This window comes from Anomaloglossus baeobatrachus, chromosome 11 (genome assembly GCF_048569485.1).
Source record: "Anomaloglossus baeobatrachus isolate aAnoBae1 chromosome 11, aAnoBae1.hap1, whole genome shotgun sequence".
Classification (NCBI taxonomy): Eukaryota; Metazoa; Chordata; class Amphibia; order Anura; family Aromobatidae; genus Anomaloglossus; species Anomaloglossus baeobatrachus.
Window position 1 is genome coordinate 174447121 of NC_134363.1, and position 72089 is coordinate 174519209.

Here is a 72089-nt window from a genome sequence, read left to right on the forward strand (position 1 = left end):
TACAAGTCTCTTCTGTTTTCCATATCAAACTCATGGGGTGTGGGAAAAAAGATGGATGCCTAAAGGACATCTTCAATATGACATCCATAATTAAGATATTTATTCCAATGATTATATAAACAACTATATTTTTTAATTATCAGTGTATATTTTTTAATTGTTGACGTAAAAGGCCCCCTTCACACATCAGTAAAAACACACACGTTTTTCACGGACGTATAAAAGGTGCGCATGTCCCTCCGTGTGCCGTGATTTGTCACACGAGTGCTCTCCATGTGCTATCCGTGATAATATATGGAGATCAGGCACTTATACTCACCTGTCCATCCTTCTGCTGTGAAGTCTTCCGCGATGCTGTGTCCGGCCGCCGCTGTCTCCCCTTTGCAGCTACTTTCCGGGTAGGTGGTGCAGTGAATATGTATGCTGATAATTAGCTGGCCTGGAAGCAGGAGACAGCAGCGGACGGAGACAGCATCGCTGGAGACGGGTGAGTTAAAAAAGCTTTTTATTTTAAATGTATGTGTTACACGGATCACCCCATAGTGGGACATCAGTGATCACAGAGAAAAATGGACTTGTCTCCGTGCGGAACCCACGGACACACGTGTACGCCGCAGGGAAACACATCAGTGAGAAATCACTGATGTGTGCGCAGACCCATTGATTATAGTGGATCTCCGTATGTCCGTGAATCTGCTATGTATAAAAACTTCAACATACATACCAGAATGACTGACATGTGAAGGAAGCCTTGAATGGAGTCTTGTGAAAGAGGTGAAAAAGAGTGCCATATGGATGAAAATCTGTAGGTTTTTTCTTAATGAAAAATGGATCATTTTCCATTTTTCCATCTGAACCGAGCCACGGCCATGTTTCCACGTAAGGTAATGCCACTTCTTTTCCACTGCATTTTTTCTACACCAAAATATGCAAGAGCACTCTGCTCTGATTATTGAGTTTTTGAGATTTTTTTTTATGGATTCTACACTTAGGCTATGTGCGCACGCTGCACTTATGTTTCTTCAGCGAAAAATGCACAAAAAAACACAATTGTTTTTGCTGTGTTTTGGTGCGTTTTTGGTGTGTTTTGGCCCCTGCCACTGACTTTCGGGTTCTCAACATGCTGCACAGGCCTCTTGGGAGCTCTGCTAGGGCGCTCATGTGCGCACCTTTTCTTAAAGAGTTGGTACTCCCAAACCCAGAAGTGCCTCTCAGCCTGTGGCTGAGCAAGGCACTAGGTATTAAGGCACCCTCCCCTTAAGGGAGGTGCCTGGGCAATGTAGTCTTTATGTTGCTAGTTGTCAGGTCCCTTTTCTGCCAATGCTGCTGTATTGCTGTGTGCCGCATTACTAATATCCGCTTGTGTTTCAGTACCTGAAATCTCTGACGCAACTTCCGTACCAGCTATATCTGCTGAACCCTGCTGCTTTATTCCTCCGTACTGGTCAAGCCTGCCGAAACAGCCATCCGAGCTGCATCTGCCATTACAGAGACTGTCAGCATCTCTACCTATGGCGCCAGCTGACAAGCTATCGTGATCCTCTGGTACTGCCCCTGACAGCTACCTACGAGCACAAGACTATCCCCACCTCCTGTGGTTAGTGAAATCCCAGTATCTGTTCAGGCATGCTTCCCCAGGTCAGAGATCAGTGCCTTGGTGCAGTGGGTCTACTTTCCTCTTGCACCCATGAGTGGTACACGCACAGCATGTGATCAAGAGAAATCAACAAGCATCCAAGCAGAGATTAACTCTTGCTAGCCTGCCTATGAATTACAGGTCTGTTTGTCGACGCCTGAGTTTCCCTGCGCTGATCACAGATATCAGAGAAGTTAGCAGGCAGAGGGCAGGAATCTGAAGTTTCCCCAGATCCTGACCCCACCATGACAGTTGGCGATGCCTGCAAAAACACTCTCGTGACACCTCTTCGACTCTTACATCATCTTCTCATTAATTAAGCCTGTTCATGTCACTATGTGCATAATGATGTCATGATTTGTACAGCCCAAGTTTGAGTCAACACCAAAGGCAATGTATTAGTGCCAAAATTTGCACTGGAATCCCTGGCACTGAGCAAAAAAGATTTTGGATGAGCCAAAGAGGACGTCACCAGGGGCGTAACGATAGAAGTCGCAGAGATCGCGACTCTGAACGGGCCTGGCAGGGTTAGGGGCCCGGTGCCCACCTGCAGAAAAGCAGCCGGCTCCTCTCTGTGAGAGAGGAGCTGCGCTGTTCAGTGGCAGACCACGCGGCCACTATGGGGTCCATGAGTCAGGAGGGAAATCGCCTGTCATTGCACAAAGTAATGATGAAGGCTTGAGCGGAGCTCTCTGCTCCACCCTTCATTATTTTCCCCCTGTGCCTGCGCGTGACATCTCAGTTCAGCGGAGCAAAGTGATGTCACTCCTGCGCACTTGCTGTGCTGAGACTGCAGAGCGTGGGACACTGACAGCGGGGGAACGAGGAGAGGTGAGGACTTGTTTATTTTTTTTAATCAGTGGCCAGTGGCCAGAGGCCTATGGGGGTGAATTAAATGTTATGCGTGCTGCATAATACAATATGAAAAATAATGGGGCTGCATTATAAACATGGAGGATTATGGGGCTGCATTATAATATATTGAAGCCTTTGGGTGTGCATTAAACAGTATGTGGGCTGCATAATACAATATGAAGGTCTATGAGGCTGCATTATACTATATGAAGGGTTATGTGGGAGCCATTATACTATACGGAAGGCTATGTGAGGGCCTGTATAGTATTTGGAGAGCTATATATGAGGTGGACAAAGATAAAAGCATGTGATGGGAAAGTTTAGTGCTGAGGGACAGAGGCTCTTTCCCTCAGTGCCCAGCTTTCCCATGCTATGCTATACATCTTTCCCTCAGCACCCAGCTTTCCCATGCTCTGATATCATGGGAAAGTTGGGTGCTGATGGAAAGATGTATATCAGAGCATGGGAAAGATGGGTGCTGAGGGAAAGATGTATATCAGAGCATGGGAAAGTTGCATGCTGAGGGAAAGATGTATATCAGAGCATGGGAAAGCTGGGTGCTGAGGGAAAGATGTTTATGAGATCATGGAAAAGTTGCATGCTGAGGGAAAGATGTATAGCAGAGCATGGGAAAGCTGAGTGCTGAGGGAAAGATGTATAGCAGAGCAAGGGAAAGCTGAGTGCTGAGAGAAAGATGTATATCAGAGCATGGGAAAGCTGGGTGCTGAGGGAAAGATGTTTATGAGATCATGGGAAAGTTGCATGTTGAGGGAAAGATGTATAGCAGAGCATGGGAAAGCTGAGCGCTGAGGGAAAGATGTATAGCAGAGTATGGGAAAGCTGTGTGCTGAAGGAAAGATGTATAGCAGAGCATGGGAAAGTTGCATGTTGAGGGAAAGATGTATAGCAGAGCTTGGGAAAGCTGAGTGCTGAGGGAAAGATGTATAGCATAGTATGGGAAAGCTGTGTGCTGAAGGAAAGATGTATAGCAGAGCATGGGAAAGTTGCATGTTGAGGGAAAGATGTATAGCAGAGCATGGGAAAGCTGTGTGCTGAAGGAAAGATGTATAGCAGAGCATGGGAAAGTTGAGTGCTGAGAGAAAAATGTATAGCAGAGCATGGGAAAGTTGAGTGCTGAGAGAAAGATGTATATCAGAACATGGAAAAGCTGTGTGCTGAGGGAAAGATGTATAGCAGAGCATGGGAAAGCTGGGTGCTGAGGGAAAGATGTATAGCAGAGCATGGGAAAGCTGAGTGCTGAGGGAAAGATGTATAGCAGAGCATGGGAAAGCTGTGTGCTGAGGGAAAGATGTATAGCAGAGCATGGGAAAGCTGAGCGCTGAGGGAATGATGTATAGCAGAGTATGGGAAAGCTGGGTGCTGAGGGAAAGATGTATAGCAGAGCATGGGAAAGTTGCATGTTGAGGGAAAGATGTATAGCAGAGCATGGGAAAGCTGAGTGCTGAGAGAAAGATGTATAGCAGAGCATGGGAAAGCTGAGCGGTGAGGGAAAGATGTATAGCAGAGTATGGGAAAGCTGGGTGCTAAGGGAAAGATGTATAGCAGAGCATGGGAAAGTTGCATGTTGAGGGAAAGATGTATAGCAGAGGATGGGAAAGCTGAGTGCTGAGGGAAAGATGTATAGCAAAGCATGGGAAAGCTGAGTGCTGAGGGAAAGATGTATAGCAAAGCATGGGAAAGCTGAGTGCTGAGGGAAAGATGTATAGCAGAGCATGGGAAAGCTGAGTGCTGAGGGAAAGATGTATAGCAGAGCATGGGAAAGCTGAGTGCTGAGGGAAAGATGTATAGCAGAGCATGGGAAAGCTGAGTGCTGAGGGAAAGATGTATAGCAGATCATGGGAAAGCTAAGCGCTGAGGGAAAGATGTATAGCAGAGTATGGGAAATCTGGGTGCTGAGGGAAAGATGTATAGCAGAGCATGGCAAAGTTGCATGTTGAGGGAAAGATGTATAGCAAAGCATGGGAAAGCTGAGTGCTGAGAGAAAGATGTATAGCAGAGCATGGGAAAGCTGAGCGCTGAGGGAAAGATGTATAGCAGAGCATGGGAAAGCTGAGTGCTGAGGGAAAGATGTATAGCAGAGCATGGGCAAGTTGAGCGCTGAGAGAAAGATGTATAGCAAAGCATGGGAAAGTTGAGTGCTGAGGGACAGATGTATATCAGAGCATGGGAAAAGTTGAGTGCTGAGGGAAAGATGTATAGCAGAGCATGGGAAAGTTGCATGTTGAGGGAAAGATGTATAGCAGAGCATGGGAAAGCTGAGTGCTGAGGGAAAGATGTATAGCAAAGCATGGGGAAGGTGCGTGCTGAAGGCAAGATGGATATCAGAACATAGAAAACCTGGGTGCTCATAGAAAGAGGGATTTGAGATCATGGGAAACATGGGTGCTGACACTGCTGAGGGAAAGAGTCAAGTGTCACAACACTATCCTGTACCCTAAGTGTTATTGTCATTTTCCCGTACCCTGAGTGTCGGTGTATGGTTGGGCGGGCTAGGTCCAAACTTTGCACCGGGGCCCATCAAACTCTAGTTACGCCACTGGATGTCACAAAGATTGGACGAGGGCTGTAGTGGCTGGATAGTTGAGATTTTTTTAAATCTCTTTTTCAGACTCTTACAAATTAGTAAAATGGCGGCCGGACTATCATGATCCAATCACAAAAAAACCTGAAATCAGGAAAATCCAAACTTTGTATAAGACTCAATGCAAACTGACCGGCTCATCTGTGGTAAGGAGCATTATATAAGGAGGAAACAGATATTCACAGATACAAGTCACTTCTAAATCTGATGTCTTTGGTCCTTAAAAACATGTCCAAGGCTTGTGTCAAGACTCAAGAACAGAAACAAAATGTTCTGAGATCGGTTTTGTTTGCAGCCGTCATGAAAGTCGCTTCTTAGAATACAATGCCCGGCCTCGAATCATCAGAAGAAGAAAGGTGAGTCTCTGTTTTGTAAGGAAGAAATGGTCAAAAAAGCCAGAACAATTTGTTTTGCTTTCTGCTATTCGTTAAGACGCGGCGGTGAGACTTTTTGACTCGAGGTTATGTTAAAATACCAAATTATTCTTTTCGGGAAATTTTTCTCATCTTGTCCTCTTATCTTTGTTCTGCACTCTTATTTGTAGTAATGGGAAACCGTAACAATGTTTACTAAGTCTGTTTGTGAATCCGGCTAACGGCTGGTCAATTCATCCGGCGCTTTGTATGTCATCATACGGCACACATCCTTTGTACAGATGTAACAATTGGAAATTGTAAAGAGTTAACTTAGCAATCCAACTCCCGCGAATGGGCTATGCATTATGTTTTTGTTGAATTCAGACTGTTCCTTGCTGTCCCTTATTATTTCGTCCCCCTCTCTTATTATTTCGTCCCCCTCCTTTTCTCGTCCTTTAGTTTGTTGCCGACTGTGAATTCAAAAGAATCACTCATTTTAATGTCTCCCGACTTTGGAATCTTTGAAACGTTTTCCGCCATGTTGCTACTTACCCAGTTTACAGATGATAGAACTTCACAATTCCGGAGAAACCCGCGGTTTTCTTGATATTATCCTTGGAAAAAAAAAAAAAAGAGTTTCTGAAACTCATCCTAAATATAGACTTTCATTCCTTGCTTCGCTACATTTCGCCTTTATTTTAGAGGAGCGGTATATCACACCGACGGAATCTATTAATCCAAGTCACTTTCTGAAATAACGGTCGTGCTTTTACCCTTATAATACAGGTTTGTCAATTTACAAAAGTTAATTAATAAACACATTTTACAAATTACAAATGGGCCATTTGTTTACCTCTTACAACCTCAATTAAGAGCAAAATGCCAGAAAAAAGCAACTTTTACTCTTCAACCTAATTTTTTTTTAATTAACAAGTGTAGATTTAGTAAAACTATAGCTAAAAAACATACTTTTTGATTTAACGCTTATCTGGTCAGGAGCTGAGCCGGGAATGGGACGCAGGCATCTCCACCATTAGGAGTATCACTGAGATTAGGAATAGCATAGGGCCCCCTAGCATCAGGTACAGCATGAGGGCCCCTATCCATCATTAGCCATGTGTTAAATCAAAAAGTATGCTTTTTTAGCTATAGTTAAACCCTGGGGGAGGGTGGAAATCAGACTAGGTCTGGTCAGCAGAGCCAGGAACGAGACTCAGGCGTCTCCACCATTTGGAGTATCCTTGAGATTAGGAATAGCATAGGGCCCCCTAGCGTCAGGTACAGCATGGGAGCCCCTATTCGTCATTATCCAACAACTTACATGGTGACAGGTAAGTGTTAAATCAAAAAGTAAGTTTTTAGCTATAGTTATACCCTGGGGGAGGGTGGAAATCAGACTAGGTCTGGTCAGGAGCAGAGCCAAGAACGGGACTCAGGCATCTCCACCATTAGGAGTATCCCTGAGATTAGGAATAGCATAGGGCCCCCTAGCATCAGGTACAGCATGAGGGCCCCTATCCATCATTAGCCATGTGTTAAATCAAAAAGTATGCTTTTTTAGCTATAGTTAAACCCTGGGGGAGGGTGGAAATCAGACTAGGTCTGGTCAGCAGAGCCAGGAACGAGACTCAGGCGTCTCCACCATTAGGAGTATCCCTGAGAATAGGAATAGCATACGGCCCCCTAGCGTCAGGTACAGCATGGGAGCCCCTATTTGTCATTATCCAACAACTTACATGGTGACAGGTAAGTGTTAAATCAAAAAGTATGTTTTTTACCTATAGTTATACCCTGGGGGGAGGGTGGAAATCAGACTAGGTCTGGTCAGGAGCAGAGTCAAGAATGGGACTCAGACGTCTCCACCATTAGGAGTATCCCTGAGATTAGGAATAGCATAGGGCTCCCTAGCATCAGGAACCGCATAAGGACTCCTATCCGTTATTATGCAACAAGTCACATGGGGACAGGTAAGCGTTAAAGCAAAAAGTATGTTTTAGCTATAGTTATACCCTAGGGGAGGATGTAAATCAGACTAGATCTGATCAGGAGCGGAGCCAAGAACAGGACTCAGGCATCTCCACCATTAGGAGTATCCCTGAAATTAGGAATAGCATAGGACCCCCTAGCATGAGGGACAGCATGGGAGCCCCTATCCGTCATTAGCCAGCAACTCACATGGGGACAGGCAAGCGCTAAATCAAAAGATATGTTTTTTAGCTATAGTTATACCCAAGGGGAGGGTGGAAATCAGACCAGGTCTGGTCAGGAGCAGAGCAGGAACACCATTAGGAGTATCCCTGAGATTAGGAATAGCATAGGACCCCCTCCCTCATGGTAGAGGGCCCTATGCTATTCCTAATCTGAGAGATACTCCTAATGGAGGAGGTGCCTGAGTCCCGTTTCTGACACTGCTCCTGACCAGACCTAGTCTGATTTCCACCCTCCCCCAGGGTATAACTATAGCTAAAACACACTTTTTGCTTTCAAGCATACCTGTCACCATGTGACTTGTTGGATAATGATGGATAGGGGCTCCCATGCTGTCCCTCATGCTAGGGGGCTCTATGGTATTCCTAATCTCAAGGATACTCCTAATGGTGGAGATGCCAGACTTCCATTCCTGGCTCAGCTCCTGACCAGACCTAGTCTGATTTCCACCCTCCCCCCAGGGTATAACTATAGCTTAACATACTTTTTGCTTTAACGCTTACCTGTCGCCATGTGACTTGATGGATAGGAGCCTTTATGCTCTACCACACTCTAGGGGGTCCTATACTATTCCTGATCTCAGGGATACTACTAATGGTGGAGACACCTGAGTCCTTGCTCTGCTCCTGAAGAGACCTAGTCTGATTTCCACCCTCCCCCAGGGTATAACTATAGCTAAAAAACATACTTTTTGATTTAACGCTTACCTGTCACCATGTGAGTTGTTGGATAATGACTGATACGAGTCACCATGTTGTACCTGATGCTAGGAGGCTCTATGTTATCTCTAATCTCAGGGATACTCCTAATGGTGGAGACACCTGAGTCCATTCCTGGCTCTGTTGACCAGACCTAGTCTGATTTCCACCCTCCCTCCAGAGAAGGATGGGGCAGGAATGTGATGTTAAACACAGATTGACACAGACAATGGAAAACCAAACTCTGACATTCTGCACACACACACACACACACACACACACACACACACACACACGATAGGACAATAAGAGATTCAGGAGGAAAACAAGAACAGGAAGGAAACTACAAAATAAAATTAGTGTAAACTTTAAAATCGCACAAAGCAACAAGAATTTAAAGCACCAGAAAGCCTGAGACACCACACCAGACCAACTAAGACAAGCTATAGTTGGCATAGGAGGACGAACCCAGCCAGTATATATATATGTAGGGGGTCACAATAGGGGGCCAAACAAGCAGACTAGCAGAGATTTTTTCTTGCTAGCCTGCTTATGAATTAGCACATAGCAGGCCGATGCCTGAGTCTGCCTGCATTGCTTCCAGTCACCAGAGAATCTCTCAGGCATAGTGTCAGAATCGGCAATGTGAACAGGACCTGACGCCACCAGAACAGTCAGCGAAATTAGAGAAAATCTCCATGTGACGTTCGTGTCTATTCAGGTGACAAATCAGAAAAAGATGTGTGCACATAAGGAAAAACGCTATTTCTGGCCACTATATAATTTGTATAATGCATTTTTCTCCAGTTTTAGCTTCTTCTTCTCTGTTATTCACTTTTCTCTGAGCTAGTGGGTGGAGACCAGTAATTATGAAGTCTCCCATACACAGCACACACAGACATGAGGGATTCCTGCTCTCCTGTCTGTATGTGCCACAAATTAGCCACTCACCGTGTCATAAGGATGCTGTGAGTGACAGCTCAGCTGCCCTGTAGATGGCAGGGGTGTATTGAGCTGTCAAGACTCAGAATGACAGCAAAGCCACCCATTTAGGAGTAGAGCTGGCTGGACCATTCCCCTGCAAATTAAGGATTTCTTTGCAGCCTTATCACTGGCTGGCTCTGCTGGGTATCCTATAGGTATTATTTATGGTGATTACCTGGCTATTTAGCTGGCTGACAAAGGTGAGATCGGCATGCCTTAGCTCAGTGGTGTCGGCATGCCTTAGCTCGGTGGTGTCGGCATGCCTTCTTCCTTAGACTCTGATCCGTTGTTGCCCAACCTCTAGCCTTGCTTCTGACTACCTGTTTGCCTAGCCCCTTTCTTTCGATCCACTACCTTCTTGTAATTTCGACCTTGGACTGTGACTTTTATTGCCTTTGTCTTACCTTCCTGGTATTGATCGCCAGACCTCTTGACTACCCAGCCTCATGGCTAGCACGTGAGTAGTGACTAGCGCCACACACATGCTCAGAAGCAGCAGCATAGAGGACATTCTACAGCTATACTGAGTAGTGAGCATGTAGCTGTGAATCCTGCACTCAGGTGAGAAAGAACACTTACTAGAAATCAGCAACATGGGGTCTGAGTGCCTCTTTCTCATTGTATTGCTTCCTAAGTAGTAATAAGCAGTGTAGTCACTGAAGTGAGATAAAACACTTACTATAAAGCTTCAGCACTGTCTAAGTTTGTTTCTGCCTTTTTTCACTCTGCTTCTCACGTCTTTCCTATCAATATGCATCAGTACCCCCTTAGATTAAACTCTTCGTGATTCCAGCAAGCCCTGGTTAAAAAGCAGGAAGGGAGTTATCTCTAATTCTGACCACTAGAGTAGGAGTTCATCTGTTTTTTTACAGCCAGAGATAGCACTCACACAATTAAAGCAGACCGGTCAATTGCAGTTCTTGTCACTTTTTTCCTTAAAGGGGTTGTTTGGTCTTGTGTTAAAAGTCTTCAGTAACTCTATCTGACTTTAGACTTCTGGATTTATACAGCGTGCACAATGCACAATGTCAGGATTCAACAATACCGCTGCTGAGGCTGAGCGATCACATGACCGTGAAATATACTTCCAGCCACATTCTGACTAGATGTATTTGGCCTTGCTCAATTCACTTGTATTTGCGAATCACATACTTGCGGTCATGTGACTGCCCAGTCTCTGCAGTAGTACCGCACAATCTTGACAGTGTGTGGTGTGCGCTCTGTAAGGATTGCTAGGTCTGCAGTCACATATATTACAAATTTATTTTTTCCTACATTTTTTGTTTTTTTATACACTGTTTTCTTTCTATAGTACCGAGTTGGATGCTGAATGTCTTGATGCTTGCTCTTCTGTGTCATTATATTGAGATTCCAAATTATTAGTGGTTTATAAAAATCAAATTAATAAAAAATTATATAAAAGATGCAGTTTTTGCAAAAAAAAAAAAAAAAACCAACACTGAAAACAAATTATGCTTCACGTACATCCATAGATACGGAACACTTTACAGAAAGAAAGAGCCTTGACATCCTCAGAGTGTCACCGAGCTGGAAATCCTTTGTTTTATCTCTTTCTGTGGAAAATCCTAACTCTGTAAAATCATTTCTATAATCCGCATTGTCATTACAGCTTTTTATCTTAGCACAATAATTGGCCTTACTGTACCACATTGTTTTATCAATTAAAGCCTCCAAATAGGAGAATGAAAGAACTTTATACCGGCCTGTGAATATCCTTTAAAGAGAACCTGCCATCAGGATTATGCATGTCAAAGTAAAGGTATGGCCATATTGGCGCTGTTACACTGATTTTATACATTTCTTCAGTGAAGAAATCCGCAGCCTGGTCGTTGTTTAATCAGCATTTGAAGTTTGGGAGTAATAAGCTCTTGGTGCATTGGGGCGGGACTGTGGGATCCTGTCCCGGCCCCTCTTCCTGCCTCTGTTGTCTGTATCTGACTTCTGATTTAAAGTTTGCACCGGCATCATCCTCACCGTAGGTTGATTTCTGTGAAGGGATGTCCCAGGAACACAGGGTAACCTACAATGGCCCTAAGGCTGGGGCCCCTACACTCACCCTCACACCCGGAGGTACCTTTGAAGGTAGGGAGGTCCGAGCCCCTGACCTGGCCATGACTCCTGTCCTAGCCCTGATGGTAATGTCTAGGAATGATCGAATATCACAAATATTCGACTTCGCGAATATTCGACGAATAGGTCGCCACTATTCCGAATATTCGATGCGCAATGTAAGTCTATGGGAAGACTGAATAATTGCTATTCAGCAACTATTTGGGTTTCCCATAGACTTACATCGCGCATCGAATATTGGCAAATAGTCGAATAGCAGTGACCTATTCGTCGTATATGGGCGTAGCCGAATATTTGAGGTATCTGATCATCCCTAGTAATGTCCCCTCCTCACCCACTATCCAAAGGGACAGACCAGAACAGGAGAACCCCAAAAACCCACCTAACAATTCACATACCAGAGGGAAAACACACGGGGATGTACAGGTACTGGGAAGGGAAAAGTGAAAGTACTAACACCAGGGTAACACTTCCATACAACAAAGCAAAGACCACAGCAACAGCAAGAAACACGTCCGTCCACCTCCGAGCCCAGCTCCAGAATGATTCTGAATAACCGGCACCCCCTGCTGGAAGCAGGGGGGATTTATCCAGGCCAGAAGTGGACATCAGCAGGAACAGCTGAGTAGCTCAGCAGAGTCTGCTGTTGCAACAAAAACTGAAAGTAACCCCTTGTGTGGCAAAAGAAATGAAGCCGGTTTAAGGTGTATGACCTGAGCCTGTCAAAACTCTCAGGCAGAGAAGACATAACAATGTCCCAGTGGCCTTCAGTAAAATGGCGATCTGGATCATCTTTGACCAGAGGTCTCAATCTGCGCATGCACCACCAACGAGAACATTATACTGAAGACCATCGACAGATTAATCTGCACATCCACCGCCACTGGTTCCATTATGCAAAAAAAACACTAGGAGATCAATCTGAGAAAGGGCCACCAGCGGCAAGGATGGCACCAGCACAAATTTTATAACAGGAGGCAGATATAGACACCAGAGGCAGCGGAGGTGAAGACTTACCCACAGTCCGACCTCAAAGCACCGAAAATGTATTACACCTAAACTTCAAATGCTGATTAAACAACAATCAGGATGAGGATTTCTTCACTGAAGGTATCTACTGAATCTGTATTACAGCACATGTGAAGCCCCACAGGTGTAGTGTCGGTGCATTACCTTCAGGGACTCCACTCAGCTGGATCTGGTCACAGGTAGGAGATCTTCTTCTTGTCGTGACGCCACTCTCAGTATTGCGGTCAGTGGGGACCGCCACTGCAGGTTGAGGGACGCCTGGGGCTGATGGTGAGTGCAGTTAGTTGGAATAGCCTCCTGAGAGTGAGGCAAGCCCCAGGGCCCTGTGTAGGTGCGTAGTACCACAAGGCGCAGAATAACTCCACACAGGCAGAATGTCTTTCAGGGTTTTTACTCACTTCAGGTGGCAGGGTGAGTAACCCGGGCGTAGCTGGGATGAACCAGGCGGGAACCAGGTGTCCTTCAGGCTGACTTGTGAGGGTGACTACTAACTCGCCTTCCTTAGCCCTTGGTGGTTTGGGGTGACCCCGACTTTGAGTCCCTATGGGGGTCACCCAGGGAAGATGCTGCAGCCTCTCTCCCCTTCGTTCGCCGTGTGCTTGTCGCCTGGGCCAGATCACTCCAGCTTCTTGCCTCCTGTGAGCTATGGGCCCTAACTGTGGCTACGTGGCTGCGGCTTTTTGTGGTGTTGTGGCGTGGGCTTTGAGAGCCCCACACCGGCAGGTTTAGCAAAAGAAAGCTGGATCTATCTCCGCTTCGGGATCTGCCGCCCGTTTGGGCCTGGTTCTCCCTAGCAGTCTCCTTACTTCCCACTCCGTGCTCTTCTCTCTAGCTGAGATGGGTTTCGGGTAGCACTCCTAGTTGACCGTTCTCCCCCGTCAGTAGCCACTGCGCGGGCGCTGTTAGACAGCAACAGCCCCACAGGTCTGCTCCTCACTGAGCCCTATGGAGTTCTGCTCTAACTGACTCACTGCCCCTCCTCTCCTGTTCTTGCCTACGCCTCCTAGCAACCAAACTCTCTTACCACACCCCTTGAGAGGAGATGGAGGCTTTTGGCCCCCTCCACTATTCCAGTGAAGGTCAAGGCTTTTCCCCCTCCTGGGATCCCCAGGGGTCCTCTCATGGGTACATGTGTGAGAGCTGATTACTATGCGCCTGTGTACCACACCCCTGTCAGCCTTCTGGATTACCTGTATTGTACTGTCCCCAGCATGGGTGCAGTACTCAGTGGTGCCTGACCAGGTCAGGGGCGCCACATTCCCCCTTAGTTATCACCAGCACGTCCTCGGGCTGCAAGACAACATTTTAAAATGCATAAAACATTAAAACATGTAAAACATTTTTAAAAGCACCAGGTACCATACATCACCACCCTCCACCCACAAGTCCGTTAACCCACCCAAAACCCTTTCACGTTGGCCGCGACTTCAGCCACTTCTGGCAGGATGTAGAGGCGGCTTACATGGGCTGGTGGTTTCAGGGTATACCTGGCCTGGTGGATCCGCGCCTTCAGCCTCTTCTGGCAGGATGCAGAGGCGGCCTCCACAGTTGGTGCTGACCAGGTACCCTCTTTGTGGTGGAGAGCCAGGCCCCATAAACAGGCATGCTCTCTGGTCGCAGGTGAGCCAAGGCCCTATATACGGACGGGCTCCTCCTGGTTGCAGACGAGCCAAGCCCCTAAACAGGCTGACTCTGGTGGTGGTGGTGCCCTTTTGGTGTAACTATTTACACTGCGAGAGTTTGTGGCTATAGCCAGTTCATAGCCTTAAGGTTTATGGTTTTCTCACAATAGTTTTTGTGGGCACATTCTTAAACGTAAACGTTGCAAAACAAACTTTTTCAAAACTTTAACTGGTAACTTCTTTCTTTACTTTACTCCTCCATACCAGGGCTTTGGCCTGTTGGGCTGCGGCACCTGCTGCTTTCTTGCTCTTTGTCGTCGTCTGAGGTAGTTTCATCTGTAGGTTCCTTGTCTTTTCTTTCTTGATCTTCATCTGTGTCTTTATCTCTGTCTTTTCTCTCTTGTAGCATGGGGTGGCTGTAAGGTTTGCTGGTGCATAGTGCTACGTCAAGCGCGTACAGTCCTCTTTCGCCTTCATGCATAGTGAATTGTACTGAATCCCCCATCTTTAGGTTTCTGCCAGGGTGTCCTCTAGGCAGATGAGCGCTCACATCTCTTCTGTTGACAAATATCCCTTCTTTGATACCAGGGGCTACAATAAAGCCATATCCGCTTTTCAAGTTAAAGTCCTCTACTACTCCTCTGCAAAGGGGTCCTCTGACCTGGGCTTTGGACCTTCTCAGTAACCTTTTCTCCTGTAGGTCTCTGGCTGTGACTTCTCTCTGCTCCGGAGACTGTGGTGCAGGGGACAGCGTTGTTCTATTGCGACGCCTTGTCTTGCGGGCTGGGTTTTGCCGGGCTGGTACCTCAATGCCTGCAGGGCCCCAAGTGAGGTTTCTGGGCTGATCTTCGTCAGCAGACGGTGTCAGGTCTTCTTCATCCCAGCGGGAATAGGGTAACATCTCCGGCTCTGAGTATTGCTCCACTGCCGGTGGCTCCGGAGTCAGCTCCTCAGCTTCCTGGCCTCCTCTCCCCCTTAGTTCTTCTTGGCACTCCTTTGGTGGCAGTGCTGGGGATGGGCTTTCTTCAGCAGGCCCAGGCGGGGGACTCTTTGGCGTGGTTGCTGCAGGGGTTGCCGGAATCCTCTTGGGGGTGTGCGGAGGGAGCAGATACCGATCCACCATCTCTTGTGGGAACTGGGCCTCTAGGTCAGCCTTCATCTTCCAGTATTCGGGGTCCTCTCCTATCAGGGACTTCCTAGCAGGGACCTCTTTGGACTGGGGAGCGGTGTCTGCTCTGGCCTTGCAGGCCGGGGTAAATGATGAGGTAATCTCTTCTTGGCGGGCCGCGCCTGGCATGGCGGCGGCCTGGTCTTGGCGGGCCGCGCCCTGGATGGCGGCGGCCTGGTCTTGGCGGGCCGCGCCCTGGATGGCGGCGGCCTGGTCTTGGCGGGCCGCGCCCTGGATGGCGGCGGCCTGGTCTTGGCGGGCCGCGCCCTGGATGGCGGCGGCCTGGTCTTGGCGGGCCGGGCCTGGCATGGCGGCGGCCTGGATCTGTGTCGCTGTTGCAGGGGGCTCTGTGCAGGCTGGGCTGGACGTCGCTGCAGCAGTCTGGGCTTGGCGGGCCGCGCCTGGCGTGGCTGCGGCCTGGTTCAGCACCTCACTTGCGGCGCGGACGAGCGTTGCTGCGGCGGTGGGGTCTCGGCGGGCCGGGCCTAGCAGGGCGGCGGCCTGGGTCAGCGTTACGCCTGCGACGCGGATGAGGGTCGCGGTGGCAGCCGGTTCTTTGCGGGCCGGACTGGGCGTTGCTGCAGGGACCGGGTCTTGGTGGGCCGAGCAGGGCATCGCTGCGGCCGCTGGGGCTTGGAAGGCCGCACCTGGCGTGGCTGCGGCCTGCTTCAGCGTCGCCGCACCGGACGCCTCTTCGGGGACCGCGGGCGTGGCAGCAGGGGTCGGGGCACTGGCGCTGGCCGGGGCATCACTCGACTCACCCACCGGTGGCAGCATCGGAGTCTGCGTCATCGCCGTCCTGTCTGGCACTCGGCGCGCGGCTCTCCTTTCATAGGCCCGAACCGCCGCGGTCATCTCCAGCATTTCCATTCGTTCTTCCCGGATCTGCTCCACAACCCGGGTCTCCAGTCGGTCGCAGAACTGGGCCAGCTCCCGATACCACCAGGCAGCGGAGCCCGGTTCTGGATTTCTGCGGTCAGACGCCATTTCTTCTGCGCCCTCTTCTGCACGACTCTCCAGCTGTGGACTCGCCGTTGCCTCTGATAGCAAGCTGTTCAGTTTCTGCTCTGCCTCTTTCAGCAGCTCCTCTCCCAGCAGCAGGCTTCTGGCTCCCTTTCTGTCCCGACGTCTCTGGACGCTTCCACTCTCATAGCTGGCAAGGTCAGAACTCTGCAGGGGATCTCTGGCTAGCCACACCTCTTCGTGGGCGGTAACTTCTTCCAGCGCGGGCTGCTGTTGTTTTTCAGCGCGCTTTTCATGGTGGCAATATGGCGGCGCTTCCAATTTTTCAAGCGGACCGCCCAGGCACATGGTCACCTGTCTGAACAGGTCTAGTCCTTATCCTGTTCGTGACGCCAGATGTGAAGCCCCACAGGTGTTGTGTCGGTGCATTACCTTCAGGGACTCCACGTAGCTGGATCTGGTCACAGGTAGGAGATCTTCATCCTGTTCGTGACGCCAGATGTGAAGCCCCACAGGTGTAGTGTCGGTGCATTACCTTCAGGGACTCCACTCAGCTGGATCTGGTCACAGGTAGGAGATCTTCTTCTTGTCGTGACGCCACTCTCAGTATTGCGGTCAGTGGGGACCGCCACTGCAGGTTGAGGGACGCCTGGGGCTGATGGTGAGTGCAGTTAGTTGGAATAGCCTCCTGAGAGTGAGGCAAGCCCCAGGGCCCTGTGTAGGTGCGTAGTACCACAAGGCGCAGAATAACTCCACACAGGCAGAATGTCTTTCAGGGTTTTTACTCACTTCAGGTGGCAGGGTGAGTAACCCGGGCGTAGCTGGGATGAACCAGGCGGGAACCAGGTGTCCTTCAGGCTGACTTGTGAGGGTGACTACTAACTCGCCTTCCTTAGCCCTTGGTGGTTTGGGGTGACCCCGACTTTGAGTCCCTATGGGGGTCACCCAGGGAAGATGCTGCAGCCTCTCTCCCCTTCGTTCGCCGTGTGCTTGTCGCCTGGGCCAGATCACTCCAGCTTCTTGCCTCCTGTGAGCTATGGGCCCTAACTGTGGCTACGTGGCTGCGGCTTTTTGTGGTGTTGTGGCGTGGGCTTTGAGAGCCCCACACCGGCAGGTTTAGCAAAAGAAAGCTGGATCTATCTCCGCTTCGGGATCTGCCGCCCGTTTGGGCCTGGTTCTCCCTAGCAGTCTCCTTACTTCCCACTCCGTGCTCTTCTCTCTAGCTGAGATGGGTTTCGGGTAGCACTCCTAGTTGACCGTTCTCCCCCGTCAGTAGCCACTGCGCGGGCGCTGTTAGACAGCAACAGCCCCACAGGTCTGCTCCTCACCGAGCCCTATGGAGTTCTGCTCTAACTGACTCACTGCCCCTCCTCTCCTGTTCTTGCCTACGCCTCCTAGCAACCAAACTCTCTTACCACACCCCTTGAGAGGAGATGGAGGCTTTTGGCCCCCTCCACTATTCCAGTGAAGGTCAAGGCTTTTCCCCCTCCTGGGATCCCCAGGGGTCCTCTCATGGGTACATGTGTGAGAGCTGATTACTATGCGCCTGTGTACCACACCCCTGTCAGCCTTCTGGATTACCTGTATTGTACTGTCCCCAGCATGGGTGCAGTACTCAGTGGTGCCTGACCAGGTCAGGGGCGCCACACACAATTGTGGCCGCATTTTTAGTTTAAGATTCAAAAACCTGGTGACAGGTTCTCTTTAAAGGGTTTATGTCCCGTTAAATCATCACATATCAACTAGAGAAGTGATTGACTGGTACTCCCACCAATTCTAAGACTAGGGCTCTGGAACCTGCTCAGTGATGATAGCCACCAGTACCATAGACAACGGATCATACCGGGCACTAATGAACCCTACTCTTGAGATTGGCGGGTGTCCCAGATACTTGATAACTTTCCAACAAGGTCCAAACCCATTACAGTAGGTCAGCAGAGTCTTTCACGTCTCAGTATTTCCGGAACTGCTCATCCTGGTTTTAAATATATCTGCATGGTTCTAATATAGTCTTCTGTGTTCCATGGAGTGGTGCAGAAGATCCATGGTTCATTTTCTGGATTCTGAACTCTCATGCTCTTCTGGTTTTGTGGAGAGCTTGTTAGCCTACCGATAGATATTTGTCAGACCCTTCTCTTCTAACCAGTTCTTGGCTATATTTTTTGCTATTTTACGTGTTCTTTACTTCTATTTTTATGCCTACTTTGCTTATATTGATGGTCTATCCTTACGATTGGTCATCAATATCTGACTGGTGGAAGTGGGATGCCTAGCACCCCCTGCCGATCAGCTGCTCCTGGTGCAAATCTGTGGTTGTCACTCCAAGATTCATCTCCAACAAGCACTGTTGGATGACTATTTGAGAGGCATCTGAAATTGGGGACATAAAAAATTGCCACTTATAAAGTAAACTTTGACCATGTCGCTTGAGAACATATCTGCAGCATGCAACCTGGAGGCAGGCCCTGTGGAGAGCATCAGACTAAGGTGTTGTATAGAAGCAACTCAGACACCAATGAGGCCACTTATGAAACATCGATCTCTTGAGTAAAGTTGATAGTGATGAGGAAATAAAGGATGGTCTTGTATTTAGTTGTAATTGTCCCCAACAAAGTGATAAATGCCCCCAATCTCCACCTTAGAGAAGGTAAGGTGCCCCCAATGTCACGCACTGAATAGGAGATGTCCATATGTAACATGATCAGACCAACGGGCGTCTGACGCACTACAAAAACAGCACAAAAAGAGGGGAACACCGGGTTCACCATACAATGGAGGTCCCTGCCGCTAAGGAGCGAGGGGAGGGAGCACCTCCAGAACTCACCTCAAGCTGACACCTGACCTTCCTAGCATCCCTCTACAGGTTCTTTCAACCTGTCAGAAAGCAGGATACCTTGGACCCTCAACTGGCCCTAAACTCCCCCTGCCTAGTGAGTAGGCTGACGAGTATACTAGACTCACCACACTACACTAATAAACACAAAGGGAAAGGAAAGACAGATGGAGGAGAATAAACAGAAAGATACAAAACACCAAATGTCACCATAGCAGACAAACTCTAAAGTAGGAGATGGATGAGCACATGACAATTCCTCAGCAGCTCCTTCCACCAGGCTGGCCAGAGTAGAGTGAATTCTAACAGCAGCAAGTACTGCTCGGAAAGCTCCAGTATTTAAACCTAAATGGGCTTGGGCCCAAAGCAGCTACAGCTGACCGGCACTGCTATGAGCTGCTGGCATCAAAACCTGAAATTAACTCATAAGACGCCAAAGGAATGGAAACTTCATTTCAATGAGGGTTCAAGATGTAGATGGGGGGCTCCAGTCCTAAGGCTGTTACTAGTCTCAAAAGAGCAGGGAGACGACCGTAACATCCATGACTAGAATGCACAGCGTCGCAGCCTACCATCGTCTTACTATACGCTATTCACCTGGCTTCCATAGAGTATGAGCGCGTGTCCATCCCTGGGTGATTGATATTAATATGAATTGGCCTCCAGACAGGTGTCACACGCACTGAGTTTTCAGAAGATTTCTGGTGGTTTTCCAACATTTTATCCAGACCATTAAAGTCATATTTATTTAGCCAAGAGGCACAGAGGGAATAACATTTTTGGATGGCCCCAAGCAGCGTCACTTAAGTTCCAGCTCTACAGGTGGAAGACATTAGCCAAAAAGGAAAATCATTTAAGAGCAATACAAATACACTCGTTATCTCACAAGCTTAATGGCCTTATTTTCTCACTCTGCTGTATAATGACAGCTCTCGGTGCTGGCGCAAGCTGCCGCTCCCAGAGCCTAATTGTTTTTAAATGTTAATAGAAACAGATCACACGGTGCCCATCAATCTGCTCGCAGGTAAGTGAGACACAGCCGCCCGGACTCCCCTCGCTCTACCAGTAATTCCCGGCTTCTTGGCAGGGGTCCTGCAGCAGGTACTGAAGCTGTACTCATTAGAGTCTGAGTACTACTCATCATAAGGAAAGCCACTTATTACATTATCACATAAAGGGGCACCCCACCGAAACTCCAATTAGAAACCATTCAGCACCTAATAGATGGATACTATTAAACCATTTTATTTGTATCTTAGAGGGTCTGATGTTTCAGCCTGGATCTTGGGTATGTGGCATAAGCTTGTCTTCGCTTTTTTGCAATGTTAGGTTACTATTATTTACATTATTTGGTTGTTTTTTTTGGGGTTAAATTAGAAACTAAAATTATTATATCATCTATATGGTATCTAGGCTCCTGAATGTACCCTTAATTATGGCCTAAAGAGGTTGTCCTTCACTTACCTGCTGCCGTACCCTGCACTCCTAGCCAGTGTCTGTATAGCTTTCTCACCTGTTGCCAAGCAGGAACCTGAAACCCTGAGTGACCCTACAATTGTCTTGGCTAGGGAGTGAGTAGGTAAGGGTCACTAGTCCCACCGCTACACTGAAACCACACACCAGGGAAGGATGACAGACATCTATATGGTATGTAGGCTCCTGACAGTGAAATGGTGATGAATGTACCCTTAGTTATGTCCTAAAGAGGTTGTCCTTCACTTAGTTGCCGATGGTTCACTCCTTCACTTACCTGCCGCTGTACCCTGCACTCCTAGCCAGTCCCTATATAGCTTTCTCACCTGTTGGCAAGCAGGAACACGAAGCCCTGAGTGACCCTACAATTGTCTTGGCTAAGAAGTGGGTAGGTAAGGATCACTAGTCCCACCGCTACACTGAAACCACACACCAGGGAAGGATGACAGACATCTATATGGTATCTAGACTCCTGACAATGAAATGGTGAATGTACCCTTAGTTATGTCCTAAAGAAGTTGTCCTTCACTTATCTGCCGCTGGCTCACTCCTTCACTTACCTGCCACTGTATCCTTCACTCCTAACCAGGTAGCTTCCTCACCTGTCATCAAGCAGGAACCTGAAGCCCCGAGTGACCCTACAATTGTCTTGGCTAGGGAGTGAGTAGGTAAGGATCACTAGTCCAACTGCTGCACTGAAACCACACACCAGGGAGGGAAGGCAGACATCTATATGGTTTCTAGGCTCCTGACAATGAAATGATGCATGTACCCATAGTTATGTCCTAAAGAGGTTGTCCACTACTTTTACATTGATGGCTTATCTGCCATGATGCAGATTAGGGGAAGGTCTGGCGTGAGGCGAAACACACAGCTTAACAGAGGTAACACCATGACAAACAAGGAGTACGCCAGGGACACTTTAACAATGGTGAGCCCTAGCGCTAGTGATAGGAAAGATGGACACCTTCTTCACTTACCTGCTTCTGTACCCTGCACTTCTAGCGAGTCCCTGTATAGCTTCCTCACCTGTCGCCGAGCAGGAACCTGAAGCCCTGAGTGACCCTACAATTGTCCTGGCTAGAGAGTGGGTAGGCAAAGAACACTAGTCCCACCACTGCACTGAAACCACACACCAGGGAAGGAAGACAGACATCTATATGTTATCTAGACTCCTGACAGTGAAATGGTGAATGTACCCTTAGATATGTCCTAAATAAGTTGTCCTTCACTTATCTGCCTCTGGTTCACTCCTTCACTTACCTGCCGCTGTACCCTGCACTCCTAGCCAGTCCCTATATAGCTTCCTCACCTGTCGCCAAGCAGGAACCTGAAGCCCTGAGTGGCTCTACAATTGTCTTGGTTAGGGAGTGGGTAGGTAAGGATCACTAGTCCTACCGCTGCACTGAAACCACACACCAGGGAGGGAAGACAGACATCTATATGGTTTCTAGGCTCCTGACAGTGAAATAATGAATGTACCCTTACTTATGTCCTAAAGAGGTTGTCCACTACTTTTACATTGATGGCTTATCTGCCATGATGGAGACAAGGGGAAGGTCTCGTGTGAGGCCAAACACACAACTTAACAGAGGTAACACCATGACAAACAAGGAGTACATCGGGGACACTTTAACAATGGTGAGCCCTAGCACTAGTGAGAAGGGAAGATGGACACCTCCTTCACTTACCTGCTGCTGTACACTGCACTCCTAGCCGGTCCCTATACAGATTCCTCAGCTGTCACCGAGCAGGAACCTGAAGCCCTGAGTGACCCCACAATAGTCCTGGCTAGGGAGTGGACAGGCAAGGATCACTAGTCCTACCGCTGCACTGAATCTACCCATGAGGGAAGGAAGATGGACAGAGGGAAAACAAAAACAAACTGCTGCAGTCAGCACAATGACTGTAGCCACCACAGCAACTTCAAGAGAGGGCTCCACCAGCTCCTATCACCTCCAGGCCAAGCATCCAAATGTATGAGAATAATCAACACCTACTGCTGGTAGGGGCTCTGAGTGGTCCAAACCGAAAAACACGTGAGATCGTACTGAGACTGCTTGCTGGCAAGGAATACTGACATTTACCTTCTCTTCCCCACAGAGAAGAGTCAAGGTAAAGTGATACTCAGACCCAAAACTTGTCTCTAATCTTTTATAGCAGAGAGACGACCGTGACACTATCCCTAGGATAGGCCATCAGTGTCTGATCGGCCGGGACCAGCACCCCCGCAGATCATCTGTTGCCGGTGCCGTCGGTGGCAGCAGGCACCCAGAAATGCTCAGCTCCTGAGTGGTAGTATTACTTAAACAATAGAATTGGTCAGTAGCTAGTGAACATGCAGTATGAATTTTATATTTTTCTTTTCCGATAGGTATGTGTTGGTCTATTCTGTTATTTTTTTTCCTGAGGTTTCAGATGGCTTTTTTTAAGAATAATTTGTGGAATAACACTATTTATGGCCATTAGAACACTTACATCTTCCGGTTTTAACCAGATTTCCCCTTTGCAGGGTCTTTCTCTAATTTTCAGTTGTCTCTGAGCTGCTGGGTGGTGACTATCTGTTATGATATCTCCCATACACAGCACACATAGATAGGGAACCTTCTCTCCTGTCTCTATCTAGTAAATGTTCAGAAGCAGCACTGGCATGAATGCCATTATACAGTAGTACTGAGCAGTGTTGCTGTGAATCCTGCCCACCAGGGGTATTAAAAAAACTTGCTAGAAAACAGCAGCGTATCCCTGCCCCTCCCGCCTTTAAAGACTTCAATAATCAGCTATAATCTGATACTTCAATGTACTGACAGTAGTATGGTATACTAGCTGTCTTTCAGAGTAAATTTAGGAGGAAGGGAGAAGAGACGTGGCTCATAAGTGGAGGAAGAAGCAGATCTCTCTGGTAAGATACATTACAAAGTTCTTTATATTTGTTTATACTATTTATCTATATAAAGTTTGCGTGACGAACTACCACTAGGTGTCACCAGAAGCAACTAGTGACAGGGAAGTCAAAAAAACTGGAGGTCAGGAGCCAGGAGGTCACGTATGGAACACAGGGATGAAGCAATGCCGAGGTGAGAAGCCAGTAAGTCATGTAACGTACACTGGGGGGAAGTGGAGCCGAGGTCAGGGTACAAGCCGGAGGTCAGAAGCCAGGAAGTTACTTAAGGTAAACTGGGGAAAAGCAGAGTCGGGTCAAGGTAAAAGCCAGAGGTCAGAAGCCAGGAAGTTACATAAGATAAACTGGGGAAAAGCGGAGTCGAGGTCAAGGTAAAAGCCGGAGGTCAGAAGCCAGGAAGTCACGTAAGGTAACCTGGGGAAAAGTGAAGCCAATGTCAGGGTACAAGCCGGAGTTCAGGAGCCGGGGAACATCAGAGTCAGGGACACGGGAGGAGAGGGATAACAACAGGGCCGCAGTAGGAGGATAAGCTCAAAGCAAAAAGGGGAGTCAGAGCACTTACTGCAGGCAGGAACTACGACTGGCAGTATTCCAGGTAAGGTTGCTTCCTAATGAAGTAGAGCAATCACGAGGCGCCTGGAGAGAGGCCCTTCCCAACATCAGTGTAGGAACCGAGGACGGGAAACCAGCCGTCCAACGGCGCAAAATACAAGACAGAACACCGGCTCTGCTGGAGAGAAGCACACCACGGATGAGAACCATGACAGTTTTTTTAAAACAACAGTGACCAAATTATTGAGATTCCCACATATAACCGGACGGTTTGTGTACCTGCCGATATTTAATCTCATTCGAGAGAGAAATTGCATGGTAAAGTAATTTATTATTATTTTTATTATTTTTCTATTCCAAATCCGACCGCATTCATCATATTTACAGGACGCTATCTACATCATGATCATAAGTTGCAGCCATCTTAGCTTGACGGCTGCTTGTTACCTGTCATATCCTTATGTTACCTCTGCAGGTTTCAGCTTTCAGTTTGAGCAGTGGAGCAAACCTAATGGCACCATTTAGATACGATTTGAAGATGCCGAGGACGTAGGTTTCAAAAGATAGACAAGATCAGTGATTGCTCTTTCCTAACTTTATCTATCAGAAGAGACAGATATCAAGATCAGTCAGTGCCGGGAAGATGCTCAGATACAGTCAAACAGAAATATCACAACCAGAGGAAATGATTCGCGGAGCTTTATACGGCACAAGACGTTCCCATCGCTCTGTCAGAGGTACCAGATTTAATGAAAAGTTCTACTTTTTATCAGTAATATCCAACTCCAACTATCTGCTCTGTTCTTCCCATCAATGAGAGTTAAAGGGGCTCCCAACTTTATCTTTTTTTCCAGATGTGTTGGGGACATGATCTTGCGAAAGTTACGAATTATATTAATTCAGAACACCCAGTATTATAGAGAGACTTCTTTTCTTAGCCTTAGTCTCCCAGTCACCCTGAGAAATATAACTACCTGTAAGTAAAAATACATTTCAAAAGGTCAATGCAGTATTAAACCTCCATAGATACAGTGAAGGAAATAAGTATTTGATCCCTTGCTGATTTTGTAAGTTTGAACACTGACAAAGACATGAACAGTCTGTAATTTTAAGGGTCGGTTAATTTTAACAGAAAGAGATAGAATATCTAAAATAAAATCCAGAAAATCACATTGTATAAATTATAAAAATGTATTTGCATTTTGCAGAGAGAAATAAGTATTCGATCCCCTACCAACCATTAAGATTCCTGGCTGCTACAGACACTTGAACGCTCCTAATTAACTTGTTTCCTGCATTATAGATGTCAAGGGAGAAATTTGGGTAAGACTGCTAATGGAGTCTTTGTTCAGGGCACCAGATGCACGGGGCCAAATTAGGTATCTGCGCAGTTATATTAAGAGACTCAATAATCAATGAACACAGGACATGTTCTCTGATTGAGCTCAGGCTTGCGTCTGGCTCGTATATTCTATAGCTCAGATTTTAGTATTACATTTCAACCTTCAGACATGTACAAAAGTATCAATTTGTCTTTTCTCACACATCAAAACAGTACAGGGAGGTGCGTAGAGACATAGAAACCCACATTTCATCCCACGGATAATACATTCTTTCTTTATGTGAAACCACTGATAAGCATGAATACCTTCTCTGTTCATTGTTTGTACATTTGCTCTTGGTTAACTCTTTCTTGACCATACAGCTTAGAATCATATAATGGCGTCTGTGCAATTGTCATATAGACACACAGATAATTATGCAATGACATCTATATTTTGATTATTGACATACACAGATAATCTTATTACGTTTGAACAAACAACCTATAGACCAGGCTACCTTCACATAGACACCTGTCTTACATTGTCATCTGTATAAAGACTCCTGTCCACAGACTCCATTAATCAGTCAGACTCTAACCTCTACAACATGGGCGACCAAAAAGCTTTCTAAGGATGTCAGGGACAAGACCATAGACCTGCACAAGGCTGGAATAGGCTACAAAACAATAAGGAAGACGCTGGGTGAGAAGGAGACAAGTGTTGGTGCAATAGTAAGAAAATTGAAGAAATACAAAATGAGTGTCAATCGACATTGATTTGGGGCTCTATACAAAATCTCACCTCGTGGGGTCTCCACGATCATGAGGAAAGTGAGAGATCAGCCTAAAACTACACGGGGGAACTTGTTAATAATCTCAAGGTAGCTGGGACCACTGTCACCAAGAAAACAATTGATAACACATTACGCCATAATGGCTTAAAATCCTGCATTGCCTGCGAAGTCCCACTGCTCAAGAAGGCACATGTGCAGCCGGCCCGACTGAATAAGGCCCATGTGCATCCGGCCTGTCTGAAGAAGGCTCATGTGCAGCCGGCCCATCTAAAGAAGACTCATGTGCAGCCGGCTCGACTGAATAAAGCCCATGTGCATCCGGCCTGTCTGAAGAAGGCCCATGTGCAGCCGGCCCATTTGAAGAAGGCACATGTGCAGCCGGCCCATCTGAAGGCCCATGTGCAGCCGGCGCATCTGAAGAAGGCTCATGTGCAGCCGGCCCGTCTGAAGAAGGCCCATGTGCAGTCAACCTGCCTGGAGAAGGTCCATGTGCAGCCGGCCCGTCTGAAGTTTATACTGAGTTACAACCTCCTTCCCTCTGCCAGGACATTAAAAATGGATCGTGGCTGGGTCTTCCAGCATGACAATTACCCAAAATATACAGCCAAGGTAACAAAAGAGTGGCTCAAAAAGAAGCACATTACGGTCATGGCGTGGCCTAACCAGTCTCCAGACCTTAATCCCATAGAAAACTTATGGAGGGAGCTAAATTTCTGAGTTGTTAAGCGACAGCCTCAAAATCTTATTGTTTTAGAGATGATTTGCAAAGAGGAGTGGAGCAAAATTCCTCCTGACGTGCGCAAACCTCATCATATTTTGGCAATTCACAGCTGTCATTATCCACTTATATTTCCCTAATTGTACTGAACCAGAGCAATCAGGATGAGCCAGGTTAAGCGCCAGAATAGGGAAACATCTAATGGATGAGAAAATTCTGGGGCGGCTGCGGGCTGCTCTTTTTAGGTTAGGGAGGGCCCAATAGCAATGTCCCCTCCCCATCACCCAGTTGTCTGCTTTATCTTAGCTAGGAATCAAAATTGGGAGGGACCTCACTATGTTTTTTTAAATAATTTATTTAGATAATAATAATAAAAAAAAACACATGGGGTCCCTTGCATTTTGATACAAAGCCGAGATAACGCACACAGCCTGTAGCTGTATGCTTTATCTGCACTGGGTATCAAAATATGGGGGACCCTATGCCATTTTTTCCATTTATTTATTTATTTTTACACTCTACTCCAAGGACCCAGACAGCTACTGCAAGGGCAACTAATCACAGACGCCAGCACAGAGGGTGAGCGAGGGAAGAACAACTGCAACCATTCACAGACGATGGCACAGAGAGTGAGCGGGGGAAGCACAACTGAAACCAATAACGGACTTTGGCACAGAAGGTGAGCGGGGAAGCATGACTGCAACCAATCACAGATGCTGGCACAGAGGGTGAGCGGGGAAAGCATGACTGCAACCAATCACAGATGCTGTCATAGAGCATGAGCAGGGGAAGCACGACTGCAACCAAGCACAGATGCTGTCACAGAGAGTGAGTGGGGGAGCACAACTGCAACCAATCACAGATGCTGTCACAGAGGGTGAGTGGAGGAAGAACGACGGCAACCAATCACAGATACTGTCACAGAAAGTGATTGGGGATGCACAACTGCAACCAATCACAGATGCTGTCACAGAGAGTGAGTGGGGGAAGCATGACTGCAACCAATCACAGATGCTGTCACAGAGAATGAGTGGGGGAAGTATGACTGCAACCAAGCACAGATGCTGTCACAGAGAATGAGTGGGGGAAGTATGACTGCAACCAAGCACAGATGCTGTCACAGAGGGTGAGCGGGAGAAGCACAACTGCAACCAATCACAGAGGCTGTCCTGGAGAGGGAGTGGGGGAAGCATAACTACAACCAATCACAGATGCTGTCACAGAGAGTGAGTGGGGGAAGCATGACTGCAACCAATCACAGATGCTGTCACAGAGAATGAGTGGGGGAAGTATGACTGCAACCAAGCACAGATGCTGTCACAGAGGGTGAGCGGGAGAAGCACGACTGCAACCAATCACAGAGGCTGTCCTGGAGAGGGAGTGGGGGAAGCATAACTACAACCAATCACAGATGCTGTCACTGAGAGTGAGTTGGGGAAGTACGACTGCAACCAAGCACTGATGCTGTCACAGAGGGTGAGTGGAGGAAGAACGACGGCAACCAATCACAGATACTGTCACAGAAAGTGATTGGGGATGCACGACTGCAACCAATCACAGATGCTGTCACAGAGAGTGAGTGGGGGAAGCATGACTGCAACCAGTCACAGATGCTGTCACAGAGAATGAGTGGGGGAAGTATGACTGCAACCAAGCACAGATGCTGTCACAGAGGGTGAGCGGGAGAAGCACGACTGCAACCAATCACAGAGGCTGTCCTGGAGAGGGAGTGGGGGAAGCATAACTACAACCAAGCACAGATGCTGGCACAGAGGGTGAGCGGGGAAAGCATGACTGCAACCAATCGCAGATGCTGTCATAGAGCATCAGCAGGGGAAGCACGACTGCAACCAAGCACAGATGCTGTCAAAGAGAGTGAGTGGGGGAGCACAACTGCAACCAATCGCAGATGCTGTCACAGAGGGTGAGTGGAGGAAGAACGACGGCAACCAATCACAGATACTGTCACAGAAAGTGATTGGGGATGCACGACTGCAACCAATCACAGATGCTGTCACAGAGAGTGAGTGGGGGAAGCATGACTGCAACCAATCACAGATGCTGTCACAGAGAATGAGTGGGGGAAGCATGACTGCAACCAATCACAGATGCTGTCACAGAGAATGAGTGGGGGAAGTATGACTGCAACCAAGCACAGATGCTGTCACAGAGGGTGAGCGGGAGAAGCACGACTGCAACCAATCACAGAGGCTGTCCTGGAGAGGGAGTGGGGGAAGCATAACTACAACCAATCACAGATGCTGTCACTGAGAGTGAGTTGGGGAAGAACGACTGCAACCAAGCACTGATGCTGTCACAGAGGGTGAGTGGAGGAAGAATGACGGCAACCAATCACAGATGCTGTCAGAGAAAGTGATTGGGGAAGCACGACTGCAACCAATCACAGATGCTGTCACAGAGAGTGAGTGGGGGAAGCATGACTGCAACCAATCACAGATGCTGTCACAGAGGGTGAGCGGGAGAAGCACGACTGCAACCAATCACAGAGGCTGTCCTGGAGAATGAGTGGTGGAAGCATGACTACAACCAATCACAGATGCTATCAGAGAGGGTGGGTGGGGGAAGCATAACTACAACCACTCACAGAAGATGTCACAGAGGGTGAGTGAGGGAAGCGCGACTGCAACCAATTACAGATGCCTTCACAGAGGGTGGGTAGGGAAAGCATGACTGCAACCAATCACAGATGCTGTCACAGAGAATGAGTGGGGGAAGTATGACTGCAACCAAGCACAGATGCTGTCACAGAGGGTGAGCGGGAGAAGCACGACTGCAACCAATCACAGAGGCTGTCCTGGAGAGGGAGTGGGGGAAGCATAACTACAACCAATCACAGATGCTGTCACTGAGAGTGAGTTGGGGAAGAACGACTGCAACCAAGCACTGATGCTGTCACAGAGGGTGAGTGGAGGAAGAATGACGGCAACCAATCACAGATGCTGTCAGAGAAAGTGATTGGGGAAGCACGACTGCAACCAATCACAGATGCTGTCACAGAGAGTGAGTGGGGGAAGCATGACTGCAACCAATCACAGATGCTGTCACAGAGGGTGAGCGGGAGAAGCACGACTGCAACCAATCACAGAGGCTGTCCTGGAGAATGAGTGGTGGAAGCATGACTACAACCAATCACAGATGCTATCAGAGAGGGTGGGTGGGGGAAGCATAACTACAACCACTCACAGAAGATGTCACAGAGGGTGAGTGAGGGAAGCGCGACTGCAACCAATTACAGATGCCTTCACAGAGGGTGGGTAGGGAAAGCATGACTGCAACCAATCACAGATGCTGTCAAAGAAGGTGGGTGGGGGAAGCACGACTGTAACCAATCACAGATGCTGTCAAAGAGGGTGGGTGGGGGAAGCACGACTGCAACCAATCACAGATGCTGTCACAGGGAGTGAGTGGAGGAAGCACGACTGTAACCAATCACAGACGCTGTCACAGAGGGTGGGTAGGGAAAGCGGTGCATATTCATGAAGTTTAATGATCAGACCCAGAAGCAGTGGGACAGCTGTGGGGAAACTCAGTATTATTCTCCTACTTTAATGACCGCACATCATATTCTTTTTTTTTCACTGCGCCTGCCAATCACAGTAATACCAGTAGCAGAAATGGCTATGGCATTATTGTGATTGGCAGGCAATTCCCACATGATTAGTGGTGGAAAATCAGGCACCAAGCATGTGGAGAGGAGACTCCAAACCCACAAGGCGAGGCGCAAAATACTCGTCAAGTAATGGATATCGCCAATAACTTCATATTCATGCGAGTAACAAATAGTTCTGAGTATATTCTGACAACCTCTTCAAAGCCTTTTCGAAATGAATATGGTGGATGTCGCGGCAAGTCTACCGGTGCTTGTGCGCTCAAGATTTATGCTTTTGATAGACGTCCTCCACTGTGTAGGGATATCCAGTATATCTAACATTTGCTAAATGCTCCATGTGCTCCAGAGGTGGTGGAAACGTTTTTTTGATGCATGAATTGAATTAATCCTTTAGATTGGAGTGATCTACAAAGGAAGCCAATATTTCTTTATAGGTTGACACGCAACCAAAGCACAATTAAACGAGCTATAAGCTAAACTTCAGTAACGCCGAGACGGAGGATGCAAATTACTAAAATACTAAATGCATAAGCCTCTCTAAGAAATATAGCTTAATATTCCTAGGTGAGTGTACTCTAAAGGCCTTAGAAAAATATACTAACCACCTTGGATTTCTTAGATATTTTATGGAAATTACTTTATCTGACAGGTAAAAATAACTTGCATTGCCAGACCTCAAGAATTACTATTAAGATTTCTCTACGGACAACTCAATAACTTTGCAGGCCTCGTACTCAAGGACAAATCTTCCTCTGAGAAAGAAGAGCAATTTATTGCACAGCTGCTTCGAAAATGCAAACTTCCCTTATTGATTCGCTGAGACCTAATCATGTAACACTCATTCCTGTTTATTAACTCCGCACAACACTCCACGTTAATCAATATTATGCAGATGTTCATTCTTCATCTTATAGAACTGTCAGAGGACACAATAATACATTGTGACGCCCCCGATCCACCTTCAGACGGTTCCTTTGTGGTGGTAGAAATCACCATGACATGCTCCCACCAGTGAATACTCACAGTTGATGCACTATATGGACAGCTGTATTGTATCACCTCCGCATGACACCTCCAGGAGCTTTTAATATATATTATTCAAAATCCATAGAAATTAATATAGTCGTCATTTTTACAACTATAACAGTCTCCCTTGTTCTCGGAAGGATTCCTGCAAGAATTTGGACTTGTCTATGGGAATTGTAGTACATTTGTCCACAAGAGTATTTGTGAGGTCAATGTAATGCAAGTCACTACTTACGGATGGTACAGATGGAAGAGTAGTCAGGCAAGCCGGGGTCTGGTAACAGGAGGACATGTATGGATACAGGGAGTACACAGAAGCGTAGTCAGGTCAAGATCTGAGAGTCCAAATTCCAGGAGATTACGTAATAGGTTCAGGGAGTAAACTGAGATGCGGTCAGGTAACAGTCCAAGGTCAAAAGACAGCAGGTTACGACAGAAACAGGGAGCGGGCAAAGGGTGTCAAACAACGTTCTGGGGTCAAGAAACAAGGATCAGAACACATGCAGAAATACAGGCCAACAGCACAACAACAGAATCAAAATGTACGTCTGACAAAGTTCTGGGAGAGCATGCTCAGTAAAGAAACCGAGCAATTACCAGGAAAATGGAACACTTGAGTAATTAGAACCTTCCAGAACCTGCATGGAATTATGCGCTGTAAATCAACCTGCCAGCTCAGTAGTCCAGGAAAACACAACAGAGCATGTCCTAATGTGCAAGATGCTCTGCACAGAGGAATTGTGACAGTCAGAAACTGATGTTGGGGAGAGGCCGGGCTCACAATCTCGGTTCTATTCATCTTAAAAGTGTTGGATGGGGTAGGGATCAGGGCTCTGCGTGGAGGGTCATGTTTTGACATGGCAAGCGCCACCAACCATGTCTGTATAGACCTTGAGCACAGGGCACAGTTTTGGGGAGCAATAAAGGCTCTTCCCCAAACTGTTCATACTAAGCTGAAAGCTACAATTGTCCACGTCTTGTGATTAAGATTTGCCATCACTCAAACTAAGGGGCTGAGGCCTACCCCTAATAACAGCCCGGATCATTATCCATCTTCCTGTAGAGTGGTGCGGGCTGGTAGTCGTAGTCGAGGGATTGACTTTGGACACACCATCACACTACGTGGAGGACACAGTCCTGGCTGGGTGTGTGGACTTGTGTCGTGTAGGCTGTGAACTCGTGCAGGCGCATACTGCCACTGTCATCGGCTGACCAGTACCGGATGACGAGTCGTACTCACAAGGAGACCACCAGTTAATTTTAAACAACACTTAATATCGTCAGCAACGACTTTACAAATCAGATAGCAGGCACATATTGTCCAGAACTTTTCAACTGTACGAGGCATATTCAGACACATTCTCAGTTCCCACTGGGTTGCTTCCAGTCTTACTGGTCCTGTGAGTCCCAGTGCAAACAAGCTTAATGCTACAGCCCACGTCGCAACAATCACCTTCACTTCTAGCTGTTCCACGTCTAGTCTACTAGTAGAGGAGGGTGTCAGAGGTTCTGTTACCATGGCCAGAGAAGAGACTTATGCTTCCAGAGGCTTCTGTATACTTGTCTCTTGTTATCGAAGAGGAGGGGTGATGAGTAACCAGTAGTGTTGGAGTCAAACCTTTTGCTTTGGGATCTTTGGGGAGACTCTGCCCAGGAAAGCCGACTTCATTCCATGACAGTTAGTATTAACACGTTACCTTGATGGCTAGGGTCACTTAAAGTCCAGTCCCCCGGCTCCAATTTTCTGGGGCCACTCCGTTCGAGGGTTGGTCTCTAGCATCAATGGTGTTCTTGCTCTGTGTCTTGGTCAACGCTATCTTGACTCCAGTCTCTTCTCCTTGTTTCTGCTACAAGTCACCCACTGTATGCAACCTTCATGACCTACAGACTAGTCATCCATAAGTATCACTCACTAGATCTTCACTAACAGGAAACCATCACTTTCCCTTTCAACTAACTTCTCCCATAGTGGTCTAGTTCCAACACTTAACTATTACTTACCCTATAGTCTGGCAACTTCCTGTGTGAGGCTCGGCATTGTGCTTGGTGATGTATGGCTCGGCATTGTGCTTGGTGATGTACTGCTCAGCATTGTGCTTGGTGATGTATGGCTCAGCATTGTGCTTGGTGATATACAGCTCAGCATTTTGCTTGGTAATGTTGGCTCGGCATTGTGCTTGGTGCTGTACGGCTCGGCATTGTGCTTGGTGATGTACGGCTCGGCAATGTACTTGATGATGTACGGCTCGGCATTGTGCTTGGTGATGTACGGCTCGGCATTATGCTTGGTCATGTAAGGCTTGGCATTGTGATTGGTGATGTATGGCTCGGCATTGTGCTTGGTGATGTACGGCTCGGCATTGTGCTTGGTGATGTACGGCTCGGCATTGTGCTTGGTGATGTACGGCTCGGCATTGTGCTTGGTGATGTACGGCTCGGCATTGTGCTTGGTGATGTACGGCTCGGCATTGTGCTTGGTGATGTATGGCTCGGCATTATGCTTGGTGATGTATGGCTCAGCATTGTGCTTGGTGATGTACGGCTCGGCATTGTGCTTGGAGATGTACGGCTCGGCATTGTGCTTGGTGATGTACGGCTCAGCATTGTGCTTGCATTGTGCTTGGAGATGTACGGCTGCAGCAGTTCGGCCATGTCGCTCCCAGCAGGCGCCGTGTTTGTGCTGATGTTGCACAGTGTTTGTGCTGATATTACCAGAGAAGGTCTGGACTGCAGTTATGGGGTCAGCAGAGTTTTATACACAGGGGATGAATGCTATACACTGGAGGCAAAAGGGCCAGATGTTACACTAGGAGCAATGGGGATGAATGTTATATACCGAGGGGCAATGTGACTGAATGAGAATCCGGAATTCGATGATTTGCATGTGTGTCCTATTCTTTTGTACACGTAGTTTACATTCTTTCAAGGGTGAAAAAGTAAACTTAATGACTCTTGGACATTTCTTCTTACTCTTGCGTAAAGAAAGATATCACGGGAAAATACTTTGGATTTGTACAATAAAATGTAGAAGGTTTATATTTTTAATACGATATCTAATACAAAACTAGTGCAAAGAAAAGAAAGATTTCATAAATCAAGAAAACTGTTTTTCGTTTTATACAAATATAAATTAATTGGTTGCTATGGATCACCAGTTTTGATAAATATCCACCATTAAGAGACAATTTTCTTCTAGAATAGGCACAAATTACCTTTATATAGCAGTTCCAGTCCAAATTGGTATTGACATTAGCAGTACATAAAAAGTTTACTAGTAAAAACATAAACAGGTCCCATTAAGTTCGTATTCATGTTCCATGTCCCATTTCTTCGTGATGATGGACCATGAAATTTTAGCTTTCTAGCCTAAAAAGTCCTTGTTGGCCATTTGCTTTTTATTTAATAGACCAAACCCAATTCATTCACGCAACTGAGAAGTTTGATATTAAACTTTTAATTGTGCTCTTTAACAGATAATGGAAAGAGATTCTAAATACGGAAACATGCAAAATATTTCCCGGTTGACTTGCGTCAAAGTGTCATATTTTCAGTGTTGTCCCATGAAAAGATTTAGTAAAATATTTACAAAAAGGAGAGGGGTGTACTGACTGTAATATGTATAATATATATGTAGAAAAAGATGCTAATATGTCTTACCTGGTGAGTTGGATCCTCAAAGAACTTGGACTGGAAGAACAGCCATGGGGTCAGTTCATCAATATGTTTGGACCAACCTCCCTGTCAAGCTCCTTCAACATTTTTGTTGCAGGTGTACCTAGAAGAACTGATGAAGGCAAACGGCCACGTAATGATTTCTTATCTGTTATTTATTTAACGTGATTACCTTTATATTGTTAAGAAGAAATTCCATAGTTTTCGGAAAATCTCCTTCTTAACAGTGAATGTCTGCTGTAATCTCTGATTGAAGGTTGCTGAGAGCCAGCGGAGAAATTCAAACCACACAATAGAGTATATCTGGTATGAATTCCTACTCAGTGAAGGAGCACGAGTAAAGTGCTTTATTTTTTTTCCAAGTGTTTTATAGAGCAGTAATGGGTCAATCTCTTAGTAAAATTCCTAAGTATGCCATTGGCTATATTAAACCATATGCAGAAATCCTGTAACGTTTATCCATCTTTAGAACTTCCCTCTCTGACCCTTCCATTGCTCGCGAGTTGTCATGTAGCTATGGGGTGCCTTATCTTCAATCTACCATAGCTCGAGGGGCTCTTGTCTCATGACATCAGCGGCTGACCTTGATGTACACATACTTGCTTTCCTGATACACAGCAATAATAAGAAAACAGGCTCTCTCTTCTTACTCATATAAAAAAGAAAATTTGGTAATAGAAAAGCATATAGAAAAATATAATGTATTCTCACAATAGCACCATCACTATCCCTATTGTGGCTCATAATCTAAACTCTCTAGCATTATGTCTATGGAGTGTGGGAGGAAACCAATGCAAACACAGAGAGAACAAACAAACTTTTAGCAGATGTTGTTCTTAGAGGGATTTTGTCATGATGACTTTGCAATAGGGGGAACCGGGGCTCCTAAGGTGTCCCTAAAGCTAGGGGACCCTATGCTATCCCTAATCTCTGGGATACTCCTGATGGTGAAAAGGTCTGAGTCTCCTTCCTGGCCCTGCTCCTGACCAGTCCTGGTCTTAATCCCCTTTCCCCCAGGAAGAAATGGGACATGAGTGTGTTGAAACCACAGATAAAGACAGACAGGGGAAAAAACAAAACTCTGTCACACAGAGTACACACAGAGTAAAACAATAAAAGATTCAGGAGGAAAACAAGAGCAGAAAAAAAGTACAAGACAACAGGGGTAAACTCCACAACTGTTCCAAGCAATAGGCACAACTAAAGCATACCTTTAACCAGAGAGTCCGGGACACCACACCTAATAGACCAACATAAAATAAACTATAGCTGGCTTGGGTAGAAGGATTCCACCAGCATAAATAGGAGGGGAGCAGATATGATAGGCCTCCCAGCAAAATTTGATTAAAGGAGCAAGCAGACTAGCAGAGATTAACTCCCACTAGCCTGCCTGTAAATCAGCGCACAGCAGATCGAAGCCCGAGTCTGCCTGTGTTGATTCCAAACACCAGAGAAACCATCAGACGGAGTGTCAGAATCTGCAATCTGAACAGAGTCCAATGCCGCCATGAAAAGCAGGTTCCCTTTATGCTACAATTTAAAAAATAGACCCAAAGATTGTAGCCTTGTTTATTAAAATTGTTAATGTACACCATGTGCAGAGTTATTTTAACAATTTGTATATTTAATGATACATTTTATTATTGAACAACTACAGTGCTGTGGTCAATCCAAAAGGTTAATAAACCTGAATATTTATGAAAATAAAAGTGCGGTTTTGTTGTTCTTAGGAGAATATCTATGTGTGTAGAATTATTGGGCAACTAAATGAAAAAACTTACATTTTCCCATCTCAATTATTTATGTTCATCTGTGAAAGTGAGAATAATACACAAACTGCTCAAAATGTACAAAATACATTTCAAAAAAGATATCAGAGACCAATATAGCCATCCCTTCATGTCAATACCACTCACGAGCCGTCCATCCATGGAGTCTGTCAATGTCTTAATCTGGTGACGATCATCTTTTTGGGCCGCACCAACCAAAGCGCCAGACGCTGTTCAGACAGGTGATTGTTCTCATTCACCTTATATGTCCTATTTAAGAAGACTGCACAAGTTCTCAATAGGGTTTGGGTCCGGTCATTATTCTTTCATCTTTAAGGCCTTTAATGGGACTGAGCAGTGGAGACTTCGATACTGCAATGGAGCTTTGTCCTACAGAAAAATCATGGTTTTCTTAAAAGATGTAGACTTATTCATGTGCCACTGCTTGAAGACAGTGTCTGTTATAAACTAGCGGTAGATTTGGGAGTTCATTTTGAATCCATCTTTAACTCGAAAAGGTCCAACTAGCTCATTTTTAATAATACCAACACATAGCAGTTCCCCACCTCCACCTTTCTGGCTAAGTGGAGGTGCAGGTATCTGTCCATTACTCATCCAGCCACAGGCTCATCCATCTGTTCCGTCCAGTGTCACTTTCATCTCATCAGGCTATAAAACCTTTGAACAATCTGTCTTCAGATATTTCTTGATTGCTCTCAATGGGAGAAACAAAATAATGATCTTGTATATATATATACAAAAAGAGCAGAGACAACTGAATAAGTGGAAATTTAAAGAGTCCATGTAAGATCAGAGACCTGGTGCACTTACCATCTCTGGAGCAGAGTCCATGTAAGATCAGAGGCCTGGTGCACTTACCATCTCTGGAGCAGAGTCCATGTAAGATCAGAGGCCTGGTGCCCTCACCATCTCTGGAGCAGAGTCCATGTAAGATCAGAGGCCTGGTGCACTTACCATCTCTGGAGCAGAGTCCATGTAAGATCAGAGGCCTGGTGCCCTCACCATCTCTGGAGCAGAGTCCATGTAAGATCAGAGTCCTGGTGCCCTCGCCATCTCTGGAGCAGAGTCCATGTAAGATCAGAGGCCTGGTGCCCTCGCCATCTCTGGAGCAGAGTCCATGTAAGATCAGAGTCCTCGTGCCCTTACCAACTCTGGAGCAGAGTCTATGTAAGATCAGAGGCCTGGTGCACTTACCATCTCTTGAGCAAAGTCCATGTAAGATCAGAGGCCTGGTGCACTTACCATCTCTTGAGCAAAGTCCATGTAAGATCAGAGGCCTAGTGCACTTACCATCTCTTGAGCAAAGTCCATGTAAGATCAGAGGCCTAGTGCCCTCACCACCTCGATCAGAAGCCTGGTGCCCTCACCATCTCTTGAGTAGATTGCTCAGATTTTGTAGTGAGTCATAAATCCTCCTTACAGATTTAGTCCTGTGTGGACAGAATTAAAGATTGTAATACATTTATATTCCCAGACCCTTCAATGATTTTGTGATTTGAAGTTGTCTTTTAATGACAACTTTTGTATTGTTTATGTTCTGTCTTGGACAAAAGAAATGTTTGGCCCAAGGTAAATGGGGTTTTTTTTGTCTGTACTTTTGTGACCATGAGACCTCATCCTTGCACTCGGTTTCTGTCCTCTTGGGGGGTGATAGTGACATCTTTTAATCAGTTACAACTAGGAACATTTAATACCCAAAGGACTAAGTTTAAAGAATCCTATTTGGAACACCTACAATTAAAAGCATCTTAGGTGCCTGCAACACAGACTAGACCACACGTGGCACCATGACGTGCCTTGCCCAATGACGTCATGACTTTGAGGGGCCCATTCAAAGCCAGAGGCATTGAGGATGCCTTTGAATAGACCAGATTAATGTCACGGATGGGTCACGTATGACAGACAGTCATGTGGTTTCTGGCCTTAGAAGGTCACAGCATTTGGCTGTGCAGAATCCTCCCTGACTTTCCATTGTTCCTGCTGTCAGTATTCATTGTAAGCTTTCCTGCTGAATTCATCTCTCTCCCTTTTGGACCCAGCAGGATTTCGACTTCCACCCAGCTGTTCATTATCAGTATTCCCTTGGTGTTTAAATACCCCTTTCTTCCTTTGGACTATGCTGGTGATATTTTCAGTTCTTTTAAGCCTTGGTTGCAAGCACGTGGTTTGTACTCTTCTGTGGTATTGTTGCTGAAAACTCTGCTGAATGTCTACCTGAGTCATCTGTAGATAAGTAGTTCATGCTTTCCCCCCTGTGTGTCCCCCTTGTGTTTTCTATAGTTGTTTAGTGGGGTTGACAAAGAGCTCATCCCATCCGTTCCCTATTTAGGGCCCAACAGTAGGGATACCTAGGGTCTGGTATCCCGCTCAGCGCATAGGGAACCTATCTAGGGTGGTGCTGGACCCCAGGAACCAGCAGTAGTTGGGTCACGGGTCATCATCTTTTTTCTCCCTAGACACAGGGTTTCCCTTCCCTTTCGCCATGCGCTTCGTAGTTCTCCGTACCTAACCTGATAACTAAATAGAAAAAGCTCAGGTCAAGGCTGTGCAGGACAGGTGATGAGCTTGTGAGACTACATTTTTTACATTTTTTTCTAACCCCTTTCCAGCCCTGTTTAATTCAGACAAACTGCACTTTGTTGGAGTTGTCCAAAGTAAATCACACAAAATTTAAATCCAAACGTCTTGTAGAATTTGGAGTGAATTTGATTACTCTCAAACTGATTTACTAATGTCTAGTTGAGACAGTAAAAGGGTTGTCCCACTACTTGGACAGCCCCTTCTCATTGCCCCTTTTTCTCCCCCATAAAAATAAATAAGCCTATACTCACCTCCAGTGCAGCTGCGGTTCCGATGTCTAAAGCCGCATTCCTGGGGCCCATGTGACATTTTATGACATGTAAGCCCACAACCAATCAGCGCCGGCTTCTTTCTCCCTGCCTTTGGGCGTTTGAGCAGGACGTCAGCGCTGCACTCACATCCTGCTCAAATGTCCGAAGGCGTAGAGAAGGAAGCCGGCGCTGCTTGGTCTTGGGGCCCTCATGTCATAATAATGTCACATGGGCGCTGGGAACTGTGCCGGAACTGGAGGTGAGTATAGGCTTATTTATTTTTATGGGGCAAACATAGGAAATGAGAAGGGGTTGTCCAAGTAGTGGACATCCCTTTTAAAAGAGAAGACCATTTTTAAATATAATCCAAAGCAAGTGGAAGACGTGGTGTGGAACTGAAGCGGCAAAATGGGTGACAGATGGACCTAGGACGGGTAACTTTAGTTTTTATTATATTTAACCACTTCCCAAAGCATTATTTTGGGGGCTGGAGAAACCTCAGAGCATAATGTCTTTTGGGACAAATTTGATTTGGATTCCATTAAATTTTAAGTGAACCTGCCCCAAATGGAATGTACTAATCTTTAGAACTAACCAATATTGACTGTTCACATTGTTTTTCCAATTCATAAATTCTCGTTGAATCGCAAAGAACTATGATCGAGCTTGGGAAGAAAATGGTGACACTAAAGCGGGCTTCACACGCAGCGACATCGCTAACGAGATGTCGTTGGGGTCACGGAATTCGTGACGCACATCCGGCCTCGTTAGCGACGTCATTGCGTGTGAAACGTACGAACGACCGTTAACAATCAAAATTACTTACCTAATCGTTGATCGTTGACCAGTCGTTCCTTTCCAAATTATCGTTGCTGTTGCAGGACGCAGGTTGTTCGTCGTTCCTGCAGCAGCAAACATCGCTATGTGTGACAACGTAGGAACGAGGAACAACATCATATCTGCGGCCGCCCGCAATGAGGAAGAAAGGAGGTGGGCGGGATGTTAGTCTCGCTCATCTCTGCCCCTCCGCTTCTATTGGGCGGCTGCTTAGTGATGCCGCTGTGACGCCGAACGAAACGCCCCCTTAGAAAGGAGGCGGTTTGCCGGCCACAGCGACGTCGCCAGGAAGGTAAGTACGTGTGACGGGTGTAAGCGATGTTGTGCGCCACGGGCAGCGATTTGCCCGTGACGCACAACCGACGGGGGCGGGTGCTTTCAGCAGCGACATCGCTTTAGACAAGATAATATATATTATAATTGCTGCAATTTTAAAATACCCAACCTACAGGTATGCAATGAAATGTACTTGTATGTGTTCATCATTACCTTAAAAAACAAATTCTGCGCCCCTTTGTCCATTTCCTAAAGGCACACGCCTGAGTGCTTGTTATTCAAGGTGGAAGATTTGTAATTCTTTGTCATTTAACTTCATAACTAAAAAGAAGTTTTAGACCAGAAACAAAAAAATCACGTCAAAGACAGCGGCTTTCAATGTCATAGTATAATAAATCAATGTCAGGTCCAGAATAAATGTTGACCTTACTGAAATCAAATTCCATATGCAGCCTTGTGATATCTTTTATGCAACACATACTCCTCTGTACATAAAGAAAAAATCTCCATTTGCTTTCTTTTAGGAAGAATTTTACAATGTCCTGCAGTTATATTTAATAATGATGCAAAGTTCACAGCGTTTCACCACTGCAGACTCGTAAGGACTATTAAAAGCTTGGTTTCATTTTCTGGGCATCGTATAAAGGGATTTGTATTAAAGCTTCATTCATTGATTCTAAATGCTTTGGCCTTGTTTGACCTATTTGCTGTGCTATTCTCACCGACCGTAAGAGATAGTGCACAATAATAGTGAAAAATGTGGTGCAAGCAGCGTTATAGTGTGCAAATGATTATATTAAACACTAGCTGTAGCACCCGGCGTTACCTGGGATAGTAACTGTCTCTCTGGTTCTCTCCCAGCCTTTATCTGTCTCCCTCTCTGTCTGTCTCTATCTCTTTGTCTGTCTCTTTCCTTGTCTGTCTTTCTCTTTCCCTGTCTGTGTCTGTCTCTTTCCCTGTCTGTCTCTTTCCCTGTCTGTCTCTCTATCTATCTCTTTCCCTGTCTGTCTCTCTATCTCTTTCCCTGTCTGTCTCCTTCCCTGTCTGTCTCTCTATCTCTTTCCCTGTCTGTCTCTCTATCTCTTTCCCTGTCTGTCTCTCTATCTCTTTCCCTGTCTGTCTCTTTCCCTGTCTGTCCCTTTGTCTTTTTGTCTGGGTCTGTCTCTTTCCCTGTCTGTTTCTTTTTCTGTCTGTCTCTCTTTCCCTGTCTGTCTCTCTTTCCCTGTCTCTTTGTCTCTTTGTCTGTATCGTTCCCTGTTTTTCTGTCTCTGTCTGTCTCTTTCCCTGTCTGCATCATGACATGAAAAAGAGCAACAAGAAGAGGAGATAAAAACTCCCCCAAAAATGTATTATAAAATGTACTCACAGCAAAAAAGGGCAACCAGTCCAGTTAGCCCAGGCCAACACATCTAATGCACAAACAGGATGCAGACAAGCCTCTCAACATGATGGACACTTCACAGGTGCAAGGTAAATTGCACACTAGTGGCGCGCATAGGGCACTGTTCACACTTGTATGCGCATGGTGTCCAGCCAGCAACCTATTACCACGCCCTTACTATTAGATTAGGCGGGTTACTCGGACACTACTCACTGCAGCACGTAAGGGACAGAAATTCCACTATGCACGGCCGTATTAAGAGGCCCAGCTGCACCCCGCATAGTCAAAGTGCAAAAAATACATATAAAATATATGTGAGGTATTAGTTTGTAAATTGGCCAATGTACGTAAGCCCACAATCCTCATCACGGATCCTCACGCTTGCGGGTCCCTACACTGATAAATCATGATGACATGCCAACATTCCATTTAAGGGCATGGCTGCGCATTCTTCTGAAGTTCTGGCTGCATTTTGGCTCCCAGCTCCATCGACTTTAATGGAGGCAGGTTTTTAGCGAATATCTGTAAAGCATGGGGTTCACTTTTCCCCCCAAAACATAGTCTATGACGTTCCCTGAGTCAAATAGGGTGTCTGTGCAAAATTTCGGGATTGTATATGCGACGGTGCAAATTCCTTTAGCGGAGATACACACACACACACACATACACACACACACACACACACACACAAATACACACATACATATATACATTCAGCTTTATATATTAGATCAACCATCAGGTTATTCACATATAAAGTACTGGCAGTGCCATACTGGCACTTGGATGCTGATTTATATCATACCTTCAGTGTAGAGATTTGATGCTTGATTGCCGAAAAATCCTTTATCAAAGCTTCAGAAATGACGTCATTGGTGTAGTTGCTTGAGCATCGTGGTGGGTCGCGTCCTCAGTAATGATTCCTCCTCCTTCCTTGTCTTCTCTTCTTTATTTAAATTTTGCGCCACCACCATATATATATAAGAAGGACATAGCTGAACTGGAGAGGGTGCAGAGAAGAGCGACCAAGATTATTAGAGGAATGGGTGGGCTGCAACACCAAGACAGGTTATTAAACTTGGGGTTATTTAGTTTGGAAAAACGAAGGCTTAGGGGGGATCTAATCACAATGTATAAATATATGAGGGGACAGTACAGAGACCTTTCCAAAGATCTCTCTACACCTCGGCCTACGACTGCAACACGGGAGCATCCGCTACGTCTTGAGGAAAGAAGGTTTAATCATAATCACAGACGAGGATTCTTTACTGTACGAGCAGTGACTATGGAGCTCTCTGCCGTATGATGTTGTAATGAGTGATTCACTACTAACATTTAAGCAGAGCCTGGATGCCTTTCTTGAAAAATATAATATTACCAGTTATGTATATTAGATTTTATGACAGGGTGTTGATCCAGGGAACTAGTCTGATTGCCGTATGTGGAGTCAGGAAGGAAGGAATTTTTTCCCCATTGCAGCTTGTTTGCCACATTGTTTTTTTTATTTTTGCCTTCCTCTGGATCAACATGTTAGGCTACGGGTTGAACTAGATGGACTTAGGGGTACTTTGCATGCTGCGACATCGCAAGCCAATGCTGCGATGACGAGCACGATAGTACCCGCCCCCGTCGCAGCTGTGATATCCTTATGATAGCTGCCGTAGCGAACATTATCGCTACGGCAGCTTCACATGGACTTACCCGCACTGCGACGTCGCTCTGGCCGGCGACCTGCCTCCTTATTAAGGGGGCGGGTCGTGCGGCGTCACTGCAACGTCACACGGCAGGCAGCCAATAGGAGCGGAGGGGCGGAGATTAGCGGGATGTAAACATCCCGCCCACCTCCTTCGTTCCGCATATCCTACGGGAGCCGCGGTGACGCCGGTAGGAGATGTTCCTTGCTCCTGCGGCTTCACACACAGCGATGTGTGCTGCCACAGGAACGAGGAACAACATCGGACCGTCGCGTCAGCGTAATTATGGATTGCGCCGATGCTACACTGATGATACGATTATGATGCTTTTGCGCTCGTTAATCGTATCATCTAGGATTTACACACTATGATGTCGCCTGCGATGCCGGATGTGCGTCACTTTCAATTTGACCCCACCGACATCGCACCTGCGATGTCGTAGTGTGCAAAGTGCCCCTTAGAGTCTCCCTTCAACCTTAAAAACTATGATACCATTGCTGATTTTGGCTGTGCATGCGCATTGCTAGTGGGACGTTGTCTTCGGTAAAGTGGTGCTGTATCGGCGCATGCACATACCGCAATCTCTGTCTATTTTATTGAGGACAATGGTGCTGTCGAGGTGCATGCGCTAAAAAAAAACCAAACAATCTGCGCATGCACCATGTTTGTCCCTTACAGTCTCTTCAATAATATGGCGCTGGAGATTGCGATACGCACATGCACTGATACCTGTGCTATTTTACTGACGACAACGTCACACTAGCAATGCACATGCGCCACAAACATCGGCTATGGAGGTGCAAAATTTAAATAAAAAAAGGAGGCAAGGCAGGAGGAGGAATCAGTACATAGGACCCAACTTTGTACTCATTATAGTCTATGGAGCTCAATCTAGCTGGAGAAATTGACATGAACCGCACATCCAAAAATCATACTTTGATCTAATGCAGCTAGGCAAAAATATATATATGAGGTTATGGTTTGACATTCTGATCAGACTGTCTGAATGAGGCCCACTGCCACGTCATGGCAAACCTCTGAGTTGGTCCCTAACTTATTTGAAGCCTTGATCCCTGGGAGACGCGAGGAGTGGGGGACTCGGCCCCCCAAAAAAAGAAGACAATAAAATGGCAGACAGCTGGACGCTACTATGATGAATTCGTGAAGACATTACACTAAAAGTGTCCTCAATGGAAACGCAATAAAAACACTAATGGATGTTTTAGCTGCAGGTTTTCTGCCTCTCATTCAAGTCTATAGATAAAAACTGCAAATATTGTAAGAGATATTGACATGCTGCGATTTTAGAAAAAACAAACTGTAGGTCAATCTCACAATCAGGGCCTATAGCCCCAAAAAAAAAAATCCCCCGTATAAAAGTTTCTCGGAGCAACTTTTTATTAGACAAAGAGTTGTGTACCTTTGTATATTTAGGACAGATTAATCAAAACTGTTTTTTGGGCCTATTGCTACCAATCACAAAACTAAAAAAAATGTCTTTTTTGCCCATAGCAACCAATCGTAAAATTCAAATAAATGTTTCTATGGCCCATAGCAACCAATCACAATGCTAAAAGCTGTCTTTATGGCCCATAGCAATAAATAAAAAAAACAAAACTTATCTTTGTCGTCTATAGCAACCAATCTCAATGCTAAAAGCTGTCTTTATAGCTCATAGCAACCAATCACAAAACAAAAGAAATTTTTTTTTTCATGGCCCATAGCAACCAATCAAAATGCTAAAAACTGTCTTTATGGTCCATAGCAACCAATCATAAAACTCAAAGTTGTTTTTATAGCTCATAGCAACCAATCACAAAACTAAAATTTATCTTTATGGCCCATAGAAAACCAATCACAATGCTAAAATCTGTTTTTATGGCCCATAGCAACCAAGCAAAAAAACAAAAACTGTTCTCTATGGCCCATAACAACCAATCACAAAACCTGTCTTTGTGGTCCATAGCAACCAATCACAAAACAAAAACCTGCCTTTATAGCCCATAGCAACCAATTATAAAACCAAAAACTGTTCTCTATGGCCCATAGCAACAAATCACAAAACTAAAAATTGTCTTTATGGCTAATAGCAACCAATCACAAAACTAAAAACTGCCTCTATGGTCCATAGCAACCAATCAAAAAAAGTCAAAGCTGACTATATAGCTAATAGCAACCAATCACAAAACCAAAAACTGTCATTATGGCCCATAGCAACCAATCACAAAACTCAAAGCTGTCTTTGTGTGATCCATAACAATCAATCACAAAACAAAAAACTGTCTTTGTGGCTCATAGCCACCAATAACAAAATAAAAATGTTCCTATGGCCTATAGCAACCAATCTCAAAACTAAAAATTGTCTTTATGATCCATAGCAACCAAACTCAAAGCTGTCTTTGTGGTCCATAGCAACTTTACAATGCTAAAATCTGTCTTTATAGCCAATAGCAACCAATCACAAAACCAAAAATGGGCTTTCCTGCTCATAGCAACCAATCACAGCTTCATTTTAACAGAGCAGTCTAAAATCTTAAAGCTGGGCTCTGATTGGTTGCTATTGGCAATAAGTGACAGTTCAGCCTCATCATGTAATTTATGCCTGAATTATGGCTTTCTCTTGGATTTTCTATGATATGCTGTCCTGTTATCCAGATGAGAACATTCTAGGTTTAAATAGTCCAGAAAGGTAATTTGACAGCATTCTCCAATGTTTCGTGTTGGTAGAAGCTTATAACACCGATTAATAAAACATTACTAATTACAGCGTTTCATATTTCATTTCATAAGGGATAAATGCATTCATTTGACTAATTTGTTGCTTTTGCTTAACTGGCGCACTTGTAAAAATAGATTAAAGGAGCAAGAACATCTTATAATTGACTCTAATGTCTCCTGTCATTCTGCATTTTTGTTATGTGTCACCATCATACTTACACCCCGTCCTTCAGTATCACCTGCTAGAAATATGCACTTTGCTTAACATTACTCTATGCATGTCATAATATACCTAGTGAACCCATTCCATTGGACCCATTCATTAAGGTCGTGTTCACACTGTGCATTTATATTATTTTTTTTGCTGCAATATTCTCAAAAACATCAAAATTTTGGATAGTTTTTTTTGAAAAATGCAGCAAGAAAACTCAACGGGAACACTTTGTGTGAACACAGCCTACGACAGACGTTATGCACATCATTCTTAGCTAAAGATGTGTTGGAGTAAGGTGAGCCAAACAGATTAACACTTCTTTAAGAATTTGGTACATGTCAAAACTGGCGTGCACCCCTGCCAGAAATGTTCCTCCAGACGAGGGCTGGCTTACATTTCTGCTGTAATTTGTGGCACCAATTACGATTTGTTTGATGGGCGGGCTTCACCACGCCTTGTCCCTTCTCCAGTTTCCATGAAATTGGTGTAAAAATGTCAAACGTTGCATATTTTAGTTAGTTCTTTGTTAGGAAACTGGAAAACAAAAACTCATTGACAAAGCGTAGTCTTAGAGTTAAAGGGGTTGCCCAGGATTTAAAAAAACAAAACAAAAAACAACCCAAAAAAACCCAAAACATGACGGCCTTCCTCCAAAAACATTGCTACACCTGTCTATTGATTTTTTTTATGTCTCTGTGTCAACAGTGGGGTCCTCCTGGGTCTCCTCCATAATATTTGATTTCATTCAGATGTGGACGGATAGTTCTAGCTGACTACACCTGTTATGGTTTTTTTTTATGTTCCTGTGTCAGCAGCGAGGTTCTCCTGGGTCTCCTCTATAGCGTTTCATTTCATTCAGATGTTGAGAGATATTTCTCACTGACTACATCTGTCTATTGTTTTTTTATGTCCCAGTGTAAGCAGTGGGGTTCTCCTGGGTCTCCTCCATAGCATTTCATTTCATTCAGATGTGAATGGATAGTTCTCACTGACTACACCTGTCTATGGGTTTTTTTTTGTCTCTGTGTCAGCATTGGGGTCCTTCTGGGTCTCCTCCATAGACTTTCATTTCATTCAGATGTTGAGGGATAGTTCTCACTGACTACATCTGTCTATTGTTTTTTTATGTCCCAGTGTCAGCACTGGGGTTCTCCTGGGTCTCCTCCATTGCATTTCATTTTATTCAGATGTGAATGGATAGTTCTCGCTAACTACACCTGTCTATGGGTTTTTTTTGTCTCTGTGTCAGCAGTGGGGTCCTCCTAGGTCTCCTCCATAGCGTTTAATTCAGATGTTGACGGATAGTTCTCACTGACTACACCCTTGTATGAGTTTTTTATGTCTCTGTGTCAGTAGTGGGGTCCTCCTGGGTCTCTTCCATAGCGTTTCATTTAATTCAGATGTGAACGGATAGTTCTCGCTGACTACACCTGTCTATAGATTTTTTATGTCTTTGTGTCAGCAGTGGGGTCCTCCTGGGTCTGCTCCATAGCGTTTAATTTCATTCAGATGTGGACGGATAATTCTAGCTGACTACACCTGTCTATGGGTTTGTTATGGACCTGTGTCAGCAGTGGGGTCCTCCTGGGTCTCCTCCATAGTGTTTCATTTCATTCAGATGTTGTCAGATAGTTCTTGCTGACGCTGATGCCCCTGAACCTGCAGGACAGCTTGAATTTGTTTGGAACTTGTCTGGGGTGGCTTATCCACAATCCAGTCATACGTACAAATATTCTCTTCATCTCAAGATCTCTATCCTATATATGAGATTATATATATTGAAATTTATTAATTTGCTTCTTGAAAGTTAGATTCCTTTCCCCTATATATAATTCCATTATCCCCGTATATGTAACCCTTTAGGGTATGTTCCCACAGTTTTTTTCTGCTTCAAAATCTGAATGGAAAAATGCATACATTTTTTTTAAAAAAAATGCAGGTTGTGCACACAGCCTTACAATGCTTTCAAGTCTCTGAATAGAGCTAAAAAAAAAGCAGAAGCGCTAATAGGGTTTTACCAGATAAGCAACAGGTTAGTATATAAAATTAATACACTCACCAATTGGGGATGTGAAGGGTCATAACCACCATAGATAGCATAAGATAATGGGAGCTGCCGAGGCCCCACGTGAAGATGTCTTCAGAGTAGGAGGAGAAAAAGGAGTTAATCCCGCGCAATCTACCAAATAAGATGTAGAAATGTTGATAAATTAATCACTCTTTTATTCCATAGGTCTATGCGTTTCGAGGTATAGAAACCTCTTCCTCAGGACCAGAATATTATTCTGGTCCTGAGGAAGAGGTTTTTACACCTCGAAACGCGTAGACCTATGTAATAAAAGAGTGATTAATTTATCAACATTTCTACATCTTATTTGGCGGATTGCGCGGGATTAACCCCTTTTTCTCCTCCTACTTTCAAGTCTCTGAAAACATTACAAAAATAAATGTAGGGGGCAATAATAATATTTTAAAGCACATAATGTTAAAGGAAAGCTGTCGTAAAAATTGCAGCAAACTTGCAGATATGGGGTTAACATGGGTGACTTATATAATTGCATAATTATTTAGTTTTGTTCTGTTATTACTTATTTAATTTACTTTTTTAATTTAGAGACCGCGGGATGTGAAAATGTTATTAATACTTGCAAACGTTCCGACTGAAGCTTAATTTTGGAGCTCTGTTTGTAAAAGTCTAGGAAATGTCAGGACGATAAGGAGTTAATAGTCTTTTCTTATGATCACATCTGGGACAATACTTTAATGAACTGCTGTTTATTTGCCTTTGTTATGATATTTAGATTGATCCCATAGTAGTACTATCCGGGCTCTGGCATTCCCAAGCTTCCTGACCTTTCTATGGAAATTTGAGCTGTTATTGGGTGCACGTTCCGGCGCAGCAATGCTCATATTAATTTAAGACTTTTATGTTTGAAAGGAGCAGTCAAAAAATGTGCAGATTATATTTTTGTGTCATAGACAAGTATGGAGTGTTTGTGCATCAAGAATATAATGAATGCATCAGTGTGTATTTTATATGTAATCAAATGACAATAAATGGAATTTAAATGCAAACTTACCAGCATTAAAAACAACAAACAAATAAAAACAAACAAAAAAACAACATAATTTTTACATTAATTTGTTGGCAGATTTTTATACTTTGTGTATATATGAGGTCAAACAGTAGTTGTGATGTGAATTGCAGCCTGTCAAATTAATACTTATTCATTTATTTTACTTGTCATTAATTCCAGAAATTATCATCATTGTCCCCATTGGGGCTCCCACTCTAAGGGGCACTTTGCACACTGCGACATCGCAGGTGCGATGTCGGTGGGGTCAAATTGAAAATGACGCACTTCCGGCATCGCATGCGACATCGCAGTGTGTAAAGGCTGGATGATACGATTAACGAGCGCAAAAGCGTCGTAATCGTATCATCGGTACAGCGTCGGCGTAATCCATAATTACGCTGACGCAATGGTCCGATGTTGTTCCTCGCTCCTGCGGCAGCACACATCGCTGTGTGTGAAGTCGCAGGAGCGAGGAACGTCTCCTACCAGCCTCACTGCGGCTTCCGTAGGATATGCGGAAGGAAGGAGGTGGGCAGGATGTTTACATCCTGCTCATCTCCGCCCCTCCGCTGTGATTGGCCGCCTGCCGTGTGACGTCGCAGTGACGCCGCACGACCCGCCCCCTTAACAAGGAGGCGGGTCGCCGGCCACAGGGACGTCGCACGGCAGGTGAGTGTGTGTGTGAAGCTGGCGTAGCGATAACTTTCGCTACGCCAGCTATCACCACATATCGCTGCTGCGACGGGGGCGGGCACTATCGCACTCGGCATCGCAGCATCGGCCTGCGATGTCGTAGTGTGCAAAGCCCGCCTAAATCTAAAAATGTACCAACATTTTCAGATAGGTAAGGGTAGACTAGACACATAATGTCATGGGGCTCCCACTCTAAATATGAAAATTTACCAACATTTTCAGAGGCGCCGGACCCGAAAACAGCAAGTATAGAGGAGGCGCCGGACCCGAGAGCAGCAAGGATAAAGGAGGCGCCGGAACCGAGCAGAGCAAAGATAGAGCAGGTACCGGACCAGAGAGCAGCAAGGATAGAGGAGGCGCCGGACCCGAGAACAGCAAGGATAGAGGAGGCGCCGGACCCGAGAACAGCAAAGATAGAGCAGGTGCCGGACCCAAAAACAGCAAGGATAGAGGAGGCACCGGACCCGAGAACAGCAAGGATAGAGGAGGCGCCGGACCCTAGAACAGCAAAGATAGAGCAGGTGCTGGACCCAAGAACAGCAAGGATAGAGGAGGCGCCGGACCAGAGAGCAGCAAGGATAGAGGAGGCGCCGGACCCGAGAACAGTAAAGATAGAGCAGGTACCGGATCCGAGAACAGCAAGGGTAGAGGAGGCGCCGGACCCGAGAACAGCAAAGATAGAGCAGGTACCGGATCCGAGAACAGCAAGGATAGAGGAGGCACCGGACCCAAGAACAGCAAGGATAGAGGAGACGCTGGACCAGAGAACAGCAAGGATAGATTAGACGTTGGATCCGAGAACAGCTAGGATAGAGGAGGTGCTGGACCCGAGAACAGCAAGAATAGAGGATACGCTGGACCAGAGAATAGCAAGGATAGATTAGACGTTGGATCCGAGAATAGCAAAGATAGATTAGACGTTGGACCCGAGAACAGCAAGGATAGAGGAGGCACTGGTCTCAAGAACAGCGACGCCCATCAGATCGGATCTTATGGGACCTCCCCACTTGTGAATAGATGACAGGTTCCTTTTAAGAATAATGTTCCTGTGCTGAGATAATCTTATGTATGCAAGGATAGAGGAGGCGCCGGAGCCGAGAACAGCAAAGATAGAGTAGGCGCCGGACCCGAGAAAAGCAAGGATAGAGGAGGCGCCGGACCAGAGAGCAGCAAGGATAGAGGAGGCACCGGACCCGAGAACAGCAAGGATAGAGGAGGTGCCGGTCTCAAGAACAGCAAAGATAGAGCAGGTGCCGGACCTGAGAACAGCAAGGAAAGAGGAGGCGCCAGTCTCAAGAACAGCGACACCCATTAGATCGGATCATATGGGACCGCCCCACGAATGAGTAGATGACAGGTTCTTTTTTAGAATAATGTTCCTGTGCTGAGATAATCTTATATATGTGTAGCGCCCAGAGAAGGGGGTACTCGGTCCCGGGCAGTAACAAATGGGGATGTCACTCTGGTGGCCATTGCCCGGTCCCGTGCTCTGGGCCCCTTTTGTTAATGGGGGGTATTTACAGGGGAGATAAGAGTGTTTTTCATGTGATGCCACCTGCGGGTTGCGGTTCAGGATGGAGAACTGCCGCTGCTTAATGTAGGTACTCCCAGGGCTGGTGGTAGTAGCAGCTGTGATGGTAGGCCCACCAGAGGTGGGGCTGTGCCTGGGATATGTAGAGGGACAATAATGGAGACCACACCAAGTTGTCTTTAACAGTCTCTACTCACTGCGGACCCAGGGGTTGCTGGTTCAGGTCCCAGGAGGACCAGTGCCAATGTAGTGACCCAGGTTGCTCTGTCCCTGGCACTCTCTGTAGATTGAGTCCCTGTAGAATGGAGCATTTGGGGGCCCTGACTGTCCCTTGTGGGGTACAGTCTCCTTCTCTGTACGGTGGGCAGTACGGACCCTGTGGTGAGGTAAGTGTCCGAACCCCGATTCTAGTTTACTGCTGATGCCCCCAGATTATTTGGTTCGGTGAAGTCCGTGAAGGTGTCCTCACCGGGCAGGTATTTGCCAAAGAGGCTAAAACTTGCACTTGACCTAGGGCCCTGTGCCCCGTGCGTGCTCCGATCCCAGCGGTATCTCGGTACCCGTCCTGGTGACCTCTCTCCTGTGCCCCGGGGTCACCGTTACACGGACCCAGCTCAGACACGTCCGCACACCTCTCCTGTGTGCTACTCGACTCTTTCCTCACCACAGACTGACTGACCCCTCCCACCTGGCTGGCTATACCCAGAGACTCGTTCCCATGGCAACCATCCCTTTACATAGTTAACCCTCTATGCCCAGTGTGGAGAGGAGAACGAGGATTTAGATTGTGTTTTGGTGGTAAAGGCACTGGTACTCCAGGTCCCAGGGGGTAGGTCCTGCATCCCCAAGAGGATGCAGTTCCCTGTAGAGCCCTGAGGGTCTCAGGGGCGCTACATATGTGTCGTTGCTATGTGCTGTGTAATGGCCGTGTCTGACCATACAGGGACATGATCTGATCATACCACATCTACTGGGCTAGGGGGGATGCAAAAGAGGATACAGACATTACAGTGTGGGATAATGGCTAATTCTTTATGTGAGGTAAAACATTTCCCTGCCTGTTTTTTTTTAAAAAATGTCTTCCCTCAAAGAGAGAATTGTTTGTGATTTCGTGCAGTAATGTCATCATTCTGGAGGCTCATAATTCCCTAGTCCCAGCCATCCCTCACCGCACTACGCGGCCATCCAAAATATCCTAGACGCGGCTCACCCTGCGCACAACATCTCTGCATTGTCAGGTTTTACTTCTCTACCTTCGGTTCCTGAACGCCGCTCTGCTAAATTTTAATATAAGTGCATTTTCGGTGATCATTTGTAAACAGCACTACCCGACGCTTTAGAAAAATGACAGATATTTCATTTTACGTTGCATGAACATGTCTGTGCGAAACACAGTCAGCATGTCGAGCCCTGCTTGTTAATAGATGCACACACCGCGGAATAACAATCTGGGCAAAGAATGGCGCGCTCATGGAAATTCTAATAAAGACTTCCGCGGAAAGAAAAAAAAAAGAAGTCAATAAAGTCTATTTTTTTTCCGTTGCGTCTATTTCGAGTACAATTAGAATGTGCGACGGTAAAAAGAAGGAGCGGTGTAAACCGCGACAGGTAAAACCGAGCAGTCACGGTAATCACCAGGAATGATGCATGAGATAAAATTATGTATTCATAAACGCCGGCTCATTTGCATGCTGTCCTAAGCAATGAGCACCACCAGGGATAGACTTAAAGTGATCGGAAAGGTCAAAATTAATGTAGTTGTGTGGGATATTTATCAATGGTGATGAACTTCACTGCTGTCGTTAACAGCCACTTTAAGCGGACTTGACATTGATTTAGTTACACCTAACGATATTATTAACTCCTCTCGTCGCGTTATAGATATGGTTGATAAGCCGATGATATAGGCGATCGCTGATTACCGGCTGCACGTTATTAGCGCACGTGGATACATATATTATCCGCTATTTTTCATACATGCTTGAACATTTTTATTTTTTTTTTTAATTTTATTTTATTTTTTTATTATTAAGCGGTATCTTTTAACTTTAATCAAGTCTCTCCGGGGATGGAGAATAGGAATATTGTATCTATTACTTATGGTGCTGCATTATTAATAAAGGATAATAACAACGCATGGAGAAATGGGATGTGTTTAGAGGCATGCAATTATTTCAGAATCAAAGCTACGACTCCTACTTAACAGTCGCATTTAAATATTGGGTGATGGATTTGGAAGCAAATGAATTATCTACTGATTTACATTCATGTGTGTGTGGCTCCACCGTAATGCGTAATGCACAATGCACACGATGGTATTATTATTGTAACGCTCACTAGCATTACTGCTATGAAATACATGTAAAAATTGAGATACTTAGCACACAAAAATGGCCAGTGTTATGTGAGCCCAACAGCCAACGGCAGGGACAATGACTATGGGAATATAGACATGCATTACTGCTATGAAAAACATGAAAAAATTTAGATAATTAGCACGGAAAAAGGCCAGTTTTATCTGAGCCCAACAGCCATCAGCAGGGACAATGAATATGGGAATATAAACATACGTTAGTGCTATTAAAACCTAGCACAGAAAAATGGCCAGTGTTATGTGAGCCCAACAGCCAATGGCAGGGACAATGAATATGGGAATATAGACATGTATTACTGCTATGAAATACTTGTAAAAATTGAGATACTTAGCACACAAAAATGGCCAGTGTTATGTGAGCCCAACAGCCAACGGCAAGGACAATGCATATGGGAATATAAACATGTATTACTGCTATGAAAAACCATGTAAAAATTGAGATACTTAGCACACAAAAATGGCTAGTTTTATGTGAGCCCAACAGCCAATGACAGGCACAATGAATATGGGAATATAAACATGCATTACTGCTATGAAAAACCATGTAAAAAATGAGATGCTTGGCACACAAAAATGGCTAGTTTTATGTGAGCCCAACAGCCAATGACAGGCACAATGAATATGGGAATATAGACATGTCTACTGCTATGAAAAAACATGTAAAAATTGAGATACTTAACACAGAAAAATGTCCAATGTTATGTGAGCACTACAGCCAATGGCAGGGACAATGAATATGGGAATATAGACATATATTACTAGTATGGAAAAACATGTAAAAATTGAGCTACTTAGCACACAAATATGGCCAGTGTTATGTGAACCCAACAGCCAACGGCAGGGACAATGAATATGGGAATATAGACATGCATTACTGCTATGAAACACATGTAAAAATTGAGATACTTAGCACACAAAAATGTCCAGTTTTATGTGAACAAAAAAACCAACAATGGCAAGGACAATGAATATGGGAGAATAGAGAAGCATTACTGCTATGAAAAACATGTAAAAATTGAGATACTTAGCACACAAAAATGGACAGTTTTATGTGATCCCAACAGCCAATGGCAGTGATATTGAATATGGGAATATAGACATGCATTAATATGAAAAACATGTAAAAATTGAGATACTTAGCACACATAAATAGCCAGTTTTATGTGAGCCCAGCAGCCAGCAGCAGGGACAATGAATATGGGAATATAGACATGCATTACTGCTATGAAACACACGTAAAAATTCAGATAATTAGCACACAAAAATGGCCAGTTTTATGTGAGCCCAACAGCCAGCAGCAGGGACAATAAATATGGGAATATAGACATGCATTACTGTTATCAAAAACATGTAAATATTGAGATACTTAGAACACAAAAATGGCCAGTTTTATGTGAGCCCAACAGCCAATGGCAGGAACAATGAATATGGGAATATAGACATGCATTGCTGCTTTGAAAAACATATAAAAAGTAACATACTTAATGCACAAAAATGGCCAGTTTTATGTGAGCCAAACAGCCAATGGCAAGGCGACCAACCATTGGGCGTTGGGCTCACATAAAACTGGCCATTTTTGTGAGCTAAATATCTCAATTTTTACATGTTCTTTATAGCACTAATGCATGTCTATATTTTCATATTCATTGTTTCATATATCTTAGCATTACAGAGTGCAACTGTCTTCTTTTTGTTACTATGTTTCATGTTCAGGATGAAAAAAAGTCCAGCGCAGTCCTCAAGTTGCAATTAAAAAAAATGTTTTTCTTTTATTTGATAAATCCGTTAAAAATAAGTGGTGTACAAAGCGGTTAGCTAGAAGAGTATAGGGGACATAGAGAGGAACCCCACAGAACTACGCGTTTCGACACATAGTCTTAATCATGTTCTTAAAAAAAAATTTTAATTGCAACTTGAGGACTGCGCTGGACTTTTTTTCATCCTGAATATGAGACTGGCAGCCTAGCCTTCCGTGCGTGGATCCACATATACAGCGGATTACAGCAACTCGGTGAGCTGATTTTCTCATTTATTTTCCTATGTTTCATGTTCAGTTTGTGCCTGTTCACATTAGAAAGGCAGGATGTGCCATCAGTCTTTTTCTTAAATTACAGATGCAGCTGGGATGGCTGATCTGGCCAGGATGTCTGGTACAGATGGGTACAGAGGGTACGGCAGATACTTGGAAAATAGGCTCAGCTACAGGTAACTGACACAGGGAACTGGGACCTGACAATTAGCTAGCAAGCAGATAACTGACTAACTGACCATGATGCTCAGGCACTTCTCCTAGGGGGAAGATGCCTTAAGTATCTAGTGACTCTCAGAAATGGGCTAAGAGGCACTTCCAAGCTATAGTGCACTAGCCCTTTATGAATAGGGAAGGAGAGCACCCTAAAGGTCCCGTTACATGCTACGATTTATCTGACGATATGTCGTTGGGGTCACGGTTTTCGTGACGCACTTCCGTCATCGTTAGCGACATCGTTGCGTGTGACACCTACGAGCGACTCCGAACGATCTTAAAAATAGCGAAAATCGTTGATCGTTGACACGTCGTTCAGTTTCAAAATATCGTTCACCGTTTCAAACGCAGCAGACATATTGCTACATTTGACACCCTGCCAACGACGAACAATATTGTTAGTGCGTCCGTCATCATCGACGCGGCGTGTCATTACGAGCAATGCTCCATGCCTCCTCCGCTCTGATTGGTGGTCCCAACTGCGTTCTGATTTGGCAGCCATGGTTGATAAGGCAGACACAAAGTTTAATTGACGTTCTATGTGGCTGCCCGCGGCCTTTTATTTCACAGACAAACAATCACGTTACAGAAGACCGAAGGAGATTCTGACTGTAACGCCTGCCTGGATAACAGACTCAGGGGGATGTAATGGACAGACTAGAGGGAAGCCACTCACCAAGCAGGACCCCCAGAACCCTGAAACCCTTTAACCCCTACACAGGGATTTGGAATTACACAGGGCCCTGGAGATCACTACCTGTGGAAGGCAGCAGTCCGATGAGAGTAGTCGTCAGGCAGGGTCAAACCAGGAATAGCAGAACAGGGAAAAAATCGACAGACAAGGACGTAATCAGAAAACGTAGCAGAGGTCAAATCCGGATCGGGCAGCGAGGTACAAAAACAGCAGGCAGATGAGTAGTCAGAAAACACGCAGAAGTCAGCACACAGGAATCACAAAACAGAATAGGACGGACCAGGAGCCAGGAAATCAGAACTATCTCTGGCAGTGGTCATGTGACAGGAGGGGGAATAAGAAGGGTGTGGTGTCTTCCCATTGGCTGTAGCTGAACGCTGGCAATTTCAGCTGGAAGACACACGCCACCCACAGTCAGCCAGCAGAACTGCAGATCCCAAGATAACCCAGCCCAGTGGATGATTGGAGCCTGCACCCACCGGTGCCGCTGGCATCGACTCCTTTCCCATCACCAGCACCATCCACGGCAGGAACACGGCGTCGCCTAGCGATCGGAGCAGAGGTCGCTGGAGTCGCTCCGGCGGTGACATAACACTGACAGTATGGAAGTTGGGGCGTAGAGAGGGTGAGGCAATCACATGTCAGGGTGTATGCTATGGACAATTATACACCTCTGTCGTTGCCGGAATCGTTGGGAGGAATGCTGTGTGACAGTGTCCACACGACCGCCTTGGTCAAACAATATATCGCTGAATGATGTAGCGTCGTTTGTGAGATGTGTACCTGTGACCGCTACAAAACTACCTATGAGCGATCTCGGCAAATCGTACCAACGATCTGGGCGTGTCACATTGCTAACGAGATCATTGTATGTAAAGGTGCCTTAAGCGTACTCCCTGGAAACCTGTTCATAGTGCACAAGCTCCATGTATAAAAAAAACAAAACAAACCAAAGCAAAAAAAAAAAAACAATAAAAAAAGTCTACAACTACAAAGTAAAATCAAATTAGAACAGAAGAATATAAAACACCTGCCTTACCCATAAGACTTGTCTAGTCCAGAGCTATATTGTTACTAAGCCTCCACTCACTCTCTTATCCCCCGGTCCTCGGATACTTGTCCGGATACTTGTCGGTGGACTCCACCATCGAACATCAGTGTTTGTAAATATGTTGTTGTTTGAACAAAACAGTGATAAACTAATCTAGACACTTGCGCCGTGTTATAATTATGCATCTCAGCATTAATTTTATCGTGGTTGATTAAGGATGACTTCAGCCAACACATTACTGCAGGTTGGCAGCATTGACTGTTTTCCCATACTCCAGGCGATGAATGCCATTTAACAAGCCAGCCGTGCACAATACAGACCGGTATTACACCTATAAATCAGAAGTAAAGATTGAGCTTCGAGCCTTTAAAACTACCGTAAAGTATGTTTCAATAATGTGCAATCGACACCATTATGAAGTAAAACCCCCGATACACTGTATGATTCTAGTAGCTGATGTGACTTCTCCACCGTGTGGCTCCCTATAGACGCGTGTCTAATTATGAAACGTGTCGTATTTAATAATGAATGGCAGTACAAAATGCGTCTAATGGCTCTCTATGGGATAGTGCGCATGGATTTTTGAGCGGAAAACATACATTTTATGCTCCAACATGTGTATGATAAATGCTTGTAAAATAAGACCCATTTTTTTCCCAATGCAATGTACAAACCTTTTTTTTTAATAAAAAAGTGACCCCTGATTCTGTGAGGATAGGCCTGGGCTATAGGTCGTTTGTGCAAATGTAATAAGATTATCTGTGTGTGTAAATAGTCAAAGTATAGATGTCGTTGCATAATTATCTGTGTGTCTATATGACAATTGCATAGAAGCTTTATAATATGATTCTAAGATGTGTGTACAGGAATCAAACCGGAATGAGCAATAAACAAAAAGGTATTTAGAAGAGAATCTGTAATCAGTTCTCACCATGTGATATATGGGATGTGAGATGTGGGAGGTTGGCTCCTCGTTCTTGCTCAGCAACATGTTAACAAAGATGTATTCAGTAGCTGATTTGAGCTGGTATTAGGAAGCCAAAAACAGACTGATGACGTACTATATGGACATTGCTGGTTGTCTCTGACCAATCAGGGACAATGTTGAACTGAATAACTGTGTGTATTTTATAATATACAGATCAGAAGACCATTGAGCGTCTCCCGAATAGAGACACGTCTCTGTGTGGTTATTGCTCATCATACATACATCTGCGCAGACCGATTTGAACTCCGTCTCTGTGACCCTGAAAAACCCAATTTGCAGTTTTTTCTCTAAATTCCCAACCTTGACAATTCCATTCATAAACCAAGGCAGATACTGGAAGATTAGCTTCAATGACCAGTTGACTTGTTTGTAAAAATGTTTTATTAAAAAAATATTCACGACATACTCGCCCCTTAATGACTGAGACATGAAGCATTACACACTGCTTATTGCCTCTCATCGGTTCAGATCAGGGGATGTCAGGGCACATTGCTGACCATAATCTCGCGCATGCGCAAACGCAGCGAGGGCGAACTGCGCCTGCGCAAGCCGAGGAATGACTGCACAGACGCGAGATTTGGCTGAGCAGCGTGCATGATGGCGGCGTCATCACATCAGTCATAAAAGGGGGATGGCGAAGAAGGCCACAAGGAGGGACAGGAGCTGAAAATGACCACACCCATCTGAGCCCCACAGGTCATTAGCATACCTAACGGTCAGGTTTTATCAAGTTATATTCGGGGTCTGCAAGGCGAGTCAGGGCACAAGGTACAGCTTCATAGCATGCAGCCCAGGAGCTGCAGAAGGTGACACTTTTGGTTTCATAGTGAAAAACCTGGTGACAGGGTCCCTTTAAAAATGGTGGTATAGGGGCAAATGCGCTATACATACCAAGTCTCTGGCGCAGCTGTAACTACTTCCTGACAGCTCATACTACTTTAGGGGTCGCTCATTACCTTCATTGCATATTCACTGCTTTCCCCACTGACCGGCGTCTGTGGTTGCAGTCAGATGCGTCCCCACCCTGAGTTGCAGTATGTCAGCTGACGGCTTCCAATCACAGATGCTAAGCACGTCTATCGTTGTCTAAAAATAAATAAAATAAATATCTGATGATGGGTCCCCCTATATTATGATACCCAGCACAGCTAAAGCATACGGCTACAGGCTGCAGCCCCCAGCCCTGCGCTTATCTTTATCCAAACAAGAAGCCTCATGGTTATACCTTAAGGTCTCATATAGGTCACACTGAAAAGGGTATACATTGACCCTCCAGTGTGACCACGAGACAGCACACTCCAGGAGACATATAATAAACAAGAGCACGAGGAGTTATGGTGAAAAAATAGAAGATTTATTTTAATCTCAATAGATAACAGGAAAAGAGTAAAGGACATACTAAGCACAAGAATGGGGAATTAAATACCCAGGTCCCGTGGACCACTAATATCAGTATTAATAAATAAATGCATTAATACAGTGGGACTCAAATTCATAGTCGACCTAAAGGGGTCACAGAGCATATTGTGAGCTAGGCAGGACACAAAGGGTATTCTATGTCTGTTATATACTTATATGAAAGGCTGTATATAGTATAATGTAGTATAGTGTAAAATACACAAGCCTATATCAAAAAAGAGTACAAGTTTAAATAGATTGCCTGTCTGCTCACAGCTGTGGTGCAGGGGAGCCAGATCAGAGAATTATCTCCATCCAGGTCCCATGGACCCCAGCCATGCTAAGATTTAAAAGTATAGGTAATTGCTAAAAAGAGCCCACATGAAGTAGCACGTATAATTCATTATAGGTAAGGCAGTGTATTTACAAACAATCCACTTATAAGGGAGCCCCTGAGACAAATAAGAGTCAACAAAGTATAATGTATATTAAAGAGTCTCAGTGGTAACCCATATATAGAGTGGGTCATGAGCAAAGATGGAGCGCTTACCAAATAAGTGAAGTGGTGCAGGGGGACCCAGCCAGAGGGGATCTCCGACGGCCGTTTCGCGGTATACTACCGCTTCTTCCGGGAGGAGTAAGTGCGGTGTGGATGAACCGCGCCACCCTTTTGAATGTTCGCCACCCGGTCACATGATCTAAATCACGTGACCGGATGTCAGGGAATCCAGGGACGCCCGCGCAGCCGCATAACGGAGCCCCGCGCTGCACACTGAGTGCGCAAGCGCGCGACGCGTCAGAGGGAGCGCAGCGTCACAATTCCCCAGCAACAGGAGGGACACATGGGGCGCAGATTGCCAGGACGAGCACACAGGCACCCGTGGAGCACATAAGTACCAGGTGCACATCGGGCACTACACTCCCTGCGCCCCTCCTGGTGGCAGACAATGGAGAGCATGTTAAGTATAGGGATTATATTGTAATGGACATACAGAGTCCATGATCAACCACCAAATGTGTGACACATCACCGAGCATGTCGCCAGGCTCAGAGGGGGGACGCGTCACCGCCGACGAGCATGACAGCTGTTCAAGGTGGAAAGTAAAACATTTGGTGGTTTTTGGGCAGACTATCCAAAAACTGCTCCCATACACAAAAGGAGGGGGGGGATATGAGTACAATGCTGGAAATATACAATTTGTATGCATGTCTAAAAGAGCTGAACTATCAGACAAGCCAAGGAAATAAATGGTATAATAGAAGAGGAAATGCAAAAATACTCGCATGTAATTACACATGTGTGGTATATAAACAAAACGCATGAATATATGTATTATGATATAAGTAACACTATAGATATACTTGTTTTCCTAGAATAAAGAAAGGGAGGAAAAGGAGAAGGGAAAAGAAAGGAGAGGGAAAAAGAGGAGAAGGGGGGAAAAGAGGAAAAGACAGGGGGAAAAACATATCACACATAAAAAAATTTTATGAAAGTGATGACACATTCCTCTTCAATATGGATTCACAATCCCAATTAGACGGCTTGAATGATGTCAGCTCACACCGCAATAGGTCAAACATGATGGGTGGGGGGGGGGATGATGACGAGCAAGAAGCCTAGTAACAAACAAAAAACAATGAATATATATACAACACAGAATTTAAAATTTAAAAACATATAAACAGGAGGATCATTAGTAGTTTATATTTTATCTCAGACCCGCATGTGGTAGATTCTCAATCTCTGACCTCTCACGCCTCAAAATCATAATATTTATATATGATTTAAATAATCCCTTACACCCACTGTGTAGGAATTGAAGGCATATATTATAATGATCTAATGGGGTAAGAAGGTCAGGGATAACAAAAGGAAGGAGGAGAGGAACGGAGAAGAAGGCCCAAATCCTCAAGAAAGCATGGAAATTACAAGAAAGGGGCAAAACTAATGGACTCATTTAGACCAGCGGGAGTAAGCGTACCAAGGACAGAGATCCAGCGGGTCTCAGTCTGTGCGAGACGTTTTTTAAGGTTGCCCCCCCTGATGCCCCCATGCACAACATCTATCCCCAGGACCTTCAATGATCTAGGATTACATTGGTGCGCAATCCTAAAATGTCTGGGTAGGGTCTTTAAGGTTGAGATGTCAGTTACCGTCTTGGCTCCACAAATATCCCTCACGTGTTCTCGTGTTCGTATACGGAGCTCACGTGAGGTTAAGCCAATGTATATCAAAGGACAGGCACATGTGGCATAATAGATGACATGGGTGGTATGACATGAAATGTATTCCTTAATTTGGAAAGTGCGAGAGCCATCGGCAGAGGAAAAAGAATTCCCCCTGCCGATGTTAACACATGCCACACAGTGCCCGCATGAGACACAACCCCTTCTAGGTGTGATCACACCAAAAAAGTTTGAAGGGGCTGGTACATAGTGGCTACGCACCAAAAGATCACGTAAGTTCCTGGATCTCCTAGAAGTCATGGAAGGGGCATCCGGGAGACAATCTCTAAGGGCTGGTTCCGCCTGTAGAATGGACCAATGCTTCGTCAATATATGGCGCATATTCTCCCACTGCTGATTGTATGTTGAAATAAACCTAATGGTATTCTCAGTCCTCTTAGGTTTTGATGGTAATAAAAGTTGTCCCCTAGTGTTATGAATGGCACGAGTGTAGCCATTCTTGATGGCCCTCCCACTGTATCCACGGTCACGAAATCTCCCCTTGAGATCATCAGCTTGACGTCTAAAGCTGGCCTCTGTCGAACAGATCCGCCTCATCCTGAGGAACTGACCAATCGGGACCGCTTTGATGGTAGAGTAGTTATGCGCAGAAGATGCGTGTAAAAGCGAGTTTACGGAAGTGGATTTCCTGAATACATCAGTCTGGATGACCCGGCGATGGTCCAATTCCAGACTGATATCCAGGAAGTCAATCTTATTGGAGTCAAATTGGTAAGTGAGTTTGATGTTATAAGGATTTTGATTCAAGTCCTTAATGAAATCCCCGAGCTCGTCGGCTGTGCCCTGCCACAAAAACAAAATGTCATCAATATACCTCATCCAGCACAGCACATGGTCGGCCGCCTGCCCGCCCTCGCTGCCAAATAGTCCCCTCTCCCAGAACCCCAGGAAGAGGTTGGCATACGAAGGCGCGCAGGCCGCCCCCATGGCCGTGCCACGGGTCTGTAGATAGAAATAATCTTTGAAAACAAAAAAATTGTGTTTTAGGACAAAGCAGAGGAGCTCGAGGATTAGTTCAGATAAGTGCGGGTCCAGATTGGTCATCTCCAGGAAGAAGCGAACCGCCGCGAGGCCGTCAGCATGTGAAATGCATGTATATAGTGCTTCGACGTCAGTCGTGACCAAGAGTACTCCAGGATCCACAAATATCCCATCGACCCTAGTCAGGACGTCCGTAGTGTCCCGGACATATGAAGGGAGAGTTTCTACCAACGGTTTCAAATAGTAGTCCAAAAATTTACAAATTGGGTCACTCAATCCCTCAATGCCGGACACTATGGGACGCCCCGGTGGGTCAAGGGGGTCTTTGTGGATCTTGGGTAAAAGATAGAAAGTCGGGATCTTGGGGGACACGGTGAGAAGGCCATCATACACCTTCTTAGTGATTATACCATCATCTAATGCTTGCTGTAAAATGAGTGACAGTGCAGCCAAAAAACGAGGTAAAGGATTATAATCCAATTTCTGGTACGTGTCTCTGTTCCTTAGCTGCCTGTAAGCTTCCCTCTCATATTTGTCACAAGGCCAGATTACAATGTTACCCCCCTTGTCCGAAGGTTTAATGACCACATCAGACATAGATTGTAGTTGTCTAAGTGCAAGGCGGTGGTTGCGGCCCAAGTTATCACCACGCCTCTGAGTGGTGATTTTAGTGAAATCTTGGGTCACCACCTTGGTAAAAATATCCACCGCCGCACATAGGGACAAGGGGGGAAACCTTGATGACTTAGGATAAACACCTGGAGGGAACGTACCTTGGGTTTGGGCATTTTGCTCCTCAAGTAAATCGTTAAGTGCTTGAAGTGCCTCTCTTTCCAGAGTGCTGTCTAGCTCATCCTCTCCACGGCCTCGATGGTGAAGCTTCTTAAGGATCAACTTCCTTGCGAAGAGATGCAGGTCCTTTACTGCAGTGAAGAGATTAAAGCAGTTAGTCGGTACAAAGCTCAACCCCTTAGAGAGTACCTCAAGTTGATGTTGTGTTAGGATATGATTAGAGAGGTTAATTACCTCCAAGGCGTTCGGCTTTTTAGTGGGTTTCCCCTTTGTTGGATTTTTTGGCTGGAGATTAGTTTGTCGGTTCCTGCCTCTCGTATTGATACCATAGGTTTCAGTGGTACCAGAGGCATTAGAGGTCTCCCCAACAGATTCATTGTCAGAAATGGCTGACTGCAGGGAGGTTGAACGGGAGCGGGATGCAGAGCCAGACCTAAAAGGGGGTCTGGATCTGCCGCCCGGCACCCTCCAGCGATACATCTTATTGTTGTTAAAATCATTCAAATCTCTCTGCAGTTTCTTAAATTTCAAATCTTTGACTTCCTTGTCCCATTTCTCAACCAACTGCTTCAATTCATCCTCAAATGCAGCAAAGGACTCACGGGGCAGGTCACGAGAAATTGAGGCCTGTAATTCTTCCATTTCGCGTTCAAAATCCTTCAAGGATTGAGAATTAGATTTAATCAGAAGTTTCATGAAGCCACGAGAGCATGTACCGGACAGCATCTCCCAATCATTTTTAAATTCTTTGTCTTCCACTCCATAGGAGGGGAAGACCTGAACTCTGAGGCCCCTAGGGATGAGGTCCTTTTCCAGATATTTTTCTAAAAAGGATTTATTCCACCACATGCGGGTCCTTTTCCTAAGGATGCCCTTATATTTAAAGATCCTCTCTTTAACTCCATCATCCACACCCTCTGGGGTAGTATTATTCCCGTCTTTAAATGCTTTATCAAGTTCTAGGAGCCACGTCTGGTCACGTGTCCTAAAGTCCATGATGAACCACGGCCAAACTGTGAAAAACACAGAAACAATCAATATCCAAACAAGAAGCCTCATGGTTATACCTTAAGGTCTCATATAGGTCACACTGAAAAGGGTATACATTGACCCTCCAGTGTGACCACGAGACAGCACACTCCAGGAGACTATTAATAATAAACAAGAGCACGAGGAGTTATGGTGAAAAAATAGAAGATTTATTTTAATCTCAATAGATAACAGGAAAAGAGTAAAGGACATACTAAGCACAAGAATGGGGAATTAAATACCCAGGTCCCGTGGACCACTAATATCAGTATTAATAAATAAATGCATTAATACAGTGGGACTCAAATTCATAGTCGACCTAAAGGGGTCACAGAGCATATTGTGAGCTAGGCAGATTGAGATTAAAATAAATCTTCTATTTTTTCACCATAACTCCTCGTGCTCTTGTTTATTATATGTCTCCTGGAGTGTGCTGTCTCGTGGTCACACTGGAGGGTCAATGTATACCCTTTTCAGTGTGACCTATATGAGACCTTAAGGTATAACCATGAGGCTTCTTGTTTGGATATTGATTGTTTCTGTGTTTTTCACAGTTTGGCCGTGGTTCATCATGGACTTTAGGACACGTGACCAGACGTGGCTCCTAGAACTTGATAAAGCATTTAAAGACGGGAATAATACTACCCCAGAGGGTGTGGATGATGGAGTTAAAGAGAGGATCTTTAAATATAAGGGCATCCTTAGGAAAAGGACCCGCATGTGGTGGAATAAATCCTTTTTAGAAAAATATCTGGAAAAGGACCTCATCCCTAGGGGCCTCAGAGTTCAGGTCTTCCCCTCCTATGGAGTGGAAGACAAAGAATTTAAAAATGATTGGGAGATGCTGTCCGGTACATGCTCTCGTGGCTTCATGAAACTTCTGATTAAATCTAATTCTCAATCCTTGAAGGATTTTGAACGCGAAATGGAAGAATTACAGGCCTCAATTTCTCGTGACCTGCCCCGCGAGTCCTTTGCTGCATTTGAGGATGAATTGAAGCAGTTGGTTGAGAAATGGGACAAGGAAGTCAAAGATTTGAAATTTAAGAAACTGCAGAGAGATTTGAATGATTTTAACAACAATAAGATGTATCGCTGGAGGGTGCCGGGCGGCAGATCCAGACCCCCCTTTTAGGTCTGGCTCTGCATCCCGCTCCCGTTCAACCTCCCTGCAGTCAGCCATTTCTGACAATGAATCTGTTGGGGAGACCTCTAATGCCTCTGGTACCACTGAAACCTATGGTATCAATACGAGAGGCAGGAACCGACAAACTAATCTCCAGCCAAAAAATCCAACAAAGGGGAAACCCACTAAAAAGCCGAACGCCTTGGAGGTAATTAACCTCTCTAATCATATCCTAACACAACATCAACTTGAGGTACTCTCTAAGGGGTTGAGCTTTGTACCGACTAACTGCTTTAATCTCTTCACTGCAGTAAAGGACCTGCATCTCTTCGCAAGGAAGTTGATCCTTAAGAAGCTTCACCATCGAGGCCGTGGAGAGGATGAGCTAGACAGCACTCTGGAAAGAGAGGCACTTCAAGCACTTAACGATTTACTTGAGGAGCAAAATGCCCAAACCCAAGGTACGTTCCCTCCAGGTGTTTATCCTAAGTCATCAAGCTTTCCCCCCTTGTCCCTATGTGCGGCGGTGGATATTTTTACCAAGGTGGTGACCCAAGATTTCACTAAAATCACCACTCAGAGGCGTGGTGATAACTTGGGCCGCAACCACCGCCTTGCACTTAGACAACTACAATCTATGTCTGATGTGGTCATTAAACCTTCGGACAAGGGGGGTAACATTGTAATCTGGCCTTGTGACAAATATGAGAGGGAAGCTTACAGGCAGCTAAGGAACAGAGACACGTACCAGAAATTGGATTATAATCCTTTACCTCGTTTTTTGGCTGCACTGTCACTCATTTTACAGCAAGCATTAGATGATGGTATAATCACTAAGAAGGTGTATGATGGCCTTCTCACCGTGTCCCCCAAGATCCCGACTTTCTATCTTTTACCCAAGATCCACAAAGACCCCCTTGACCCACCGGGGCGTCCCATAGTGTCCGGCATTGAGGGATTGAGTGACCCAATTTGTAAATTTTTGGACTACTATTTGAAACCGTTGAAACAACAAAGAGCCAGCACCAATGTGCACTAAGGCATCAAATATTCCAAACTGCATTATAAAATTTTTTTTTTTTTTTTTTTTTTTTTTTTTTTTTTTTTTTTTTTTTTTTTTTTTTTTTTTTGAGATTTTTGGCAAAAAATTGCAATTTCTTGAGCTGCTTCGCCACGTCACGGCAAATCTCATTTGAAGCAGTCCTACACTAAAATATTTTTATAAAATGTGCCATGCGGCCTCACATATAAATAGCAGAACTGCTCTCAGCAGCACTCACCTGGTCTATTGCAGTCCCGTACCCATGACTGAGTCATGGCTGTGGGCGGGACAGGTCCAAGCAAATGCTGCATGAAGTATATATATAGCCTGTGGACAAAGCCTGATGACCCAATGTGAACAGTCACCAAATGCCAAAATCCATACAGATGGAATACATCCCAAATTGGGGTGCACAGCAAGGTGGAGGTCAACCACCGACCAATTCAACAAAGAAACAACAAAGAGCCAGCACCAATGTGCACTAAGGCATCAAATATTCCAAACTGCATTATAAAATTTTTTTTTTTTTTTTTTTTTTTTTTTTTTTTTTTTTTTTGAGATTTTTGGCAAAAAATTGCAATTTCTTGAGCTGCTTCGCCACGTCACGGCAAATCTCATTTGAAGCAGTCCTACACTAAAATATTTTTATAAAATGTGCCATGCGGCCTCACATATAAATAGCAGAACTGCTCTCAGCAGCACTCACCTGGTCTATTGCAGTCCCGTACCCATGACTGAGTCATGGCTGTGGGCGGGACAGGTCCAAGCAAATGCTGCATGAAGTATATATATAGCCTGTGGACAAAGCCTGATGACCCAATGTGAACAGTCACCAAATGCCAAAATCCATACAGATGGAATACATCCCAAATTGGGGTGCACAGCAAGGTGGAGGTCAACCACCGACCAATTCAACAAAGAAACAACAAAGAGCCAGCACCAATGTGCACTAAGGCATCAAATATTCCAAACTGCATTATAAAATTTTTTTTTTTTTTTTTTTTTTTTTTTTTTTTTTTTTTTTTTTTTTTTTTTTTTTTTTTTTTTTTTTTGAGATTTTTGGCAAAAAATTGCAATTTCTTGAGCTGCTTCGCCACGTCACGGCAAATCTCATTTGAAGCAGTCCTACACTAAAATATTTTTATAAAATGTGCCATGCGGCCTCACATATAAATAGCAGAACTGCTCTCAGCAGCACTCACCTGGTCTATTGCAGTCCCGTACCCATGACTGAGTCATGGCTGTGGGCGGGACAGGTCCAAGCAAATGCTGCATGAAGTATATATATAGCCTGTGGACAAAGCCTGATGACCCAATGTGAACAGTCACCAAATGCCAAAATCCATACAGATGGAATACATCCCAAATTGGGGTGCACAGCAAGGTGGAGGTCAACCACCGACCCATTCAACAAAGAAACAACAAAGAGCCAGCACCAATGTGCACTAAGGCATCAAATATTCCAAACTGCATTATAAAATTTTTGTGAGGCCGCATGGCACATTTTATAAAAATATTTTAGTGTAGGACTGCTTCAAATGAGATTTGCCGTGACGTGGCGAAGCAGCTCAAGAAATTGCAATTTTTTGCCAAAAATCTCAAAAAAATTTTTATAATGCAGTTTGGAATATTTGATGCCTTAGTGCACATTGGTGCTGGCTCTTTGTTGTTTCTTTGTTGAATTGGTCGGTGGTTGACCTCCACCTTGCTATGCACCCCAATTTGGGATGTATTCCATCTGTATAGATTTTGGCGTTTGGTGACTGTTCACATTGGGTCATCAGGCTTTGTCCACAGGCTATATATATACTTCATGCAGCATTTGCTTGGACCTGTCCCGCCCACAGCCATGACTCAGTCATGGGTACGGGACTGCAATAGACCAGGTGAGTGCTGCTGAGAGCAGTTCTGCTATTTATATGTGAGGCCGCATGGCACATTTTATAAAAATATTTTAGTGTAGGACTGCTTCAAATGAGATTTGCCGTGACGTGGCGAAGCAGCTCAAGAAATTGCAATTTTTTGCCAAAAATCTCAAAAAAATTTTTATAATGCAGTTTGGAATATTTGATGCCTTAGTGCACATTGGTGCTGGCTCTTTGTTGTTTCTTTGTTGAATTGGTCGGTGGTTGACCTCCACCTTGCTATGCACCCCAATTTGGGATGTATTCCATCTGTATAGATTTTGGCGTTTGGTGACTGTTCACATTGGGTCATCAGGCTTTGTCCACAGGCTATATATATACTTCATGCAGCATTTGCTTGGACCTGTCCCGCCCACAGCCATGACTCAGTCATGGGTACGGGACTGCAATAGACCAGGTGAGTGCTGCTGAGAGCAGTTCTGCTATTTATATGTGAGGCCGCATGGCACATTTTATAAAAATATTTTAGTGTAGGACTGCTTCAAATGAGATTTGCCGTGACGTGGCGAAGCAGCTCAAGAAATTGCAATTTTTTGCCAAAAATCTCAAAAAAATTTTTATAATGCAGTTTGGAATATTTGATGCCTTAGTGCACATTGGTGCTGGCTCTTTGTTGTTTCTTTATTTGAAACCGTTGGTAGAAACTCTCCCTTCATATGTCCGGGACACTACGGACGTCCTGACTAGGGTCGATGGGATATTTGTGGATCCTGGAGTACTCTTGGTCACGACTGACGTCGAAGCACTATATACATGCATTTCACATGCTGACGGCCTCGCGGCGGTTCGCTTCTTCCTGGAGATGACCAATCTGGACCCGCACTTATCTGAACTAATCCTCGAGCTCCTCTGCTTTGTCCTAAAACACAATTTTTTTGTTTTCAAAGATTATTTCTATCTACAGACCCGTGGCACGGCCATGGGGGCGGCCTGCGCGCCTTCATATGCCAACCTCTTCCTGGGGTTCTGGGAGAGGGGACTATTTGGCAGCGAGGGCGGGCAGGCGGCCGACCATGTGCTGTGCTGGATGAGGTATATTGATGACATTTTGTTTTTGTGGCAGGGCACAGCCGACGAGCTCGGGGATTTCATTAAGGACTTGAATCAAAATCCTTATAACATCAAACTCACTTACCAATTTGACTCCAATAAGATTGACTTCCTGGATATCAGTCTGGAATTGGACCATCGCCGGGTCATCCAGACTGATGTATTCAGGAAATCCACTTCCGTAAACTCGCTTTTACACGCATCTTCTGCGCATAACTACTCTACCATCAAAGCGGTCCCGATTGGTCAGTTCCTCAGGATGAGGCGGATCTGTTCGACAGAGGCCAGCTTTAGACGTCAAGCTGATGATCTCAAGGGGAGATTTCGTGACCGTGGATACAGTGGGAGGGCCATCAAGAATGGCTACACTCGTGCCATTCATAACACTAGGGGACAACTTTTATTACCATCAAAACCTAAGAGGACTGAGAATACCATTAGGTTTATTTCAACATACAATCAGCAGTGGGAGAATATGCGCCATATATTGACGAAGCATTGGTCCATTCTACAGGCGGAACCAGCCCTTAGAGATTGTCTCCCGGATGCCCCTTCCATGACTTCTAGGAGATCCAGGAACTTACGTGATCTTTTGGTGCGTAGCCACTATGTACCAGCCCCTTCAAACTTTTTTGGTGTGATCACACCTAGAAGGGGTTGTGTCTCATGCGGGCACTGTGTGGCATGTGTTAACATCGGCAGGGGGAATTCTTTTTCCTCTGCCGATGGCTCTCGCACTTTCCAAATTAAGGAATACATTTCATGTCATACCACCCATGTCATCTATTATGCCACATGTGCCTGTCCTTTGATATACATTGGCTTAACCTCACGTGAGCTCCGTATACGAACACGAGAACACGTGAGGGATATTTGTGGAGCCAAGACGGTAACTGACATCTCAACCTTAAAGACCCTACCCAGACATTTTAGGATTGCGCACCAATGTAATCCTAGATCATTGAAGG